Here is a 72,089-nt window from a genome sequence, read left to right on the forward strand (position 1 = left end):
AGATATCAAATGCAACCTCTGGAGGCCACCAAGTGAAAATCAGATTTCTATGCCATGAGTTGGTAGAGGGGTTAATCAAGTGGGCAACAAGAAGGGGGGCATCTCTAGGGAGGGGAAAGGGAGCAGCCGAAGGAGGATGGTTAGGTATCCAAAAATCATTCCACGGATTAATTGAGAGACCATTGCCTACTTGAATGAACAATCCTTTGTTGCGGAGATCTCTAGAGGAAAGAATAGATTTCCATCCCCAAGAAGCAGTAGTAGGGCAATTTGCATGAAGAAAGGAAGAATTAGGAAAATATTTCTGCTTCATGAGTCTGCTCCAAAGGAAAGTTGGAGAAGTGAGAAGTTCCCAACCCTTTTTAGCAAGAAGTGTCTGATTCATAGGGGCCGAGAGCTTGACATTTAAACCACCAAACCTCTTAGGAAGGCAAATTGAAGACCAAGAAACAGTGGGAACCAGTGAGTTGGCTCCACTCAACCAAAAGAAGTTCTTGCTGATGGAATCTAAAGACTTTTGAACGGATGCAGGAATCTTAAAGCAAGACATCATGTAGAGAGGCATAGCTGATAAAGTGGATTGAACCATCACCAACTTACCAGCCGGGCTGAGATAGAGAGACTTCCAATGTTGCAGTTTGTTGGAGACTCTAGAAATAAGATCAGAGCAATGTCTTTTAGAAAGTTTGCTTCTGCAATACGGAATTCCCAGATAAGAGTCAAGGGAAGTTATTGGAGAGATCTGGAAAAACTCCCTCAATTGCCTCTTCGTAGAAGAAATCACATTAGGGCTGAATTGAGCTCTTGTTTTGTTGAGATTGATAGCCTGGCCAGAGAACTTGCAATAAGTATCTAGAACATCATTAAGAGCTCTTACCTCAGACATTGAAGCTTCCCCAAAAATAATAAGATCATCTGCAAATGCCATATGAGATATTCTTTCCCCGCCCCTGCAAATTTGAAGACTTTATATTCGTTTCTCCTGGAGAGCAATTGCAAGTTTAGTGGAATCTATTGTGATCATTACCAATACTTTGACCAATACTAATAGGCCGATATGGTATAATGTAGATGTAGCTGACTCATATCGGTATCAATACCAATATCAATATTACTTGTGGATATACCAACAAATGGCTCATTAAAGGCTAGTCGACATGTGGCGATGTTAAGGCCACAAGCAAAGCCAAAGTAGTACACAACCCTAGGAACTCCATATCCCAATGCGAAAAAATTTGCACACAACAACCTCCTTGCAGTAAACTCTACACACTCCACCTTCATCTTGAGGAATCGAGGCAATTCACTTCTATTCCCTTGCCCATCTTATAAATAGGAAACTCAGGACACAAGGTAGGAAAATTATCTCCTGAATGTGCCTACCTATCAATTTCTTCAATTCCATCTAATAGGGGGAGGTGGACTCCACTCGGGCAGTGTGTTTGGGTAGGGGGTAGGATGGTCATTTCTGCATCCTTTATTAGATGGAATTGAGGAAATTGACGGACAGGTAAATTGATGGGATAAAGATCCCACAAGGTATGCTTTCTGGGGTGATTTACTCCCAAACCCAACTGCTATCTTATTGTTTCCAACATCTGCAATTACTTGGATTTTTAACTTTGGCATCGAAGAATCCTTGACGGAGTCTAACTTTGTCCCTCTCTTGTGCTCACTCTTTGTTTTAAGGTGTGTAGATCTTGAATTTTTCTCCTCTCAGGTTCCCTGCTCGATCAGGTTCGTAGTTTCCTCTCATAGGGAGGGCAAAAATGACAACCTCACCCCACCCGGGTAGTATGTTCGGGCAAGGGGTGAGGTTGTCATTTTCGAACCCCTATTTCCGAACCCCTATGAGAGGAACCTACGAACCTAACCGGGCAAGGAACCTGAGAGGAGTTAAGTCCGTAGATCTTCAAGTTCAAAAGCAACACCAGTAATCAATACCAATACCCATACCATGAACTAAATCCTTGAATGTACGCTCTGATTACAGAACATATTCCCATTAATAAAAGTGATAGTAGCTAATTTTTCTATGTAAAGAAAATAGTAAACCTATTTTTGTCTTTACTGTAGTCCAGATAAGTTAAAAATTAGTGGCCATACCACTTGAAATCACTTTAACCTTGAAGTTAACTATTAATCACAGGAAAAATAGAAAATAAACAAAAAAGAAGAGGGTGAATAGTAGCAGCGCCTATGCTCACCACCCAAATCTAATCCGTTAAATCTCTTAATTTAATCTTAATCGCTTCATATATTAACTGTCTATTTTAATTATTATCGGTTATTACCTCCTATAGTCGGTTAGTGCATTCATCTTTGTTCAGTCGCTTCCCTCTCTCTTTCTGTTATGTGTCTAATGGGACCCACTCTAGTGTATGGGTGTCGAATTGGGCTAGCCTAGTATAGGAAAGGTTAAAGGACTTGATTTAATGTGTTCCATTAGCTTCGGAGCTTTTGGCGTATCGGTTAAGTACCTAACATTTGGTATCAAAGTCGGACACCACGTCAAGGTTTCAAATCACATAAAGGGCTACTTAAGAGAGGACTACCCAGAGTAGAGTGAAAACCGTCAAGAAAGGGCTATCTGCTGCCAAACAAAAAAAACTAGAACAAAATTGAGCCCCTTTAGAAAGGGCTACCTACCACCAAAATGAAAGCTGACCAGAATGAGAATCGCCAAGAATAATTTTAGAAGAAAAAAAGGTTGAATGGACAAGAAAAAAAAAAGGCAAAAAGTTGAATTGATGAAAAATATAACAAAAAGAAAAGAAAAAGAATTACAATTAGGTTATCTAATTAATGGTAATCCATTTAGGCTCTTTCAATGTGGGCTTTTACAATATAGCATACCATACATGTTCTTGATCACTATTTTCCTTTTCCCCTTGGCATTTATATGAAGTGCATTTCCAAAATCTAAATCTTTTCTCAGATTTTAGGATTCAATAATAACCAGCCGCAAGAATCCAAGAATTAGTAATCATCTGCAAGAAACCAAGAAATAGATTTTCTTATCCATAAAATTGCGGTGATTTTCATGTATCAAGTTTGAGAATCAAGGTAGTAAAAAATATACCCAAACAAAATATGAACCCGTTCAAAATCTATAATAGTAGGTGTAGCTTATAGATCATTCTCATATGCAAAACACAAAAACACAATGACATTTCAATTTAAAACTTGATGATATAATGGTGTTTTCATCCTTTTTATTTTATTTCGATGAAATAATGCATCAAAATCAAGTGTCCTGCCAATGTACAGATTTTATACGAATGATTGGGATCTAGGGCTATGCAGGACCTATACATTGGATGTTGAGGTCTCCTTTTTTGGGATCCGACTCCTCTACTTCTGCCTGCCCGGTACTGCCGTGCGCCCTCACACAAGCATGGTGGAAAGTATCACCTTACCCCCACTCGGACAAGGCACTCAGGCAGGGGTAAGGCGGTACATTCCGCCTTACTTATGTGTGGGGAGCACACGGCAATAGAGACAGGCGGAAGTAGAGGAATCGAATTGCCATTTTTGACACATTACTTTCTCATTATTATTGGAGTACCAAGTCCATTAGATGGATGGGTCCCACTAAAAAAAATAAAACCATAGAAAATTAATTGGACCAAATGAATTTAAACCACTATACATTATAATCCTCAAGCTTTTGAAATCAGTTCAATTTTTTTTTTAGTCATATAAATTTAATACAGAAAAAACACAAGCTAGATTATGATACAAAGAACACCCCTACTGCCCTACATACATTCCTCAGCCCACCACCACTCACTCCTTCCCCACATGCACCTGCCCAAAACTTCCTCTCTTTCCCTCACCCAGCCACTCACTCCTTCCTCATTCTGCAGCCCACCTGCCCAACCTTGCAACTCCATTCCTCTCTAACCCTTCCATCTCCCCCAACTTTTCCCTGCAAACCCCACCCCTAGGGGTCTCAATTGGTCCGATTTTGGATTATCGGTCTGGATTCCTAACAGTTCCAGCTCTAAGGTATCAAAATCATAATCGGACTAATAAGTTTACTGGATCCAAATTTGAGACTCAAGACCATTAACTAATGGGTGGTCCAAGTTCCGGTTCTTAATCGGTTCCAAACATTATTGCGCCAAAAACAAAGACAATGAGAGTTTCTCTAAGAAAATAGGAGCTTCATTGTACATAGATATAGTCTTGTAGAACCCAAAATAAAGACATTGATTCATATATAAATAAGGAGACAGCTTTAAGAGTTCATGATTTCCATTTCAAACTCAACTCATATACTGATGACTTAAAGAGCCATAAAAGAGTGCCACTTAAAAGTCCCAAGCAATGTAATACTATTAATAGGTTAGGGTTTAAAGACTTTTAGGTTTCAGATTTCTAATTTCCCATTTGATTTGTTTACATATCATCTAGTTCCAACGGTTTCAGTGCTATCGAGTCCTTAATGGGTTATCGATTCTGGAACCGTTAGGAGACCTGGACTAGAACCGGACCAGACCAATAGTATATCACTAGAATCAGATCCGTCCCAATAAGCTATTGTATGGTCTAGTTCCAGTTCCTATCGGTCTGGATCGGTTCCGGTTTGGTTCTGGTCCTAAATTGACACCCCTAGTATGGTCTGTCCGGCCGATCGAGCCCTGGCCCACCCTGAGCCCGAACAAGGCTTGGGCTGGATTTTTCAACCATGATGGCAGGTTAGGGTTGAAATTTTCAGGTCCAAGATCAAGGTCAGGGTCAGGGTTGAGGCCTTGGGTTGAGCCTGGTCCGGCCCAGCCCAGTCCAATGTTAGGTTATGCTTAACAATTTATTGTTTACATTTTACAAATTTTGTTTAGTATCTAATTATCCATTGGTTTACCAAAAAAATGCCTTATTATCTATTAAACAAAAGTATTTATAAATTCTAAGTTTTGGATTAAGTTTTTTAACCCAAAGAAAAGTATAATAATCAATTGAGTATGAAAGAAAACGATACTTTGTATACATATTCTACAAGGTGTGTGATACCTAGGCTACAAAATCACCAAACGAATTAGGAGTGTCAATTCCAAGTCTGCATCGGTAGGTCCGACCTCGAAAGCAAGAAACCAGCCCAGCCCATTAGTTAAGCGTGCTGGGCTCAAGTCCAGATCAAATACTATTTGGTTGTTCCCAGTGTGAAGGTCCAACTTAATGATTGTCTGACTGGGGCTGACCGATTAAGAGCCCGACTTCGCCTAACATGTTTAAAGCTAGTTTAGAACCCCTTTACTCAGCCTGACACATTTAAATCTAGTTTAGAGATAAATGGCTCAGTAACCCATTTAAGGCCCGTTTAACCCCATTAGTGATAGGTAGCCTGATTAAAGACCGATACCCAGTCGTTTATATATAAATGGGACCATGCCTACCATATGCAGGCCCAACTATCTACTCAGACAGTCACCCTGCAAGGAGAAAAAATTGGTGAAGCTCGATTAGGCCCGACCGAGCGACAAGTTGACACCCCTATAAAGCCAAAAAAATAAATACAACAATCTCAATCAGAATATCTAGAATTCTGATAATCAAGGCTATTGTGCATCTGAAACAATCCATATCCTAAACATTAAATCTCAGAATGAGATATAAGATTGTGATTAACCCTGGATTGCTTGCTAATCACCCCCTAAAGTTGTTTGAGTCCTGGAATAATTCAGTTCCCCTTAGGGTTCACAAATACATCTAGGTTTTTATATTTTCCAAAATGCCCTTTTAGATTCAATTTCTTTGGCTGTGAACCGGATAGCAGGAACGTTCCTGCGACCTGGGTAATAGCAAAATTTCATCCCAAAACACAATATTGGTTCGGCCGTGTTGGTATAGGCTGGTGTTGATACCATCTTTCGATTGATACCATGAGATTGGTGTAACAGTACTATCAAGGTCAAAATGGTCCAAAAATACTTTTTAATTCAAAATCGAGGGCAGAACCATCTAATTCGGCTCGATACGGCCAATCCGTATTGCATGGCCTTCGGTTGTTCCATTCCAATTCAAGGCTTAAAAACCTGAAATCGGGATCTTAATCGTAATCGACTAAAATTGATGAGGAATCGATTAGTATTGGCCCAAATTTGCCTTAACCCTAGTTTTTGAAATGGGATCGGTTGAGCTGGATCAGTCTCCGAATCAGTTGATCTAACCAAGGATCGAGCTCCTTAGCGCACGGGTGCAGCGGACATCTTCTGGTGCAACACCAGAGCTTGCCATATGGATGAGCTCCTCTACGGTGCAGGGGTCTGGTGGACATCTTCTGGTGCGGCACCAAAGCTCGCCATATGGATGAGCTCCCATTTGGACAGCGCAAAATGGGAGCTCGTCCACATGGTGAGCTCTGGTGCCACGTCAGAAGATGTCCAGCCCACTCCTGCGCCGTAGAGGAGCCCAATGTATCCTGATTTTCGAAACCATGCTTCAATTAGGGATATATTTTTTTCTTCAAAAAAAGTGTCCTCCATTCCAACAACATCAGGAAAAGAATCCTCTCCAATTCCTTAAAAGTGTGCAGTACAACAGTTCAGGGTGGAGATGTCGACACCTGGAAGCTCGGACATCCAACAGTGCCGAACTCGAGAAGAAAAAAAAAATCAATGAGCTCGGACATTGGAAGTACAAGCTGCCAGATGTCAACATCTCCACCCCGAACTGCCACACTGCACACTTAGAGAATTGGAGAAGATTAAAATCAAAATGTGGAGAAAAAAACTTGAATCCACCATTGAAACAAAGCAAGGGAGGAACAACTCATTTTCCATAAGAGGAAGAAAAAAAAATATGGAATCAAGTTTTAGTAATGGTTTTTTTAAACTGTATAATTAATTCTAGGGTATAATATCCTTATTAATCTTTATATATACTATGAACACTACATTCATAATTAAACTGGAAAGAGAGAAGAGAAGCTTAAAACATGCGAGATGGTTTCATTGACAAACTCTTAGATTTGGAAACAAATCAAACATTTAATACAAGAAAGCTTAATTAATTACTCATTTTATTATGCATGAGAGCAACAACAGTCATGAACTATAACTACCTATCAGGTCTTGCGACCCTCGACGACATTGGAGAGTACCTGCCGGAAACTGCGGTGGCGGATTGCCGATCAACGGTGCGGGAGTACCGGTTCTCCGGTGGAAAAACCTATATCAAGTTCATTAAAAACTGCCCAAGTTCAAGAAATCTGCAAATACTCTTCCTCAGTATTACTCTCAACACTATAGAAATCCCAACCTCAATTCTCGACATTTTTTTTTTCTTTTTCTATTCTTTCTTCCTCTTTGAGCTCTTCTATAGTTTGGGAATTGATATTGGGAATAGAGAAGTTAAATCTTGTAATACTATTCGTGGAAAACGTGGAAATGATTGTAGTTTAATTACCAAATTACCCATTTCTTTTATTTTATTTTGTTTTATTGATGAGGACACTATGTTCCTCATGGAAAATTATCACCTCGATTTGTTTGCCCATTAATTTTCTCAATTCCATCTAATAGAGAGAGGTGGACCCCACCCGGGTAGTGTGTTCTGGCAGGGGGTAGGGTGGTCATTTCCACCCCCTATTAGATGGAATTAAGAAAATTGAGAGACAGGTAAATTGAGGGGATTCTCATTGCTCAGATGGTATCAGAGTTGTTGCATGTTATATGCAAGGTTGAGAATGGCGACATAGTTCATGCTCATGCCCTCACAAAGCAAATTATGGAAGCAACATGATTGGCATGATAACTGCTAATAGTTTAATTACTGGACAAACAATGGTGCAGATCCTGGCTTCGAATTTGGTCAGATTGTGGCATTATCATATTTGTATCTAATTATATTCAGATAATATCTTGTTAGTTTTCGGATGAATTCGAATAATATCATATCTGTTGATATCTTTACCGTTTTATTGATGAGATTAGGGTTGAGACTTGAGAGTTCAGCAACTACCCTTTCTTCTATTCTTATTAGTCTTTGATTTTCTTACATTTTATACTTTATATTTTATCTTGTATTTATTTTAATAGATATGTGATTCCATGTATGACAATGCATAAAACAATAGAAATTTCACATTATCTTAACTTATAAAATTAAAAAATAAATCACATTCAAATATAAAACAAGTAAACTTTCAGAATCAAGGTAACAAAATCTCCCCAAACAAATTATTCAACTCATTCAAAATCACATCTAAATATATAACAAATAAAGTTTAACATGCAAGAAAAAGATATAATAGTAAGAGAAGCTTAGATCTGAGTTCTTATATGCATAACATAAAAACACAATTAAACCACACAGAATTACGAAACTGAAGAAGAAGCCTCAGATTAAGCCTCGGCCATCAAGATATGCTCTGTGTTGCTTCTTCTTAGGCTTCTATTTTTATTTCTTCTCCACATGCCCAAAACCTGGGAGTTCAACAAATGGAAACCGAAGAGGAAGCAATAGAGAACAATATCATGAGCGTGGTTGTTCAGCATTGCAGGAATGGAGCAAGTGATGGTTATCTCAGCAGCAGTGGGCCGGTGATTTGCGGCAGGTTTAATGGAAGGATTGTAGTTGCAGCGGCAACTATATGTAATGTTAGGGTTCAAGCGCAAACTCTATCGATCGAGGGTCTGTTTGGGTTCAGTTATGTAGTTATGCAGGGTATGAAAGGGAATTTTTTTAGGGTTCAGTTATGTAACGGCATTGGATTTTCTTCCCCTAATGAAAGGAAATTTTTTTAGTTTTGGGTTCCATCTTTTTAAGGAACCAAAATCTCTCTCCCATGACTCAGCCAGCCATGCGTAAGTCGTAAGAGTCCCTTGCCAGCTCAGCCTCTCTATCAAGGTGATTTCACTCGGGGGTGTATGTTTGGCCCTCCCGAAGAGGACCTGATCTGGATTTTTCAATCTTGAGAGCAGGTTAACGTTGTAATTTTCAGGCCGGGTTCAGGCTCGGGTCAAGGTTGAGGCCACGGGCTGGGCCGGGCTCAATCTAGCTCAGTCTATGCTTTACAATTTAGTGTTTACTTTTTACATTTTTTGTTTAGTGTCGAATTATCTATGGGTTTACCAAATAAATGTCTAATTATTTATTGAACGACAGAATTTAAAATTTTAAGTTTTGGACTAAGTATTTTAATCCAAAGAATATTATAATAGTGAATTGAGTATCAAAGAAACTAATACCTAATCACATGTGTCTCATTTTTTTATTTAAATGCATAGAAAGAAGCAAATGGCAAAAAAGCAGGGTCAGTCAAGATCAATCAGGGCCATCCCGGCTTGATCAAGGTCAATAAGGGTCAAGTAGGGTTGGGTTGAGCCCCGCAAGGTTGGGCCTAAACTGAGATATCTCAACCTGACCTCAAGACCGGGTTGGGCTTGGGCTGAGCTAAGAAGATTAAGGGATGATTTTTTACTCTTGTTTTGTACTCAAGAATCCAAGGACTCAATAATGTCTGCAAGAATGGAAGAATTAGTTTTTCTTAAAGGACCCATCACTGTGGGGTCTGGGGAAAGCCATAATGTACACAACATTACCCCTATTTTCACAAATTTTCATACTCAAACACGTGACCACTTGATCATAATGGAACAACCTTTACCGTTGCACCAAGGCCCGTCCTCATGTAATCCAGTGAGAGAAAAATCTACCCAAACAAAATACTCAATTTGTTCAAAATCTCATCCAACTACAACGAATTCGGATGAACATGCAAGTAAAAAATATAATAATAGGGGAAGCTTAAATTATTCTCATAACACAAAAACATAAATGGCATTTTAATTTAAAACTTGATGATATAATGGTGTTTTCATCTATGAATCAAAATCACGTGCCCAGCCGATATACAAGTTTTCTTTTTTCTTTTTCTTTTTTTCTAGAAAAATAAAATAATAGTGTTGTTCAAATATTTACCCTTCCTAGCCCTATTGGGTTGGGCTTCGGGTTCTAATATTTTATTTGGGCCATCCAGATTCCAGACCCAAAAAAATTTGGGCCTGTAAAGTCTGGACCAAAATCCGGGTCAGCTCATTCAGGCCATGGGATCTGATGTATCAGGCCCACGACCTAAAGGTAGTACTTTAGAGGTAAAATGGGTCCACAAAGAGCAATGGTGATGTGGGCTCCACTTGTTGTCCAAGTGGTTATACACTTAGTCTACCAAAAGGTGCAAATTCGAATGACAATTGAGTTGGAATCCTCCTCATGTCGATACAATTTGTAAAGCATTTTGGAGAGTTGGTTGAATCATCTACCACTATGTATTAGCATTTTCTTGTTATATGTTCAGCCATATCAATTGTATAGGCTCTGCTTGTTTGCAAGGAAAATGTGAAAAAGGGAATTGAAGGGAACTATTTGAATCTCCTATAAAATATATTTCATTTCTTAAGGAAATATTTGCATCTCCCTTGCAACTAAACGTAAAAAATAATTTATCTGTAAAATATATTTCCCTTTTGAGGGAAGTAATTTGCATTTTTCTTGCAACCAAACGGAGTCTGTGGGAAAAAGTTTCCCATGGCACCAATGTAATATCACTCTCTCACATGGGATTTTTTTATTATTCTCTCTATTCCCTTGACCATATAGGCCCATATAAATGATACCGACTTCGTGCCACCATTGGTGTTAGGGTTGCAATCGGGTCGGGTTGGGTCAGGCTTTTTAAAACCCAAGCCCAACCCTGAGTACCCTTAGTTGGTCCCAGGCCCAGCCCGACCTTGACTCAGGGCCAATAATATCTAACCCTGACTTGCCCTCAAGGTCAATGACCCTGATTGGCCCTAATCATGGGGAGGGGGAAGGGAAATGCATGGGATGGGCTAAGCAGGGTAGAAAATTATCAAATTTACAAAACATATAACACTATAATAAAATTATATTATATCATTTGTTATCTTCGTCTTCATATATAATATATTAGATAACAAAATGTGTGTGACGTTTAAAGTTTGTAATATACATATTATATCAATATATATTCTATAGTATAACTTAAAACATGGTTGAGCTGGGCTGGGTTGGGCTCAGTCTGAGGCCTCAACCCTAGGCTAGCTCGACCCTGACTCAGGGTCATAAATTTCTAGCCCTGACTCGTCCTCAAGGCTAGGGTATCTCAGCCCAGGCCCTGTTCAGGATTAGGGCGGGTTGGACCGACAAGGCCGAACTTGCACCCCTAATTAGTGTAGTGTGGAAGATTCCCCCCTCCCCCCACATTGGCATTGTGAGCAAAGCTTTCATTTTAATTTTTGTAAGTGTGAATTTTGACTCTTTTGGAAACCTTGAACTTTTAGAATCAATGGATTTTCAGAGTTTTCTTCTGTCAAGCGGCAGACTCTATGTGGGCTAAAATTAAAAAATAAAATATGGGAAAAAGATCTCTACTTGGTGGTGTTTCCTACGCCCTCTCAGAAGGCACTGTGAGATGATGCCTCTGCCTCCTGGGTAGATACCTAGGTGTGTTCACCCATTGACCTAGACGCTTGTATAGAGCCAACACGACCAAGTAGAGATCACTTGCCCATAAAATATATATATATAATTTCTTAGACTTGGGCTTGGGCTTGGGCTTGGGCTTGGGCTTACCAATCCATAACACAATCCATGCCACATGGAAAATATATATTTAAAAAAAAAAGAAAGAAGAAGCTTATTTTCAAATCCATCCATTGACCTCCCTACCCTAAGAGTCTCAGATGCCTTATAAGTGATTGTTAAGTTGCATTAATCCAAGCCAGGTTTTCCAGCACCCAAGGGCCAAGGCATGTCATTAATTCAAAAATTCTTCCATCCAAGCTCATCAGTTGCTTTCAGTAGTGGAGCCACATGTGTCTTCTACAACATGTAAATAGTCATTGAGACACCCAGAGAAGAATCTCTCTCTCCACCATAAAACAATAAAGCATAGTGAGATGTGTCACTTTTGATTAGGATTTTAGTTGTTGGAAAGTGATCTCTTTTCAGGACCATTTCACAGAAACTGAAAGTTGGAATAATGAGGTTTACATGGTTACATCATATATATGTCATACCCATTTGGTTAATTCTCTTTCACTTCACATCTAACCAAATGGAACTTTATGACTAATCTTCACAATGGAATCCATCCACTCCATGGTTTGAGGTATCGGATTGGATCGGCTGATTTTGGCCGGATCGGATCGGTATTGGTCGAGACCAATCTCGATATTGATCCGATCTACCTATACGAACATGGGTAAAAATATGAAAAAATATAGTTTTTTTAAAAGAAAGCAGTGACAAAAGTGTCATATATGCCCGAGTTTGGATGATCCCGATCTGTATTCACCAATCCGATCCCAATATGATCCAATCCAGCCGATACGGAGATCACAAATCATGATCCACTCCTTTTGGTCTGGGTTTTCTAAAACATAAACTGATGAATTAAAGCAACAAAGCCTGGTTTAGTGCCTAATGACTCATTAGAAAAGCATCTTCCCCTTATATATATTCCTCAGAGACGCATGCATGTGAATGATTAAACAAGTCCACTTCTCCCATACTTAAACAAAAAAGCTTTTGATTTCTGCAATCTGTACCTTCGTGACTTCTTCTTCTTCTGCTGCTTCTTTTTACCTCTCTTTTTTTTTTTAAGTTGTTTACTACACAGAAAGCAAGGGAAGAAAGAGGGAGCAAAGTGACCTAATAAAATAACCCTTTATAAGTGGTAAAATTTGAAACTTCTAGGTCAACCTTTTCCACCAATGATTAAATATTTGCATGGAAGATACATAGTTATTGTCTTGAAGCTTATGTTCATGTACATAGAAAATTATTCCATGAGGTGGTTCTCACGTGCAATCTCCCTCTATCATTGTCGGATTAGAATCTACGTAATACTACTCGTACCTTGAGTTTGTCAATTTACACAAGTGTCTTCTTAAATAGATGATAAACTCAAACTAACTGAGATGAAGATATTGAGATAGATGAGTGGTAAAACTAGGAAGGATAAAGTAAGGAATAATCATATTAGAGCTGAATTGAGAATAACTCTAATACATGATAAGATACAAGAAAGTCATTTGAAGTGACGTGATCATGTTCAACGAAGGCCTTTGGATACTCTAATACGGATGAGGGATTTGATTCATATTGAAAGAGCTAAAAGAACTAGGTGTAGATCTAAAATGACTCTAGGAGAAGGGATGAGGAAAGACATGCATAGCTTAAGCCTTGTATCAAGTATGACATCGAACAGAGATGACTGGAGGGTAAGAATCAATGTAGCGGACCCCATTTAATTGGGATAAGGCTGAGTTGTTGTTGTTGTTAGTGTTCTTATTGCTGAATCATTATATCCAGATCTGGATGGGGAGGGCTTTTCATATGAAGTCAGGGTTTGGCATGGGAGGGAGTCCACTAACTTGATTCTCTCCACACCTTTTGACTCCTTTACATTTGATTCTTAGAGCCCCACTTGCTTTATTGGAATACTTTGAATTGGGTTTTATTTAGTAAATTTCAAAATATGTCTCCTCTGAAACTTCCCTTTCGAAACACAATGTAAGTCATTTCATCAACCATTCTTTAATTAGGTTGTACTTCACACAACACTACCCTTTGTAAATTCTAAAGATTCTATATGACGAGAAAAAAAACCGATAGCTACTGAATTGAGATCAGACATTCCAATGAAATGTTTGTCAATGAACTTTTGCTTTGATAGGGCTCCTATTACAAGCTCACATGCTATATTCTCCAAAAGAACTTTAATTGAACTTTAAATCTAGTCACCTAGGTATTGAATGAGATATTCACATATTTTCTCTCCAATTTTCTTCTCTATTGTTTCTACTTTCCTTTCCTCAATGCCCAATCATGACATTAACTCCTTGGGTATGCTATTAGTTTCTGATTAATAAAATTTAGTCATTAGAAGGATAATAAACGAACTTTAATATGATACCATGTTGGAGGTTCTAATCCAAAATCTTAAGGCATTAGGTGGAGATAGCCCAAGGACATATTAAAACACATTCGAAGTGTCAAATAACTAATGTAGGACTATACTTCTATAACCCCCACCCCAACATCTTAACACTCCCTGTAACTCCCAACATGTACCATGTTAGAGGTTACAACCCAAAATCCTAAGGCATTACGTGGAGATAGTTTAATAGTATATTAAGACACATCCGCAAAGTCTCAGATAACCAATGTAGGACTACACCTCTTGTTAGAGTTGATATTATTGCATGTGTGAATAATTGATCCTCAAAGAGATGATTTATACAAGTGATTACAAGATGCCCTAATAAGCTATTATGGAAAAATTACAAAAGGATTGGAAACCAAAAATAGACTCTTGTTGTTGGAATGATTATGCTACCAAGAATAGACTCCAACAGTATATGAAAAGATTGTGATGAAGATGGAAAATTACTTCTCAAGTTCCCCACCCGGTACAGTTCCCTAGTGCCTCTAAAAAGAGGGAGGTAGACCCCACTCGAGTAGTGTGTTCGGGCAGGGGGTAAGGTGGTCATTTCTGCCCCAATGAGAGGAACCGTACGAACTGTACCGGGTAGAAAACTTGAGAGGATAAAGATCCGATGAAGATAACCCGAATATTGAGTTCCAATAAATATGGAAACTCTATATTCGGTCAATAAACCCCTCAAGTGGAAGGGTCGTGCGAGTGGATCTTCAACTTGTACCATATTAACTGGAAATGCGTCGTAGGCTTAGTTAGTAAGTTCGGGAACGGCAATTGAATGGGAACGAATACGTACGGCAATTAAACGGACTAGACGGTAATAATACTTTTCAAAAATCCGGCTTCATAAAACGCATACGGTAATAATACGGTATGCGTTTAATACGGGTATAATATGGCATAGATGGCAATAATACTTTTAAAAAAACGGACATATATTCATTATATAACATGCATTCACCACCTAATAAACAAAATAATAACATGATTTTATGAACTAAAATAAACACAATAATATAATATGCTATATAATATCTCTAAAATTATCATTTAACTACTAAAATATCAATAATCTACAAGAAATGAATGTAGATTGTCTGAAAATGACATAAGCAAGTTGATTACCTTATCATTAAATCATTCTTCCAACATTACATTTCTTTCTATCTACAATGAGATAACCATATATTTTTAACCAGATGTGTTCTTGTGAAGGGGGATGAGTTCCCACTAATTAACCAACACAAGACAAGAGGGAGAGTTCCAGATATGGATCTCCACTGTACACATTAGCTACAAGAGATAGAAAAACAAGAATAAAATAGAATAGAGATTGAGCCGTTCTCGCCAATATCACACAAGATTCATTTGCTTCACTACCACCATCAAAGTTCAAAGACCAGAGAAACAAGAGGAGAGTACAAGACTTAAGTGCCGCTTTGTTGAACGGAGATGGCGAGGATGATTGGAGATGGAGGGTGGCTACTGTTGCCTGCTACGGTTGGATGTTCAAAGCAAATCGAAAGGGACGAAAGGGAAAGTGAAATCGTTTTCCTAAATTCTAATCTTTTGGGTAATTTTTAAAAAAAAAAAAAACGTATAATATGCGTATTATACGAGTATAATACTCGATCGATTAAAAAACATGTTTTTTTATAAAAATACGAGAAAATACGGGGACGGGAGTATTATACGTTTAAAAATATGGGGACACATATAATACGCGTATAATACGCGAATTTACTAACTAAGGACTCGTAGGTAGCAGCTTGGTTAATGTATCTGCAATTTGATCCTTGTTTGAAATAAATTGCATCTGCAGTTGGCCTTTGGTGGAAATCTATTTTCACGTGTTTGGTGCGCGCATGGAAGATGGGGTTGGCAGACAAGTACGTGGTGCCTAGGTTATCGCACCAAAGGATAGGAGAGGAGGGTAGTCGAACCCCTAATTCCTTGAATAAAGATTGCAACCATATTAGTTCGGCAATGGCGTCTACAAGAGCCTTGCACTCAAACTCCATTGAGGAGCTTGCAACTACGCATTATCTGTTTCTTGGAGGCCCAGGAAATAAGACTTGAACCTAGGAAAATGGCGTAACCACCAACGGATTTTTTGTCATCAGAATTGTCTGTGCAGTTCGCATCTGTAAACACTTGTAAGGCTGATTTAGGATATTTATTTAGTAATAAAATGTTCATGAGTGTTGTTGCCCTACAAATACCATAGAATACGCTTCACCATTCCCCAATGTTCGTCAGTGGGTGTATGCATAAATTGGCACACCCGATTTACAACAAAAGAGACATCTAGTCTTGTGACGGTCACATATTGTAAAGCTCCTATAATGGAGCGGTAGTGTGAGGGATCAGAGTAAGGAATACCCCTTGCAGAAAATGCCTTAACAGAGGGAAACATCGGTGTAAGAAGAGGTTTGCAGTCCTTCATCCTTGCACATAGTAGCAAATCGCTGATATACCGGGATTGTAACAATAGAAGACCATTTGGTTGTGTGATGGCCTCAATCCCCACAAATAAACTTAGTTCACTAGGTCTTTAAAAGAGAACTAATTTGCAAGATGTTGAAAAAGGGAGGTCAATTGCAAAAAAGTGTTCCTTGTAACAAGAATATTATCCACATAAACTAAAATATAAATCACATAGGTACCACTTTTGTAAATAAATAGATAAGGATTTGTACGTGAAGCTTAGAAACCAAACTGCAATAGAAACTCTGATAACTTATAGAACCATGCTCGTTGGGATTGTTTGAGGCCGTAGAGAGAGCTGTGAAGCTTGTGGACATGGTCCGATCGAGTAGGATCAACAAACCTTGGAGGTTGGGACATATAAACCTCCTCATCCAGAACTCCATGAAGAAAGGCAGTATGAACATCTATAGCTGGCAAATCGACCACCCATTAGACACGGCTAAGCTGAGTATCGTTCGAATGGTGGTGGATTTGACCACTAGGCTGAGATCTCCATGTATTCCACACCTTCTCATTGGTGAAACCCCTTGCTACCAAATGGGTCTTATATCACTCAAGGGACCCATCGACCTTCCGTTTGATACCCACTTACAACCCACCAAGCTCACATGTGAACGACGAGGCACAAGAGACCAATAGCACCATTATGAAGCAACACATTAAACTCCTCAGTCATGGCAGTACACCACTTAGGAATTTTTTCTGCCTGTGAGAAACAAGTTGGTTCAGTGGAGTTAGTAGCCGATGCAGTAAGAACATGGGGCCATCTAGGGCGGGGTTATAGTTGCATATGATGAGTGCAAGTAATAGGGGAGGAGAAGTGGATTGTGACGAGGGTGGAGGGGAGGCATAGAGGTCCAACAAAGGTTTGGTCCGTAGGGGTGGAGATGAGGAGGTGTTCAAAGGTGAGGTGATGAGGCGATCAGCCCCCCTAGGTGAAGGTGAACCAAACGAGGAAGAGAGGGGGTGGCTGCAATAGGTGGGGTAGAAGGACCTTGGTACCTAAATCGGGGAACGGTTTAGGAAAATCATGGGGGAGGGAGATACCGGGGTTGATGGAACTGAAATTGGAGTTGTAGCCCATGGTGAGGGAGAAGGAGGGGGAATGGGAGTGGGAGTGGCAATTGATGATGAACTGATGAAGAAAGGAAAAATAGACTCAGAGAACCTTACATGTCGTGCAATATAGATCCGATAAGTCTGGCGGTCAATACAACAGTCAGCAGAGTGGAAAGGACTGTAACCTAGAAAGAGATATGTAATAGACCAGAAGTCCATGGTAAGAGAGAAGGAGGGGGAATGGGAGTGGCAGTTAATGATGAAGTGATGGAGAAAGGAAACACAGACTCAGAAAACCTCACATGTCATGCAATATAGAGCCGATATGTTTGGCGGTCATTACAACAGTCAGCAGAGTGGGAAGGACTGTAACCTAAAAAGACACATTGAATAGACCAAAAGTCCAGCTTGTGGGCATTGTAGAGTCAAATATAAAGATAGCACAAACACTTAAAAAATACGAAAAAAAATCCATAGTTAGGAGGTTTATGAGGAACCAATTGAAACGACAATATGTTATGGGAAACCTGCAAAGGCATCCTATTGATTAAGTACACAACCTTTCAAAAGCAAGATGCCAATAATACATGGGTACCGAACTATGGGCTAGAAAGGATAAGCCAATCTCAACAACGTTCCTGTGTCATCATTCAACGACCCCTTGTTATTCATGAGTATGAGGGGCAAGGAGACGGTGCACAATTTTAAGGTCAACAAAAAATATAGGGAGAGTTCTAAATTCTCCACCCCAGTCCATTTGGACGGATTTTAATTTCCTAGAGAATTGGCATTCAACAAGCTTTTGAAACGAAATAAAAGTAGTATAACACATTAGATTTTTGAAAAAATCTGATAAAACCAAACAAATTTTGTGTTATCATTCACAAAAATCACAAAGAAATAATGTCCACTAGAGGAGGGTGTAGGAGAAGGTCCTCCCACATTATTATGGATGAGATCTAAAGGAAACAAACTACGAGTAAATGTTTCTTTTAAAGATAAACAGTACGCGTTGCCCAGTCAGAAAACATTACAAAGAGAAGAAAGTCGTGAAGACTAACATGACAATCTATTGATACTAACAATTTTACGAAGGACACGTTCATGGGGGTGGCCTAAATGATGATGCCACCCATCAAAAGAGGTAGTGAAAGTGAGATGATCCACTGGAGAAGAACTGGAACTCGAAGAAACTTTGTAGAGAATGCCATCAGTCGAACTGGAAAGCAAGGTTGACTTGGTTCTCTGATCCTTCACCCAAAAAAAAAGAAAAAAAGAGGTGGGTGAAACTTAAATAACACATTACTATCATGAGAAAAACGCTGAACAAAATAACAATTTAGAAATTTTGGGAACATGTAGTACATTAGATAATGTAAAAGAATGAGAAGAAGAAGGAGATGAAACAGAAGCAGGGCTAATATGTAAGATTGGAATTCCCTTACCATTACCAACATGTAAAGTGCCATTACCATTATAGTTCTCATATGAAGAGAGACAGTAAAGATTAGGGTTGACATGATGAGCCACCCTGGTGTCAAGATACCAAGTCAAAGCAGGGGATGGTGGGTCTGGCGGTGTAGGGCGGTGGGAGGGTCTAGGTTTTAAGGACCAACGGTATAATGGCCAGCAGGATGAGTAGCCAGTTGATAAGAGGGGTAGGGAGGGGCGGTGGTGTGAGGGTGGTTAGGAAAGTTGGGGGGTTTGGGTGGTAATAGCAAGTAGCATTGATGTGGTTGGTGCAACAGCAAATAGTGCACCATAGCCTGCTACTCTAGGAGCGACCACCATCATAGCCAAAGCGTCCACCACAACTCCCACGCTCACTTCCAGAGCCGTGACCACCTTGTGTAGATCTGGAGTCAGTGGAAGCATTGGAACGACTCAAAAATAGAAAGATTACAAGATGCCCTAGTCAGCTATTATAAAAAGATTATAAAGAATTGGAAACAAAAAATAGACTCATGTTGTACATGGAAAGATTATGCTGTCAAAAAATAGACTCCAACAGTATATAGAAGGATTGCAATGAAGATAACTCGAATATTGAGTTCTAGTAAATATGGAAACTCTATATGTAGTCAATACCCCTATAATTCCCAACATCTTAACAACCTTTACATATTATGAGGATTAACTCATTAGGAATACACATACATTATACTCCATGAGGGATAGGTTAGAAAAATGTTGTCATTCATAAAAATGAGTAAGCGACTTGGGTCATATCAGCTTTGATGGTGATTGGTATCAATAATGGGTATAGTATATGTATTGAGTTTGGGAATTTGATGGGCACAAGAGTCGACTTGTATTTTTCACTTATGTGCCAAGAAAGAAGCTGTGAAAGGTAGAAGGAATAAGTACGTACAGTACTAATATGATCCCATGCTTTCTTTTAAAACTCCATTACCTGAGGGTAAAAGTTTCTTTTTACATAGTCTTTCCTAGAAATAATGGACCTTAAGCTGAATGAGTCACAAGTTACAAGAACTATCTAGTCGATTATAATTAAGTCCAAAGCCACATATTAATATAATTTCTTCATATCAATATAACTATCTTCTGTTAATTAATTAATTTTCTCTTTCGTAAAAAAAAATATTTATACCTCGTTGAATATCATGCATAATTGACGGAATTGATAGTTACGTTGATATGAAAAGATTAAATCACTAAGATAGATTCCATTTGATGGTTCTCAACGAAGCATGAAAGATGGCACTGAACATTGACGAAATTGATTTTATTGCATGTCTTGTGGTTGGTTGTGCATTGAAGCCATGGTACAATGCACAATACTCAAACATTGCTTTGATTCGGTGCTTTATGAGTATACGTGCTAGTGTTGAAGATCCTCATCCGAGCGTCATTGTTCGCCCTGCAATATGAAGATTCATATTACACAATTGACATCTCACTTGCCTTGTGTATCAATCATAGGATAGATCAAGCGCAACCACATGTTTCTTTTTCGATCTTGCATCATATTCATGCCGTACTTTGAAGTTGCATCGTTTGACATTGAAGATGCTAATCATGCAATCTATATTTTTTTCGCTAGTTGAAGATCTCAATCCAACAGATCCTGTGAAGCGCGATTTAATTTTGTAAGTCGTTCTTATATCTCTCTCATGCTGTAGATTTTGATCTAACAAATCTTGGTTCTCCTGCTCATCGAAGATGTGATGAAGATGATCTTATAAACGATAATGCACCCGCATTCTCAAAATCTTGATCGGACAACTCTAATCTGAGCTACCTGTAGACCCTATACTCCCTGCTTCAGTGCTATGCAGGTACATTGTGCACACCCGCGAAGATACTATTCTATTGATTGTGGTGCCTCAAGGTCTTAAATGATGGATCTTGCAAGATCTAACGATCGATAGGCCGCTTACACTTTTGAGTGCTGTTCCAATAACCATGGTCTTTGCCGCCCTAGCCGTGACATACTATTTGTCATGAGATGCCCTCCAAAATTATAAAATTTCTTGGATATTTAAATGACCATAACTTAGCCACTTTAAGTTCGATTTGCCCATTCAAGTTGTTGTATGCTCCAAATTCGTAGAAGAACGTCCCTGAACTGTCTATGGAAGCAAATAGAACTGAGAAGAGTCCTCAAATTCTGGAAAAAAAAAAAAACTAAAGGGAAGCATTAGGATGGTTTGGGATTGATCTAAGTACATTACTCTATCAATTTTGAAGCCCTCAAGACCATGGAAATGCTATATTGCTAAATTGGTAAGTTGGTGATGTATATTTAACATTCAAGGTGATTTTTGCCAAGAAAGGAGTGAAAAGTGAGTGTGTAATTGGAATTGCTTGTGTATATGATTGGAACATAATGTAGGTGTCCGATATGTATCAATGGAGTGTTATGTTGTGGGAATGTACTGTATGAAGCATTCCAAGGTTGAATAACCCTAAGTCTTGGTGAAGATTGGGTATTGGTGACTGTGGAGTGCATTGAAGTAGGGAGCATGTTCTTATGGTGACAATTACGCATCTTTGAAATTTGTTAGTGGAAGGATTACTTTTAGGAAGGCAATCCATTCTTGCCTTTCCTCATTTTCATTGTAAATGACTTGTAGGCTATATGTTTGATGACCCATATGCATTGTGCTTGCAGTTGGGGGATTGACTGTAGGTTAGGTGCTTGTTAAAATATATAAATCAATGTCTGTGTGTAGTTTGGATTTGCATTGGCATTTGTGCTTGCACTGTAGGGGATATATAAGCCCATCCTTGTTATAGTTGTTTTGGGAACTGGACAGAGGAGCATTGTAGCCCTAGCCTTTGTAAACCAAGGGTTGAAGCAAGAGAGGGTACTCCTAAGTTGTTGTTGGAGATAAAACATACCAACATGGTGGATGGAACCCCAGTTCTTTTACACCAAAGACAAAAGCAAGAGAGTGTCCTGGACTGTAGTTGCAGTTGAACACAGTTGAATATTGAGCAAATACGAAATCCCATAGGGGTATTGCTCCGTGGATGTAGGCAAATTGTCGAACCACGTACATCTTATTTTTGTGATTATGTATACGTTAGAATAGAAGTGCACTGGTGTGTGCAGAGTGAGTGTACATCTCCTAGAAAGCCTGACCAATCTTGGTTGCAAGGCAGGAGGGCATATGAACTGTAGCTGGTAAAATTAGGATTATCCTCTCTCAGTGTTGAAGCCAGTTCAACATGTCATTCACATCAGGAGCTATCATGTTCTTATTATTCTCTCTCTCTCTCTCTCTCTCATAGAGCTATGGCCCTTGGTTCACTCATATTAGATACAAATGACCAACTACTCTTAGTTGCCACTGCCCATGTGTTCCCAAGTTTGATGATTGTTGAATATTGTGTCCATTAAACCCACAATAAATTGTTTAATTTTAATTAATTCACATTTATGGATGATAGTGTGTCGAAGTTATGACCTCAAAGTGTTCACAACTAGGGACAGAGTTGGGTTCTTTGTTGACATGGTTGCTGCATTGTGTGTTTACGAGAGTTGAGATCTAGATATAAATGCAGGTACACATTTGTGTGTGTATCAGACTCGATCATTCAAGAACCCTGCATGGTTTACTATAAGATATTTAGTGTAATAGGGTTCTCGTGATAGTTACATGATCTCCTGACCTGAGAGGTCTTCATCGTTGTAGATCGACACTTTGTACTTTAGTGTATATGAAGTTGATGTTCACATCTGGCTAGCTATACATTACTACACTAGGTTCACTATTTTTGCTGATGAACGACAGTGACGTTTATTAAGGAATCCATTTTCCGCGCATGGAAAATATCTGAAGAGAGAATCCTGAATTTGATTGAATGAAAAATTTTAAACTTAGTAGTCTAATTGTAAGGTGTTTACAAAGAACTTATAAAATTATTATTTGTAATAAATATATTTTATAAATGTGTTGTTGCATTGTTTTGTTGTCAATCAGTGATTGGGATACTGTATACTAGTTGTTCAATGGACTAGGGTGGTGACATCACTCTCATGCCTTGAGGTCCATTATGAGATAGTATAAAATGGAGGCATTTACACGTAATATTTCTATCATTATGGGTTTTACGATTATTACCATACTAAGGCGTTCTTATGGAAAATTAAGTTAATTAACTAATTGAGTGTCACTCATTGCGAGATACCTTGCGATTCGACCATATAGGATCGCACCACTTCGTACTAATAATCCAAAAAAGGGAAAGAATCTTGTTTGGCTATAATAGCATTGAGATGAGAGAAATTAAAGTCTAAGAAATTAGCTAGCTCATACAATTTGAGAGAGCTCTCTCCCAAATCGTAGACACTCTCTCTTTAAGTATTGGAGGTTGCCATTGTTCGAGAGAGGATTCTATTGTGTTCATTTCCATCAAAGTGTTGAATGGAGATTGATTCCTACTTTTATAGGTTCGGTGCTTAAGTGCTATGAATCATTGGAGGTGTTTTGCTTGTGATACTAAAGAGGTAAAGATAAACCTTATATTCGATCCATTGTATTGAATTAGAAAAAGATTCAATTTAGTACTATTTTCACCAATAGGTGAGTCCTTGGCCGTCCATTTGGGGATGCAGTCAGCATTGGATAATGTCTTGTTGCAAGTTTCCATTCACCTTGACTACCAGGTTCTTATCCATTGCTTAGTGGATTCCTCAATTTTTCCTCCCTTTTGAGGTTTCCACTATCATTTTTGATGTGGGTGGGGCTTCTTACTAGCAGCTTTGAATCTTGCTTTTTTGTTCACGTCAGTCGTTCACAAATTTCCATGTAATTTGAATGTCTTCTTTTTCGAAGGACCTTCTACAAATTGTGGTTATTATTCTTTTGCCCAATGAGGCGTAATAAATTTTTTTTTTCTTGAGTCTTTTATTTTCAAAAAAAAAAAAAAGAAAATGAAAACCCTCTAAAAATCAAAGATCTTGTGAAATCTTTGTTTTTTCTTTCGCAATCCCTACATCGGTCCCCTAGTACTCCCTACCCGAGCAATGGTTTAGTTACACATCGTTTGCTTAGAATCAATTTTTTTAGTCCACAAACCTCCTTAGAATCTAAGCTAACTTCATTTATCGCATCTCAATGCACACATGTGATGATGCTGAGCTGTTATTCAAGCACGATTCAAAAAAGACATCGATTGGTCAATGCCTTTTTTTCTCGTTTATTAATTTAATATTATATTTTTACCAATTTTTTTTTTTTTTTAAATATTATATATTCCGTTAATTTTTGTAACTTTGCTGAGCTGCACTCAAGCTAGCAAAACACGGGCAGCTTTCACGGGCACTTCGGGCAATGCGTATGTTTAACAACTTTTTTTTTGTTTTGTTTTGTTTTATAATTCTTTCGTTTCGAAGTTAATGCTTTATATTGGAAAGTTCTAAAATATAAAATAAAATTGAAAAACCCATGAAAATAGTACAGTAATTATTTAAAAAAAAGGAAAAAAAAGAAAAAATAGAAACACAATACACTCTGTTCCCAAAATCCTTTTTCCGCACCTCTTTTGCTCTGCCGCCATTGCTACGGCCTTCGCCTTCGAAATTTTAGGGTTTCTAGGGTTTTCGTAAGCATTTGTAGAGCTTCTCAGGGTTTTGGGGTTTATCCGAGCTGGATTCTTTAACTTTTCTACGGAGAATTTCGATGCGCCGCTGGTTTAGCGGCTTTGTTGATTAGGTTTCTGTGAGGGGATGAGTTAGAAGCTGGATCGTAGCAACTGAGGAACTGAAGGATTCTTATGATTTATTTTTGTGAATTTTATGATATTCGGTCATGGTCTCAGCGGTACGATTAGGGCAAGGTTGATTCTTTGTGGAATTTGAATGGCATTGGGAGATCTGATGGCGTCTCAACTCTCACAATCTTCAATGGCTATATCGAATCACTTGGATGATTTCTCAAGCAGGGATGATGGAGATTTTGGTGGCCAAAGAAGGGACTCCGAGACGGCAAGTAATAGCAGTGGCAATGCAGCGGGGACAACCACGACGAGCATGGCGTATTTGCCACAGACTGTTGTGTTGTGTGATCTTCGGCATGAATCATTTGAAGCTTGCGTGCCATCTGGTCCGTCGGAGAGTGGGCTTGTATCCAAGTGGCGGCCTAAGGACCGGGTAAGCTTTGCTGCTGGTCTCTGGTTTTTGGCTTTGCCCTGCTGTGTTATTATTATTCAATTGGATTGTTGGTTTGGTGTGTTTGAACTTGTATGCCCATGATTTACGAAATTACGTGCCTTTTATTTTGTTTGATTAATATGTTCTGTTGTTTAGAGTGGGCTCTCGTTAGTATTGTTGAGCAAGTGTATTATCTAGGTCAAGTGAAACTCATCACAGCAGTCAAATATAGGAGGGCAGAAGAAGATGATTGGTCAGAAGAATTAGGGGCATGTTGTTATTGCTGTAGATGATATTGTAGTACCCTTCTTATTTGCCCATCTGATGTGGTATGAACACGAACTATCTTCTTATGAATAAAATCTGTGAGATGGAACTGATATACAAGTCTAGCTCTTCCTTCCTTGAGATTTATCCTTCGATTACAAAGATTTGGCAAACCTGCATTTTCTCCAGTATCTCCATTGGTTATCCAATGCTAGGGAGACTTTCTGGTTGATGGTCGTATAAGACTATTTTCTTCAACGATATGACAAAGCTGACAATTTATGCTAGACTTTGCAGAGTTTTGTCTTTGTCTGAAAGAATTCATTGACATGGAACCTCATGGCGTGATGATCATTGGTTTTTCAATGCTTCTTCCATGTTGGAACATTAAGTTTCCAATTTTGTAGCTGATATTCTCCAGACCTTGGACAGTACTTTGTCGTTGGATGGGTATAATGATTCTGTCGTGTTCAAGGTGTTGGCGTTGTGGCCACGTTGGCCTCATCCAGCGTCTTTTTTAGTTATCCCGTATAGGGAGGGAAGTGGAGAGAATTTTGGGGGCGATTCCTAATGGATAGGAACTCCTTTATTCTCCAACGGAAAGATTATGGAGTCTAAAAATAGTAGATTTTGGAATACATCTCTATCCATTACGGTGGAGCCCAAAAATCCCTAAGGAAGTAAATCATCTCACGACTCTGTTGTTGGCTTCTTCACTTTGTGTTTTTTTGGTTCCAAATAAGGAATCATATTGCTGGCGCCCATTGTTCATAATTCTCAGTGCAAACCAAGACTGGTATCAGAGCGTCAGGTAATCCCAAGAGAGAGATATCCAGTGTTTGTGCTTTTGAACAATGATCTTCTTCTGTTTCCTTGTGCAAAGAGTTTTTCACTTGTAACAACTTATGACTGACCTTGTCTACCCCACCCCTTGCCCCCCCCCCCCCCCAAAAAAAAAGGGGGGGGTGGGGAAGGCACCAAAATTTCACTGCTCAGGATTAATGTGGATTTACTTGATCAAATTTCAAGTATAAGGTTCAAGATTTTGGTTTCGATTAGGGTTTTGACCCTAGTCAAAAGCATGGAAAAAGAACTCGGTCGAAACCTACCGAAACCACTGAGATATCACGGTTTCGCAAGAAACTGAGATGAGTTAAGCAGGGAGTTTTAAAAGTTCAAGGTTTCGGTTGGTTTCGACCTGAATATCTATATAAGTATTACTTATCCCCATCAAAACTTGTGGAAACCTGGCTGGAAACCAGGATAGGCACTTATTTGTGCCAGAAACCAGGCCAAGCACTTATTTATGCTTAAGATCATTTAATTTACTTAAGATATTATTCATAAATAAGCAAATACCCCCCTATTTGAATAAATCATTCAACTATATTAAAGAAAACTATAAAAAAGAAACAAGTGAATGGAACAACATGTAAGGTGAAGGAGGGGTATTCTTGGAAGAAGAGATTAATGACGCTCAAAAGGGATTAAAGGTTAGAGGTGGGGGCATAACAGGAATTAAGGGTTTTAATAGGATAAATCGTGGGAATGAGGCTATCGTCTTCAACCTCTAAACTCAAACCAGAAGCAGAAATACCAGATGGGCTTCGAAGTTGACCCAATCAGATCGAGTTGGTTGAACTCAAAATTCAAAAGATGTGTTGCTGGTTTATTCATCTGTTAAATTCAGTACGTGATAGAAGAATTCAGCAACCTAAAATTCCTAGAAATAGCCTGCAACAATTGTATAATGCAAATACAAACCAGATCTGAACTTTAGTGCAATTCTCTCAGGAAGAAAAGATTCTGCAAGTAATACTCCAAGGTTTGGGTCGCTCTGGAAAGGGGTTTCTTCAACCCTAATCACAGGGAGAAAAGAAAAGGAGTGGTTAATAGAAGATTAGAGAATGATTTTTGGGAAGTGAAGAGGAGAGTCCACAACCTGATTCGTACCAGTCTGGTAACAAAACCATTCAAAACTTTCATTCCAAAATCTGAGTAAATCTTGTATTTACAGAGAAAATAAGGATTCCTAATTGAGACTCATAACCGAAATAAAATCTTAATCAACTCTATCTTTAATTAACCTATTAAAATACTCTACCGCTAATAGATAACCCATTCAAAGTAAAAGATTACAAGAGAAAATCCCAATAATAAATCTGAATAAATAAATAACTAAATATCCTATTAAACCCAAAAAATTAATTGGACCCAGTTCATATTCATATGGGTCCCCTAACGGGGTTGGGCCGATCCATGGGATTGCTCCTGCATCACTTGAACTTGATTTGACTGAACTAGGGTTTGGAATCAAGAACTGAAGGGGATGGGGAAAGGGAATGGTTAAAGGTGGGGTTGGCTATTTCAGCCTGGGTATTCTCACCATCCTATCTCAGGATTTTCACAAAGGCTCAAGCCAATATTTCATTAATCAAATTCGTGTACAATGCTAGCCTTCCTTGCAAACTTTTATAGAAGACTCAAAATAGACTTGGATACTAAAAAGAAAACACATTACCCTATCCTTAACTCCTAAGGTAACCTAAATTGATTAGGAAAATGAAATAATAAAGGAAATAGATTCAAAACATGACTCTAACTAAACTATTGAAGTAAATTTCGTTTTCCTACTGTCTACCCATATTTTAGGTTCATTAAAGTGGCCAGTTACAAAATAAACCCATGGGATCAAAGTCCCAATACATATATGACCCAAACCAAAGCATATTTTCAATAAAATAAACCCTTTAGGTGACTTATCTGCATCAGAGCTTCCTTTGTACTCCAGGTTCACAAGCTTTCGGATAAAAAAAGTGTTGTTGCCAGCAGTCTTCCTTTCGTATAGCCTTTCTAATGTCTTCTACAATGAATTCACCGACGTCTCTATGAAAATGTGATGGAAAACGGTATCATCCGAAAATTGTTGGATAAATCCAACAGTTTTCTGATCCATGGTCTTCCATTCAGCAGCAGTCTTTTTTTCGGGTTTCGCTATATCACCGTCTATGGGTGCGTACAAATCCTTGAAGTATGGTAAATCTTCCATCTTTGTTTTCCAAATCATTTAGTTGCTCCCATTCAAGTTTATCATCCGTGTTGTGGTGTTTCCCTTCATCTTGCACCGGATTTCAAGAATCTTGCTTTGATACCATTTGTTGGGAAAAATAGTCCATGTCCCACCTGTGAGTAACTTAATGGAGATACACAATGATAACCAAATATGTACAAAGTACTAACATAGTGAACAAATCATCCCAATTGCAAAGGACACCAGTTTTAACCTGGAAAACTAATGCAGATCCAGGGTCCAGAAACCCTATTCGGATCGCTTGTTGGCCCACTATGGCATGCAATAGCGAAATAGCAAGGGATGATGGCAATTCTGTAAATATGTGGAAGTTTAGATGATCAATGGCACAATTGTAAATAAACAAAAATTTATAATAGGATGGCAATATTGTTATTAAATGGAATTTCAAAAAGGTAAATTGATAGTCTCAATGGGTGTCGGGATATGGAAGGAAATGAGATTTATTATAAGAGGGTAAACTTGGAAGTGAGATAAAAATAAGGATATGAATGAGTTAGAGATAAAGAAAGGGGTAATAAGGGAAAGTGGAGTAATAAAAGAAGGAACCTAATTAAGTCGTGAAAGAGAGGAACTCATCTTCTTCATTCGAACTCAACCAGAACCCAGCGGAAAGGGGAACTAGTTGTAGGCTCAAGATCTACTTCACGAGGAATCCAATCAATCTGAAAATGGGGGTGAAGAATTGCAACCTCTCTCTCTAATAGAAGCAAGCAATATTAATCTCAACAGATGGTTAACCGAAGTTTAAATATTCTGCAACTCTTGGCTTGGCGGACAGATTCAGGGACTTCCTGGTTGCATGATGCAGATAAGTCACATAATGGGTTATTAATTGGAAATAAGCCTTGGGTGGGGTTATGTATACATTGGGCCTTTGGTACTCTGTGTTTTCTTTGTAATGACCCACTTTAATGGGCCTAAAATGTGGGTACAAGGAAGGCATACGGGATTAGGCTTAGTAGTAGCTTATTTTCACATATCTAGATAGTTAAATGTCTTTTCATATTCCTAAGCAGATTTATTATTTTCCTTGTTTGTAGTTCCAAAGTGTTGGAACAAGTCTCTAGTTTTCTTGGGGGGTGGGGTTCAATGTATTGGGTTTATATTATCCATGTATGGGGAATGTTTTCCATATAGTGGGAGCTCCACTAAAGTTGGGAAGACCAACAGGCAACAGTCCATTTAATATCATGCATGTAACTAGGAGGTTTTTGGGAGCTTTTCCTCCCCTATAAATAGAACTCGTGGAAGGCTGTTGTAGCATTCCAGAATTCTTCAAACAAAGACTTAGTTTTCTTCTCTTTTGAGAACATGCTTGTGAGTTTATCAAGTGGCCTAGGTGGGACTCCTATGGTGGGACACTAGTGAGGCTCTACTTGTCTGAATTATTTATCCTTCTACTATTTCAGTCTTAGACTATCAATTACAACAGACAATCTTCAAGTAAGTTCTTCAAGCTATCCTTTAATCAGTCCCTGCACCCTTCTTCCATTTGCAACCTGTTTTTGCCCTTAAAACCCCATCCATAACCCTCTTTTAATAACCCTCTAGCCGTGACCTTTTCTTTATCTTCCGTTAGAACCAGCAGTCAATCACCCTACGCAACCCTAGCCTAATCAAACCAAGCTCAGTTAAAAACCCTATTCTTCCAGTTTTCGATCTTGGCTTGTAGTCCTTTTAGGTCTACACCAAATTGGTAGCAGAGCTTAGATTGGTAAATGGAATGAATCCAAATGCTTTTTATTTTGCTGAACAAAGAAATCCATATCTAATTGGATAGATTCTTTGGAAGAATATTTTTATCGGAATGGTTTGACAGAAGCACAGAAGATCAGATTTGCTTATTTGCGAATTGCGATTGGCCTGATCATGCTAAAGCTTGGTGGAGATCCCATGAAGAGAAGCTCAGAGTCAGACGACGTGAGCCTCACACTTGGGAAGAGATGAAGTACGAGTTGAAGAATAAGTATCTTTTAGAACGTGTCAACAACAAGCTCTCCCGTCAACAAGATTACCACCAGCCGAGATTTCAAGTTGAAAAGGAAACTTCTTCTACAACCATGGATACTTTTCGTTCGGATTTGCAGGAGACCAGAGCTATGTGCAACAACAGAGTACAACAACTTAAGCAGATAATCCAGCATACAGCATCTCTTAAAAATTCCGATGACATGGTGGAGAAAGTACTTGAAGAATCCACTGCAGATGTCGCCATGGAAGGCAACGAAGAGTCTGTCTGTTACTGAACTACCAACCGACGATTGCATTGAAAAGTTCATGTCTCAAGATTCTATTGTAGACAATTGCATTGCAACGGTTGATGTACTTGCTAGTGAGATCGTGGTAGATGAGTTCGTTACTATAGTCGAAGTGGTGGAAGTGAGTCATGTGACAATTTCTGAAGATTCTGTGGTTATTCCCTTTGATGCAAAAATTGATTCAGAGGTGGAGCATATGGATTTTATCTTTCCATCTAAGTTTTTCGAGGAGAATGGACCTCAACTGATCGATTACATCCCTAACTACCGTGAGCTACCAGAATTTTATTATGGACTGAAGCTGGACATTCATCACATGAATATTATTCCTTGTCTCTACAAAACTCGAGGTCGAGTTTGTTTGAAGTAGGGGAGAATCGATGCAGATGAGTCACATAATGGACTTATTTAATTGGAAATAAGCTGGGTGGGGTTATGTATACATTGGGCCTTTGATTCTATGTGTTTTCTTTGTAATGGGCTACTTTAATGGGCCTAAAATGTGGGTACAAGGAAGGCATACGGGATTAGGCTTAGTAGTAGCTTATTTTCATATATCCAAGGTTCAAGATCTCGTCTCGTCTCGCCATTTCGGGCAAGTCAAGATTTCCAAAATATCCAAAATTTACCGAAATTTTGAAGAAATATGGTATTTTTCTGCCGTATTTCGGCAGTCCATCTCGGTGGGTTTTTGGCCATATTAAGGCCTGATATTCCATGTACACTCTTATTTAAGCTAAATAAACACATTTAAACCTTCATATTGCAAAAAAGTGAACTCAAAGTGGTGATTTGGGTTTGCACCCTTGATTAACAGTGTACGGTCGGACCTTGATGTATAAATAGTTAAATACACATTGTATAAGTACTAAAAGACATAATAACAAATTTAAACAAAGTGATGAAACAAAAATGAAGTCAAATGTAGCCTTTAGTTTAAACTTTAAACTCATAAAGTCATAAGTGCATAAGTTCATAAATCATAACTTAGAAACTCCATAAAAGTCATTCGTTCGATGCTCAATAGTCAATACACAAAGTCAGAACTCAGAACTCAGAACTCACAACTCACAACTCACAAGACTCAACAAATCCTAGCAATAATTGCTATGTCTTCCTGGATCGATCCCAGTCATGCTCCGCTAGAGTCGACGTCCATTGCTCTCTGTCTGAAAGACATATGTGGACCACGGTATAGTTTCGGAGAAGAAATGAGTGTAGTCATCCACAATTGCCATGTAAATCCCAAAATATCCCGAGATATCATGAAATATTGCTGAAATTTGTACTTTTTCATTTTGTATGGCCATTTCGTCTCGGTAGTGGCGAGATTTCCGAAATATGCCGATATATCGGCGATATTTTGCGAAATCTTGAACCATGCATATATCTAGGTAGTTAAGTGTCTTTTCATATTCCTAGGCAGATTTATTATTTTCCTTGTTTGTAGTTCCAAAGTCTTGAAACAAGTCTCTAGTTTTCAATGTATTTGGTTTATAGTATCCATGCCTGGAGAATGTTTTCCATATAGTGGGAGCTCCACTAAAGTTGGGAAGACCAACAGGCAACAGTCCATTTAATATCATGCATGTAACTAAGAGGTTTTTGGGAGCTTTTCCTCCCCTATAAATAGAACTCGTGGAAGGCTTCTGTAGCGTTCTAGAATTCTTCAAACAAAGACTTAGTCATGCTTGTGAGTTTATCAAGTGGCCTAGGTGGGACTCCTATGGTGGGACACTAGTGAGACTCTAGTTGTCTGAATTATTTATCCTTCTACTATTTCAGTCTTAGACTATCAATTACAACAGACAATCTTCAAGTAAGTTCTTCAAGCTATCCTTTAATCAGTCCCTGCACCCTTCTTCCATTTGCAACCTTTTTTTGCCCTTAAAACCCTATCCATAACCCTCTAGCCGTGGCTTTTTATTTATCTTCCATTAGAACCAGCAGTCAATCACCCTAAGCAACCCTAGCCTAATCAAACCAAGCTTAGTTCAAAACCCTACTCTACCAGTTTTCGATCTTGGCTTGTAGTCCTTTTAGGTGTGCACCATTGCAGGTCTGATTCTCAAGGTTGGAGGATCTCTAGGGCCTGATTTTCGGGGGTTTGATTCTCTCTATTATGAGGAACAAACAAACTAGATCTGAGAAGGAAGGAAAGAACAGGGAGACCAAAACTGTCTTTCCAGGCTGCTGTTACCGCAAGAACAGAATAGGGAAGAAACGAGATAAAAGAAATTGCAGGGGAAAAGGAGAGAAGGAAAAGAAGAAGAGAGAGAAGGGGAGATCGCACAAAGGGGGGGGGTAGGAAGAGATGGTCACACAACCATTGTTTGTACCAATCTGGTAGCAAAACAACTCAAAAATACATTCATTCAAATCTGAAACTGCAGGTTACAACCTTGTATTTAAAGAAATAAATAAAGACTCCTAACTAAGACTGATAACTGAAATAAAATCTTATCTAAAACTCTATCAATAGCAATAAATTACTAATCACTCAAACTTCTAATCGACCCAGTTTCAGATAAACCCAACTAATAAAACAAAAATATCCTACTAAACCCAAAACTTAATTGGACTCGGTCCGTCTTCATATGGGTCCCCTAACGGAATTAGCCCAGCCCATGAAACAACTGCATAAAATACCCTTCGAAAGCAAAAGGGGGAAAACCACGGGACCTTGTCCAAATAAAACTTCCACTATAATAATAATGGGGTTAAAAGATCCTCTCTCTAGACAATGCTAGATGTTGATAGACATCAAGAGAAAAATCCCCTCTTGGATTATAAAGCAACTCAGCAAACAAAAATGGATTAACAAGATTATAGTACTCTCACTTCAAAACCCGTTGTGATAAATACGGGAAAGCCGTAGAACCTTCCCTTCTTCCCTTGACAAACAGTACGTTGTCACGCCACAACCCTCTAGAGAGAGCACCTTTTCTTCCTTTTTTGTCCTATTTACCTATGAAAAAATCCAGATTTGAAAAGAGATCACTCCCTAATAAAAGTTCGCCTCACAAATTTGGAATTGCAAATAGATCATACTTCATCCCTAGCCTATCACACTCATTCCTTTTATATACAAGTGAAAATAATGAAGGTTTGGGAGTTGCACCGCCACAGAGAGTGCTTGTGACGGTATTCCATGTGGATAACGTCTCCTTATAGGAGACATTCAAATAAGTGAAAGAGTATGATTCTCACTGCCTCACTGATGTGGTTGTGTTGGGTCCCCCTCTTAAAGTGAGGAGGAAACCCAACCAGGTAGCATACACCTGTGGTTATCACTGATTTAAACCAGCTGTGCAAAGAGAACCCTAGATCCTTGCTTGATGCAGATAAGTCATATAAAGGGCTTATTAAATTGAAAATAAGCCTTGTGTTGGGCCTTTGATCCCATGGGTTTTTTTTGTAATGGGTCACTTTAATAGCCCTAAAATATGATAGAAAGTAGGAAAATGGGATTTATTTCATTAGTTTAGTGAGAGTCCTGTTTGAGTCAATTTCTTTCATTATTTTAGTTTCCTAGTTAGTTTATGTTACCTTATTAATTAAGGATTGGGTTAGGCCTTTCCTTTTTAATGTTTGAGTTGTCTATATAAGTTTGTAAGGGGTTACAGCCTCGTATACAAATTTGAGTAATGAGATTGAGAAAAAAGAACACATAGCTTTGTGATTTGCTCTGAGAGAGAGTATGGGAGATGCCATTGATGAGAGACCAAAAGACGGTGAGAGGCTGTGGCCAGGGGTGAGAGACCCGAGTCTAAGAGAGAATACCCTATCTTCTTCCTTTCTTTGATTTATTTTTTTATTTTTTTTTATTTTGTTGTTCTGAAATTTCTGGCAAATCTGAGAACCAATCAAAGTATTTGCTGTTGCTGGACATGAAGTCTGCGATCCTCGTGTGGAATTGTTATCACTTGTGATTGGTCTACATTATTTAGTATCAGAGCCAAACATGGTCAGCAGTGAACTATCAGAATTTTACTATGGACTGCAGCTTGATTTTCATCACACCAAGGAAGTTTTTGAATGTTCAAAACTCAAGGTCTAGTTTTTTCTAAGAGGAGGGGAATTGATGTAGATCAATGGCGGTTAGAGAAACCAACAATAACCTGTTTCGGTTCATCCCCCATTATTCAAGCATATTTGGGAGATTTATTTTTAGATTTTTGTGGGACCCATGCCAGCTTTTGCGTTAGAGGAAGATGCTGCCAAGAAGCCATATTGCGTGAGAGATTTTCTGGTGGGGCCCAGCTGCTTAGTGATTTGTTGGTTTCCTATAATATAGGCTTTTAATTGTATTTCTTATCTAGTCCTTGCATGGGGGACTTGGTAGCTTTAAGATTGTTTCTTTTTTTAATTAGATTTTTTTTTTTATGTAGTTACTAGTTTTTATTCTTAGGACTCTTTTTATTTGAATTAACTAAATAGATTGGATTTGATTTGTAATTAGTTTCCAATTAGGATAATGTCTAGCTTGTAAGGGGATTCCTTTCCACGCTAGGAAGTATTCAATTGCTTTAATCGAGTAAAGGTTATAAATAAGAGAAAGCTGCTAGATTTCAGCGGCCAACGAATTAAAAAACAAATGAATTTTGGTTTTGAAACCATGCTATGCTGTGAAATTCAGTGGGGAAGGGTGAGATGCCCTGTACCTGTGAGTGGGTGAGAGACCTGGGAGAGAGTGGGATACTCGATCCAATCCTATCCTTCTTCTCTGTTTTCTATTTCTTCTTGGGTTCTTTTTCAATTGATTTCATTGTGTGATCTGCTACAAGTTCATACAAAACCAGCATTAAACTTTGTACAAGAAGATCCTGCCTGGGGCTAGGTCCTTCTTGATCCAGCCTTACATTACTACTGAGGCAACCTTGAGTGTCATCTGAGTTGCTGTTGATCCACTATGTTGATCCATCGAGAACTCCTAGGAAGCTGCTGTTAGAAGGCTGTTCACATCCTGCGGCACTTGAGTTGAAGGGTTTCTGACAAAGAACTTCAGACTACTTGATCTTCTCATTTGTCCATCGATTGAAAGGCCTTCCTTTGGTATTCTGTTGATCATATTCCTGCCTCCATTTGACAGTGATTTCAAGCCCACCCAATGACCTAGAAATCTGTCAGTAAGTTGCCAAATCTGAGTTTGAATTTCTAATCTTGATTCTGATGTAGATCAAAGCATGAAGAAGAAAATAGCAAAATAAACTTCAGGAGACATGAACAGTACCACAAGTTACTGCGCATGTAAACAGTACCGCGAATTACTGTTCACGTGGTACTGTTCACGTGAATAGTGTTGCGGGCCCAGCTTGACAGCTGGCTTAAAGGAGGATTGTTGAGATTCTTTTCATACTTCTAATTTGCTTAGTTTCTATTTTCAAATTTAGAATGAATATTTTATTGCAATAGAGTCTTAGGCTCTCTTTGGTATAGTTTAAATTTATGTTTATTTGACACATAAACATAAATAGATGTGTTTGGTGTGATTTATGACCCCTATTTCTCATTAAAATAAAACAATATAAGTATAAATTCATAAACAGCTAGAGAGTTGTTTATGATTTATCACCATAAACTATTAATATTTGTTTATGCGGGTACCATTAATGAACATGTGCAGAATTGCTGTTTAAGTGGGGGTAAAATGGTAAAATTAACGAAAATTAGAACAAAGCCTCTCTTTTGTGCCTCTCTCTCTCTCCCAATCCCCACCCCACTCCCCAGCCTCTCTTGTAACATATATCATATTATATATAATATAAAATATAATATTATATTATTATATAATATTATATATAATAAAATTGAGGGAAAAAGATCCCTGCTTGGTTGTGCCCCCTATGCCCTCTCACAGGGCACCATGAAATGACACCCTTGCCCTTGGGTGGATACCAAGGTACGCTCTCCCATTGGCCCAGACACTGGTGTAGAGACCATGCAATTATATATATATATAATATAAAGGAAGGCTTTTGTTATATATATATATATTATGAATAATATAATACATATATATTATTCAATTAAGCATACCAAACCTATTTTTCATTGTAAAATCTATTATGTCTAGTAGTAACCAAACCATTATTGTTTATAACCAATAACCTATTATCATAATTGACTATTCATAAATAGGTCATAAATATAAATATAAACCATGCCAAAGAGAGCCTTAGGTAGTTTCTAATTTGGTTATCTTTGCATGTTTAGAAGGCTGAGTTATAAAGCCTTTAGGAGTTTCTAATTTTGTTCAGTTTCTATTTCCATTAGTTACTATTTTCATTAGTTTCTATTTTCGAAACAGTTGCTAAGTTTTACTTTCTATTTTTGTAGCCTAGCCTCAGTTTATAAAAAGGCAGCTATTGTAATTGATCGACAGAGAATTAAGGAATGAAATTTTGAGGCATTCTTGCACTCGATTATGGGAGTAAAACTCCTGTTCAACAGCTGGGATAGCTGTGGGTGAGAGACCCAGACTGAGAGAGCCATTCCCCTCCCCCTTCTCTTACTTGATTCCTTACTGTTCCTGCTGTTGTGTGACTGCAACAAAGTGCTGCTTCTACATCTGTGTCGACCTAGAAAGCATCCTAAACATCAACTGAATTTGCTGTTTCTGTTCAGAGGCAAAGAAGACCACTTCTCACACCTGCGGCTGCATCAGTTTCTTAGTCTCTGCTGCTGTTTTGAAGATCCTAATGTTAGCACCCTTCCTTCCAACCAGGTTGAGATTTGCTGCTGTTGCACACCATTAATAGATCCTTATTGTGTTGATCCTGGCTGCAATCGATCTCTCACTGGTTTCTCCCTGGTTTGAGATCAACTTTTGCATTAGATCCATATTCATTACTGGTAATCTAGCCATAAACTATGGCTAAATTTTTGAAGAGTTCAAGGCATCCTTATCCCCTACCCTCGACAGAAATTTGAGGTCCATCAGTGGTGGCCTTGGGTCATACTATGCTCTCCTTTAATTACTATTTTGGGGGTTAGCTTGTAACTTCAGTTCTGTCCATTGGATTACTTTGAATCTGATGTATGTTAATGCTACTATTGGGTGGATGATCTGTTGATTTGATGGTGATTTACTGTGTTGATTTGAAGCTACAGCTAGATTACTAATTCTGAATCCATCACTTCAACTCAAAAAACTAATCCAATCGACTGCTAAATAATAATTATCAATTTACAGAAATACAACAACAACAACAACAACAAAAAACTAAGCATTATCCCATCTAAATGAGGTTGGCTACATGGATCTTGGCAAAGCAAAGTACGAGAAAAGCAAGCAATGAAAACATAAGAGATGAGAAGTGCGGAAAAAAAAATGAAAGTAAGAGGAAAGAGTCCCAGCCCAGGAAGTTAGGAGAATCTCAGCTATATGGGGTCGGCAACATGGATCTTTACCCTCCAACAGGCTCTATCCGAGGTCATACTTGGTACAAGACCCAGACTACGCATGTCATTCCTCACAACTTCTCCTATGGTCGTTTTAGGCCTGCCCCTAACTCTTTTAGCTCCTTCAATCAGGAACAGATCACTCCTCTGTACTGGGGCCTCCTCAGGCCTCCGTTGAACATGGCCATACCACCTCAAACGACGTTCTCGAAGCTTGTCATTGATTGGAGCGACTCCCAACTCAGCTCTAATACTTTGGTTTCTTACTTTATTCTTTTTGGTTTTGCCGCACATCCATCTTAACATTCTCATATCTGCAACACACAGCTTCTCTATATGACACTTCTTAACTGCCCAAAATTCCGTCCCATACATCATGGCCGGTCGAACAACAGTCCTATAGAACTTTCCTTTAAGCTTTAAAGGACTACGTCGATCACACAGTTTTCCGGTCGCACCTCCACTTCATCCATCTTATTTAAATTCTCTATAAAATATGATCATCTATGTCACCGAATAAAATGAAATACCCTAACTACCCCTATGGAACTGAAAAGCAAGTTTACAAATTCGGTCGTATCTGTCTAACCAAGTGCTACTGCATCAAAATAGTGTAGTGTTTTCTCTGAAAAACTAATTAAGCTCAAGGCTCATGAACCCAGCTATATGTAATTATGATACTGCCACCGCTACATAAAAAACAACTTTGGTTGAACCAACTTTTGACCTGCTTTACCTATAATAATTTGTTTTGATTCCATATCCTACTTATTAAACCCTATCTAGTGGCATAAGCTTCAACCCCAGAAAGTACCCTATGTGCACACATGGACCAGAATTCCGAAGAAACGCCAACTGCATCATTTGCAAAGTATGCTCAAGTGTTCTGCTCATCATTAATCATGTTTATTTGTAATTGTCCGACTGTTTTCATATTGATTTTACATAGGTGGCTTGGTTATTTGCTCTTTCACCTTAACTGCTATAGTTTGTTTTGGTGTTCTTATTTATTGCTTTTGATATTTCATTCTTCTCACAGCCTAGTGCTATTTTTGAATTCTTTTGTTACTGCATTTTGATGTCCATGTTAGTTTTGACTCTTGATTTTCTAGTGCAGATGAAGACTGGGTGTGTGGCACTTGTTTTGTGTTTACACATTAGTGTTGATCCACCAGATGTAATTAAAATCTCTCCGTGTGCCAGGATGGAGTGCTGGATAGGTAAACTCTCATTTTATCCCGTCTCTATTAGTTTGTGCAAGGTGGTTTTCTATACGGAAAAGGGTTTTACTTACATTATATGATCTGCTATAATGTTGTCCATTTTTATTTTGTTTGCAAGAGTATACTGAAGTTGTCAAAGCTGCAAGTTGATTCAAATTTCAAAGCCATTTGGGCCTTCCAAGGTGAAGCATTGACTAGTCAACGACTAGTTGATGATTCGTGACAAATGTGATTATTTCTAGAAAGACAACATATGTGCAATGAAGCATAATACTCTTAGACATCGACCATTACTAAAACAGAAAGAGCACAATAGTTAATGTCTTAAAGTTGTGACTGCCAAAATAATAGGAAATCAAGAGAACATAAATAATAAGTAATGTTTGTTTTAATCACCCAAAAGCAAGTGATATTGGGTCATATCTGTCTAACCATCCCCCCACCCAAAAAAAAGGGAAAAGAGTTTAGGAACAGAAGGAAGAAAACACTAACATAGTGGCATAAGAGGCAGACCTGATGGAATCAATGAGTAGTTGACTGTAGGTGATCGAGTTGCTGATGCCGACTAGTACCAAAGTTGGACAAGGTGGTAAAATGATTAGTCCATGCTTTGACTGCACCAGTTGGTACTTTTGTCTGTCCTTGTTATGGTCAGAAAATCAAATGTCTTGTTGACTTAGAAATGAATGTTGACAATGTGTGTACTGCATTCTACTGAAGAGATGAGGAAGATAAATACAACCTCTTCTAACTACTGGGAGAAGCATGCAGCTTCTAGAATTAATCTGCTGAATTTCTACTATTGAGTCATATATTCAAGGAATTGTTTTTGTTCATGATGAATAAAAGCTTAAGTGCTCTGCACTCAGAAATAGCAAAATAATTGACTGAATTTTTGATCCACTTCTTTGGTGGTCAAAGCTTCAGTTAGTTAAGCCACACTTTTTCGCTTTTTTATCTTTTTCAACCCTTAGACAACTAAAGCATGATCTTATTGAGAATGTAATGGCAGTTTCTGGTAACAGCATGTGCAGTTCAATGCTATCAGTATCAGATCATTTTTGTCCCCTCTTCAGTGTGGCAGTTCACCATGTCAGTTTGAACTGTTTGAATGTCATAGTGTTGTGTCAGGTGGCTATTTGGTTTTGGAATTGATTACTGTGAGCAAACATATTAATGATGAGGAGCGCATTTTATGCTATGCTATTAATACTTTACTCGAATAGGGGCTCATCCGTTGATTCTTGGATGCGCGTTAGCGCTTTCATTTGTAGTTTTCTAAATGTTGTAATGCTTTCTTAGAATTCGTGAAGACTGCATCAAATTACATAGGCTTATGTAATTATGTTGGATAGATGGGGGTGGAAATGGATGAACTGGAGAAATTTTCTTTATTTTCATATGCTTAAGTAGACTTGATGGATTATTATAGTGGGGTGTGTTTTTTATTTTTTTTTAAAATGGCTGTCGTATATTTCTCAACTTATTTCTTTCCTTGGTTGGTAGATCCTTTTTCTATGGCAGCTCCGAAGGCACTTGAAACAATTGGTAAAACATTGCATTCTCAGTATGAAAGATGGCAACCCAGGGTAAGAGCATTATGCTTTGTATCACGTGAGGTTTTAATTGATCAATGCACTATATAAAATTGTAAACTCCAAACCTTTGGGATTGGAGCAGGCTCGCTATAAGCTTCAGCTTGATCCTACTGTGGAGGAAGTGAAGAAGCTCTGCAATGCCTGTCGCAAATATGCCAAGTCTGAGAGAGTGCTCTTTCACTATAATGGCCATGGTGTCCCCAAACCAACCACAAACGGTGAAATTTGGGTCTTCAATAAGGTTGGTAGCTAACATTTTCTCTGCGTGGTTCGTCTTTTTGAACAATTTATAAAGTGTGGTTCTTGGGTTTTAATATGTTAGTTGGGTCAGAGTTATACGCAGTACATTCCTCTGCCAGTCAATGACCTGGATTCCTGGCTGGAGACACCATCAATATATGTTTTCGACTGCTCTGCTGCAGGAAATATTGTCAATGCCTTTATAGAGGTTAGCAACATTATATCTCGTTCACTTGCCAGAGAGGTCTTTATTTGCATAGACATGATCTCTCTTCTGATATTATTTATTCTCTTTGGTTAGCGCCAAGATTGGAATTCTTCTGGTTCCTCTGGATCTTCCTTGAAGGACTGCATTCTTCTTGCGGCTTGCGAAGCACATGAGACTCTTCCTCAGAGTGATGAATTTCCTGCTGATGTGTTCACATCTTGCCTGACGACACCAATCAAGATGGCACTAAGATGGTAACTTCTTTTCCAACTCTGTTGCTCTCAGTCTGATTAGTTCTATTTGTTTGCTTCCTCTCTCCCTCTTGTGCATGCCCACTTACACACACGGACAGATTCTTGTTGATGATTGATAAACGATTTATTAATGAGAATTTGTACATACAACGTTTGGAGTCGTTTTAAACCCATAAAAAGGACGTACCCAGTGCAAGAGGCTCCCGCCACTGTGGGGTCTGGGGAGGGTCATAATGTATGCAGCCTTACCCCGCTTCACGGGTAGGCTGTTTCCCGACTGGAACCCGCAACCACTTGGTCACAATGGAGCTACCTTACTGTTGCACCGAGGTCTGCCCTCTTAGTTTTAAACCATAATAGCCTATAAATAATGGATAAAGAAGTCCAAAACTGTTCTTCAGTTTTTTTTCTGGTAGCTTGATGCAATCTGGGATTTGAAATCCCTGATTCGGATCGCTTATGGGCCTGCCCAAGGGAATAATAGTCGAAAGGTATAATAAAATGGTGTCTCAAGTCTACAAAGGGGAATGGAAATTTAGTAAATAAACAGAATCATAGTTGTCGAGGTGTCACCTAGGCATCGCCTAAGCAACCAGGCTCTTTCTTGGGTCCAAGGCGACAACACGCGTTGTTGACACTTCATGAGTTTACCTTGATTTATGTTTATTGTTTTGTTTTTTTGATTAATATGCTTATATTATATACTATGCTTTGTTTATTTATGTTGGTTTTCTCATATTAAGCCACTTTGCATAACTATATCATATTGCATTGATATGGCTTCTATGTTGTATATAAACATAATGCGATTTTCTTATTGACACCCCTTAAACTGTCAAATATTTTGTAACCTTAGTTTTTCCCTTTTAGTTTAACACACTTCTTTCTCATCCAATAAGAGTAATTATTGTAATTTCACTCGTATACTCGAAAAAATGTGCAAGATAATGGCGGTTTTTAATAATGACTTGATGATATTTCACTTTCAAATTATTTTTGAAAACCTTTTTATACCCCTAACTTGAAGAACTTTTGGGAATAAGACAATGGGCAATTAAGTGAGGTGTCGTGTTCTAAATACACCTATAGAGGTGCCATTTAGACAGTCCCTAATATAATTATATAAAATTATTGCTATATTGTATATAGTCATTAATTGACGCCTAGGGTGCCTAGGCGCAGGTGCCTTCTTCCTAAGCACCCCTCCAATGTCTTGGATCGCCTAGTCACCTTGACAACCATGAACAGAATCTTAAAGGGGTAGTTTGGTAGATAACTAGGAGTTAGGACACAAAAGTGTATTTAAAGGATAAGGTTAGTAATGCAGAATTGGTCTCGAATCAGGGAAGAGCCAATGGGAGATCAATCGCAACATGATCGTATATAGGGCCAAACATAATTAAAAACGGAAATATTTTTCTACTCTTCTTTATTAATTTCTTTTACATATGAAAGAAGAAACAAAAAAGGATATGACCAAGGCTTCACCACCTGGCCTGCGGGAATGGAATCACCGTCATACTCAACCTATTGCTTCACCACAATAAGGCTGGAGCTGCATCACCACAGTCCAAGCAACAGTATCATGACTGACTTAAAGAGAGGCAAAAGCCAAGTTTCTCAATCACTCAAAATTATGGGCAGCGTGTCTCCCCTTTAGTTATAATAATCAACCGACAACTATAAGAATAGTAAGTCTTGGCTACTAAGTAGCTTACGAAATAGCAACTCTAGGGGGGAAAAAATTCTAGAAAGAAGATTTAGTTGCTAAAACACAAAGAAAGAACAGAAAATAGTAACTACCAAATAGGAATTGACTAACAACTAAGACCCATTACAAAAAGTAATAACTAAAGTAATAGTAGATCTAACAGAATATTCAAGTAATCTTCTAGATAAATCCTTTCCAGACAATTCACATGTGGCCATGCAAATCTTCATTCAATCTTCTAGAATATCCTCCATGGAAATCTCCTCCAAATCTTCCAAAACAAACAATAAACACAAAAATAGAAACTCATTACTTAATCCTGTATATGACTAAAATCCATGATATTTTGACTTGTAAGATTTGCTCCATTGCGATAGTAATCCCGAAAATATTAAGCGCATGGTGCATATAAACCATTGGACTGTCAACTTAAGCCTAACTTAAACAAAAACTTAGGCCATAGGTTTAGTTGGACCCAATAAACTAAACCAAAACCCAAAACAACGGGCCCATCTTCTCATCTTGCTGGAATTCTGCATCAGGTAGATTAGGCATTAAAAATAATTAAGGATGGAAGAGGAATAAGGATGATGGGAGGGGTGTTCCCTGGAAATAGATCCTGGTTGTAGCATGTGAAACAGGTCCCTATTTCAATTCGATGCTCACAACAGGAAGGTATTAGGGACTGAAACTCTAGGGCTAGGGTCGATTATGGATAGACTATCTATGACCAAAATATGAAGATGAACAGAGGGGAGGGGAGGGGAGGGGAGGGAGATCGACCCAACTCTTGTTGGCTGCTATTACCCGGAACAGGATAGGGTAGGACAGTAAAGAACAAACAAAAAAAGGAATGAAAAAGAGAAATAATGAAGGGGAGTAAGGATCAGAATAAGAGTAAGTAGGGAGACGATACGACCGCACCTTAGAAGGAATTTAACGACAGCGGGAGCGAAAGAAATGCCATACGACCAGCAGTCGCACCACACCAGTACGGTAACACAAATCCAAGTCTCTTTTCAATCAATTACTAGTCTCCATTGTTGGGTAGCTTACATATAAATAAAAAGAAAAGGAAGACTCCTATTCAAACTCCAAACTCAAACAAGGAAACTACCAACTTATCTCTTACGTAGCTAACCCGAAACAAAAACACAATAACTAAATAAACAAGTAAATCACTACCAGTCCCCTTTGGACCAAAAACCCGGTGTAAGTCTGGTTAGCCTAGGTTTGGGTTGCCAAATCTGGTAGTGTTGGTTCAGCCACGTTAGTGCTACTGCATCATAGCTGCTAGAGTTGTGGGTATTGCTGGCAGTATGGAAATTCACGTTTTGTGCTGTCCTGTAATTGTATTTTTTTGTTAGCTGGTGGCATTTACTGCTGTCCTACTCTTGTCTGATGCACTTCCATGTGTCTCTCAGGTTCTGCTCACGTTCGTTACTGCGTGATACTCTTGACCACTCTCTCATAGACAGAATTCCTGGCCGCCAAACTGACCGGAAAACTCTTCTTGGGGAACTGAACTGGATTTTTACAGCAGTGACTGACACAATTGCTTGGAATGTCCTCCCGCATGGTAATCTACTGCTAATACTTTGATGGGCCTATGCAGTCATCTACTTAAAACTGTGGAGTTTGCTCCTTTCCTTATCTTCTATTTAGGAGACAATTTGGTCTACTTTGATCTTGGTTTTCCTGCAGATCTTTTTCAAAGGTTGTTCAGGCAAGACCTGCTAGTTGCTAGTCTGTTCCGGAACTTTTTACTTGCGGAGCGGATTATGCGGTCTGCAAACTGTTCTCCAATTTCATATCCAATGTTACCTCCAACTCATCAGCATCATATGTGGTACACATCTGATGATGCTCTCATGGGCTGTGATCCCTGTTATTTTTTCTTTTATGATGTTATGACTTACATTATTTTTTCTTTTCATGTGGTCACTCTTTATTTTTTTTATGTTCTCTGCAGGGATGCCTGGGACATGGCTGCCGAAATTTGCCTTTCTCAGCTTCAGTCATTGGTTGAGGAACCTAATGCAGAATTTCAGGTATCCATTCCTAAGAGCGCTGAAGGAAAAAAAAGTGACAGCATTTTGTTTTTCCTGTGACATGTTCCCATTGCCACTTGAAAATGCTTAATATTTGTGTGTTTCTGGTTGATGATGTTCAGCCAAGTCCTTTTTTCACGGAGCAGCTGACAGCTTTCGAGGTGTGGCTTGACCATGGATCTGAGCAGAAAAAACCACCAGAGCAGTTGCCAATTGTTCTTCAGGTAAGGTGCTTGCCAATTTTACAGATGCTCTTGAAGGTGTGATGATAAAGAAGCTTCACTGCTTGTATTTCCACAGTTCCTTGTGGTAATCCCACTGATTCATGGTTGGATCTCATGAAACCCCAACAGAAATTTTTAGTTTTGATAACCCATGGGAATTCATAGTTTATAAATTATGTTTGAAAAGAGAAAACCTTCACAACATCAATACTTTAATTTCTTGGAGTCAGGTTCATGCTTTTTAAACCTTTTCTGTTCAATGTTGTTTTCTATTATACGATCTTGATTCATTTTTGAATTGGTTAGGTCTTCTGGTTTTTCATTTATTCCCTTTTGTTCTTTTCACTTTTTCTTGAATATATTTTCTGCCTAAGTTGTAAGTTGTTTTCATTTAGGTTTTGCTTAGTCAATGCCACCGATTTCGGGCACTTGTACTTCTTGGAAGATTCCTCGACATGGGACCTTGGGCTGTTGATCTGGTACTTGATGATTATTTTGTTGTTACTGTTCACTTTGCACTGAATATGCAATTTGATTTATAAAGTTATCATATCTTAATGATCTGATGTATGCCTGCTGCTTCTTCCTGTAGGCCCTTTCAGTTGGAATATTCCCGTATGTACTCAAGCTACTGCAAACAACAGCAATTGAATTGAGGCAAATTCTTGTTTTCATATGGACAAAGATCCTTGCTCTTGATAAGGTATCTCCTTATATGTATTTTACCCCTGCTTCTTTCCTTTGATGTATACCTTGGAGGGGGTGGGGGGTGGGTAACTAGTTGCTAATATCTTGTGGCTCCAACTCTTTATATTAACATAGGAAGTGGTTTTATTCTTTTTAAAATTTAAGGGCATATAGTTTGCAGTGTGGGAGCATGTGAAATACTTCAAGTTTCAACACGTGTCTGACCATTTTTTTTTGGTTGCAAAAATCAGTAATTGATTATAGAAATAAGAGAAAAAAGAAAAGTAACCTTTTCTAGATGGGATGATGATCAGTTCAAAACCTCTCTTTTTGTTCTTCCAGGTCTTCTGCACACACACGCACAATGTAATTTGCACTCTCTTTTTTCTCCTTAAATTTATAGTGATAACTAACATTCCGTGTTTTGTGCCCTATTCTGTAGTCATGTCAGGTTGATTTAGTAAAGGATGGCGGTCATATATACTTTATAAGGTTTCTTGATAGCCTGGATGCATATCCAGAACAACGTGCAATGGCTGCATTTGTTTTAGCTGTCATTGTTGATAGCCATAGACGTGGACAGGAAGCCTGTATCAAAGCCGATCTGACACATGTGTGCTTGAAACATCTTCAACTTGCTGCTCCTCATGAAGCACAAACTGAGCCATTGCTTCTTCAGTGGCTTTGTCTCTGTCTAGGAAAGCTGTGGGAGGATTTACTGGAGGCACAGATAATAGGTTTGCAGGCAGATGCACCAATAATATGTATACCGTTATTGTCAGAGCCCCAACCTGAGGTTTCCTTTCTTCTTTACTTTCCACAACTTCAATCTGGTCTTCCTTCTGATACTTCGTTTCTCTTTACCCTGTGTTTGTTGGGTGATGATCAATTATAAGATAACATGTTTCAGGTTCGAGCTTCTGCTGTTTTTGCGCTGGGTACCCTTCTTGATGTTGGATCTGATTCACCCAGGGATGGGGTTGGAGGTGATGAGGAATGTGATGATGATGAAAAGCTTAAAGCTGAGATAAATATTATTAAAAGTCTTCTAAATGTAGTTTCAGATGGAAGCCCACTGGTTCGGGCAGAGGTTGCTGTAGGTATGTGATCAGGCCTCCAGAATCAGACAATCTTTTTTACATGGTAGGAACCTCATGGTTTGCTGGTGCTTTTATTAGCTTAATAATATAAGCATCTATTTATCTGCTGTTCTTCCTCTCTGTCCTAAACAAGAAGTTTGTTATTTTCTGGAAGAGCTCCAGTAGCTAATAGTTTCAACAACATTAGAAAGATGATGATCATACTTGAGCCACAGTTGCAGTTGTGCAAAATCCGGCGGCAGCATGAAGAAGCAGCTTAGGATATAAAAAAAAGAAGACAAGGAGTGATGAATAATATGTCAGTCTGCCTGTATGATTTTATATTAAGTGAAAAATATTTGTAGTTTCTGTTAAATAATGGGGGTAGAATATGCCTTTATGCTACGGCTTGGTGTCTATATAACTTCTAGTTGACTGAAATTTTTGGGTCCTTAATGTTGGAGTGGTACATAAAATTATAAATATCTGTTCAAAAGCATATTTACAGTAAGAATCACACTTAACTGCAGTATGCTGTAATTTCGTCACAAGTATTATGCTTTATGAGGGCGTTTATGCTTTTATCTGAAATCTCTACAGTGGAAGGCCTCTCGTTGTATATGTACACTGTGTTTCTGTCCCTTTAGTCTTGCTGCTAAACAAGTGTACTATCTTTGTGGCCCTAGAAAATATTTATTAAACTTTGTAATTTGTTTGTCAGTGTATGGACATATTCAGTCGTATGCATAATTTGACATGTACACCCTGTGGTCAATGTTTGTGTTTTTCTCTTGGCTTTTTTTTTTTTGGGGGGGGGGGGGGGGAGAGGGGGTTATTCTGGTTTTGGGATGTCTATTTTGCTTCCTGCAGTTAACATTAATCGTCAACTGACAATGAGTTGGTCTTATGTTTTGACAGCTCTTGCACGCTTTGCCTTTGGCCACAATAAGCACCTGAAATCAATTGCTGCTGCATACTGGAAGCCGCAATCTAACTCTCTGTTGAGTTCCTTACCATCTTTGGCTTCTATGAGAAGTCCCAGTGGTGGATATACTAACTCAAGCCAATATATGCAGCATGGAAGTACTATTCCTACCCAAATTGGTCCTGTAATGAGAATGGGCAGTGACAGCATATCCGGGGGTCGAGATGGAAGGGTGTCTACCAGTAGTCCTCTTTCTACTTCTGGGATAATGCATGGGTCTCCATTGTCGGATGATTCATCTCAGCACTCTGATTCTGGAATATTAGTAAATGAGAGCTCTAGTAATGGGGTCATTAACTATTCAAGACCTAGACCCCTTGACGGTGGAATTTATTCTCAATGTGTTTTGGCAATGTGTTCTCTGGCCAAAGATCCATCTCCTCGAGTTGCAAGCCTTGGCCGGCAAATACTTGCCATTATTGGTATCGAACAAGTTGTTACTAGGTCGTTACGGTTCGGTGGTGGCAGTTTTCGGCAGGGTGATGCAACTTCAACTCCAACCCCTAACCTTGCTGGACTGGCACGGTCATCATCGTGGTTTGACATGAATGGAGGTAACTTTTGAATGGTGCTATTCAGTGTTATTCTTGTCTCTTCAATTAGTACTGATAATTTTTGCAAGTGCCATTGAATCCATTAACTTTGTCAGCTAATTATGGTTTTCGGACTGATGTTCATTAAGTTTTAGCTTTGCTTGCTATGTTTTACATTTTCTCTACAAGTCATGAATTTTCTTCTGTTGTACTTTCTGACAGGTCATTTACCACTGACATTTAGAACTCCTCCTGTTAGTCCCCCTCGACAAAATTACTTGCCAGGAATGAGGAGAGTTTGTTCACTAGAGTTCAGGCCACACCTGCTGAACTCCCCAGACTCGGGGTTAGCTGATCCACTTTTAGGTTCTAGTGGTACTCCTGGGACTTCAGAGCGCAGTTTGCTTCCTCAATCAACGATCTACAATTGGAGTTGTGGTCATTTCTCAAGGCCACTCCTTACAGCAGCTGATGATAATGAAGAGATATTGTCCAGAAGAGAGGAAAGGGAAAAAATTGCACTGGATCGCATAACTAAATGCCAGCATTCTTGTAAGAGCTTCTTTACACACATTTCTCCCAATTTCTTTATTATTATTTTCTGCTTTTGGAAATGTACTTATATGGTTCCTTATCTCCTTTTTGCAGCTGTTAGCAAGCTGAGCAATCAAATTGCTTCTTGGGATACCAAGTTTGAGACAGGTACAAGAACAGCTTTGCTGCAGCCTTTTTCTCCTGTTGTAGTTGCTGCTGATGAGAATGAAAGGATCAGGTATGGAATCCTATTTTATTGAAACTTCAAGTTAATAAAAAAATATAGTCAACAAATAAAAATTTCATTTACGAAAAATATTAAAGTTTATTAATTTAAGTATTAATTATATGAATTAGAAGTTAAAACTTTAATTAGATAAACATATTAAGTTTGATAGGGAGTTGAGTTCCAACTGTGTGACAGGTGAGGCCATTCTCTCTCTGGGCCTCTTTTATGCCACCTGGCAGTGTTTGGTGGGATTGGTTGGCCCCAAATTTGTTGATTGACATAGCACCGCTCTTGGCAGCAGGCAGGGGTTGTGAGTGTTGCTTTGTGTGCCTGAGTCAGAGTTAATAGACTTTGTATGGTAGTGTGATGTAGTCCAATCAATCCTTGAGTTAATTTCAGTCAATTCTGTTACATGTGAAGAATTGTTTTGAAAACTGTCAGGACTTTTTTGATGAACAGGGAAGGGACTGAACAGAACATAACAGGAAAACCCCATATGGTGAGACCCTCAAGATAGGCTGCTGGGATTTGAATGCGGTCTATTCAGGGGATTGCCCACCTATGGAATAACGGGAATGAGCAACAGAAATTGGGCCATGCAGCAGGAGCACCTTCTCCCTGCATGTCAGGCAAAACCCTTTCCCAATTTAATGTGTATAAAAACGTAAATGTACTAAATGAGACGGTATTTCTAATTAAAATTTGAGAAAAAAAAATGATGGAAATCCTTGTGGTAAAATCTACAGAATTTTTTTGTTATCTAAAGATGGAAATGGGATAGCTAATCTAGTTTTGTGGATTTGCTGAATTGAATCCAAACAACAAATCTTCAATCCACACAATTGGATATGGGCCAATTTCTAATTCTGGGATTTGGAGGTCCTCTGTATCTCCAGTTCCATTTATCTGAATGTAGCCTGTGTTTTGGCTTAGGGTTCTTAATAAATTGAGATATAGCCTTGTTGTTAGCAGTTTCTTAAATTTTGTCTTTTTCCTTCAGGATATGGAACTATGAGGAAACTACTCTTCTCAACAGTTTTGATAACCATGATTTCCCTGACAAAGGAATTTCTAAACTTTGCCTTGTGAATGAGCTAGATGACACCTTGCTTCTTGTTGCTTCATGTAAGATTCATTGCTGGTATGTTTGATAAGGAAAACAGTGGTTATAGTTAGCCACTCCTGGAGGATGGTGTATTCCATATTAAATTGAATGGTGTATTTTTAATTATAGGTGATGGAAATATCCGTATTTGGAAAGATTATTCTTTGAGGAGTAAACAAAAGCTTGTAACTGCATTCTCTTCAATTCAAGGTCATAGACCTGGTGTACGGAGTGTGAATGCTGTTGTGGATTGGCAGCAGCAGTCTGGATATTTGGTACATATTCAGTTCAAGAATGTTGACTGATTTATGATATTTTTTTTAGTATTTCCTGTTAATTTTTCTTCAACATACACTCTGTTGCAACCAGTATGCTTCTGGAGAGATATCATCCATCATGCTATGGGATTTGGATAAAGAGCAGCTTGTCAATTCTATTCCAACATCATCGGAAAGCAGTGTCTCAGCATTGGTGAGCTTTGTTTCTTTGTTTTCTTTGTGTGCTTTTGAGTATTTTGTCCCTTTGAAGAGTTGCAGTTGATATCTACATTCGCTTTCTTCAATCCTTTGCTGTGTTTACCCATATGTTTTCTCTGTGTGCTTTTAAGTTATTTTCCTTTTTGGACTGTAGATTTTGTTTTAGGCAATTTGGTGTGCACGAATGCTGTCAAAATCGCTCTGAATGAAAATATTTTTTTGGACATCAAAAGTTCAATACAAATGAATATTTTACCGCACTTTTGATTTTTAGCAATGTTTTACCATATTAAGATTTATGGATTTTTTTGATTTGAGAAAAACCCCTTAGAAAGTTGAAAATCCAGTTTTTGTTCTTGAACTGGGGGTTGGCTTTTTTTCCTTTTGGGATTTGATTTTTTAACTATTTTTATTGGATTCAAATTGGGGGGGGGGTATTTGCTTATTTATGAATAATATCTTAAGAAAATGAAATATTCATTTACTTAAATGATATTAGGCGTAAATGATTGTCTGTCCTGGTTTCTGGCATAAATAAGTGTCTGTATACCATGGTTTGCATAGATAGGTGTCTGTATTCGAGCGAATTGGGGTAATTTTTTGTTTCGTATTCCATCTCGTCTCAATTCTGGGAAAAAACAAGATCCCGCGAGTTTTAGGTCCATGGCTTCCTTACCATTCAGTTGACTGACTGCAATGGAGGATGATGTATAGGTGGCATATCAGGTAGAAGGAAGCCTGAAGTAGCCATACACTCGGACGACTTTTACATATACTCTTCCAAGGGATGGTAGTTCTAGTCAGGAACAGTCTTCTTCCTAGGAAAAGTCATTCAGGAAACCACAGGTTAGTGGTTCATCTATGGCATCTTCACGAACTAACCGGCCATGTTCTCCACCTTGACGTGGTTTTGACAGCCTTCCTGTGATAACAAAGGCTGTCATTCAGTTTTTTATGTGCAAAGGGTCCAGACATATTAGTGCTTAGTGTCCCAACCGTTTGGTAGCTTATATAGATAAGAATCCTTCTATACCTTATGTACCAGGAAAACAACTAACTTTTGAGACAGTTAATTTGGTGGCAGAGCATGGGCCGAATGAAGTCAATGGCAATGATATTGATGAGGAGTGACACCCTTGTTATGTTCTTCGTCCTATTTTGACCACTCACAAGGTTTCTAAGAATGAATATTGGTGCTACAACAGTATGTTTCAAATCCGCGTGAAGTGCACTAATCAATTATGCAGCATCGTGATCAATAAATGTCATCTCTGAAGACGCTGTTTGTAACCTAGAATTGCAGACAAAGCCACATTCACATCCAAATCCTTACAAAGTTGCATGGCGTGAACAACACTAATCTCAAGATTACTGATAGGTGTTTGTTCACATACTCTATTTGTGGATATATGGATACAGTACAATGTGACGGCCTCCCTCTGAAAGTGTGCCATATTCTTGATCAACCGTGGTTGTTTGGTAAGAAGGCACAACATTGTGGGTATACGAATACCTACTCTTGCAAACACGACAACAAAGAAATGTAGTTTCTTCTCGCTAAAGATCTCCCCAACATGGATGGCTCCTTGGTCCTTATCCAAACTCGACAGACATGCCCAATCTGGTTTTTTGGTCTAATAAGGGTTGGTAGTAGTTTAGTTAGTCTTTTTGTCTTTTGTTTATATGTTTTGTTACGTAGGAATTGGAGATAGGGAGATAAGAGTTTGGTTGCAAGTTAGTTTCAGTTTTAGAGTCTAGTTAGGAGTCTTTATTTCCTCTTTATATACTTGCATGTACCCAATACAGGAGACAGATTTGAAATACAAAGTGCTTGGGTTGCTCAGAGTGAGTGTGTGGTTTTGTGATTCCCTCTCTCCCCTGTAACTCTTACATTGCATCTCAAATTTCTTCCGTTCAGTCGTTCACTAATAGGCCCTCCACTATTTGGAGGTTCCTCCTAGATATTGTACTCTAACCTTATGGTGCAACATTATTTATCTTCAGCTATAGCACAACTTCAGATGATGATGTGTAATGGAGGTTCACTCTCATCAATAGACATATCAGACATTCAGCAGCTTAGGTGGTCACTTTTATTCTGTGGAAGCCCAGGATACACGATGCCATTGTAGATTTGATGTCTGAAAGGGTTTGGTCAGACCTTGATCATGTTCAGGTCATTCTTTTCCATTGTAGGGATGCTTTAACCAATATTCTCTCTTCTTGACCTTTCTTATTTTGGGTGGTTCATGGCTCAGGTCCCTAGGGGCTTGTACTTCTAGTGTGCGACTAGTTGTACTTCAATCTAATAAATTGTTTCTCATCAAAACTAATTTATTACAACAATAACTCAGCCTTATCCCTACTAAATGGGGTTGGCTACATGGATCCATGCCCTCCAATCAGCTCTATTCGAGGTCATACTTGATACAAGGCCTAAGCTCTGCATGTCTTTCCTCATCACTTCTCCTAAGGTCATTTTAGGTCTGCCCCTGGCTCTTTTAGTTCTTTCAATTTGAATCAAATCACTCCTCCGTACTGGAGCATCCAAAGGCCTCTGTTGAACATGGACATGCCACCTCCATACTGGAGCATCCAAAGGCCTCCGTTGAACATGGACATGCCACCTCAAATGACTTTCTCGTAGCTTATCATGTATCAGAGCTACTCCCAAACCAGCTCTAATATAATCATTCCTTACTTTATCCTTCATAGTTTTGCCACTCATCCATCTTAACAGTCTCATCTCCTCTACACTGAGTTTATTATCTATATGATGCTTCTTAATTGCTCAACATTCCGCTCCATGCATCATAGCCGGTCGTATAATTGTCCTATAAATTTTCCTTTAAGTTTTAAAGGAATACGTGGATCACACAACGCTTCGAATGCACCTCTCCACTTCAGCCATCTTATTTTAATTTTCTGTGAAACATCATCCTCTATATAACCTTTATTTATGATTGAGCCCAGATACCTAAAATAATAACTTGGTAGAATCTCCCTCTCATCAATTTTCACCACCTCGTTATTCGTCCTAGTGTAATCAAACTTACACACCAATGATACCATATACTCCGTCTGCATTCTACTTAAAACCTTTTGGTTCCAAGGTTGATCTCCACAATTTCAACTTGGCGTTGATCCCTGCTTTTGTCTCATCCACCAAAACAATATTATAAGCAAAAAGCATACACCAAGGAACCTCATCTTGAATGTCTCTAATTAAGTCATCCATGATAAATACAAACAAATAAGGGCTTAAAGGTGATCCTTGATGTAACCTAGTTGTAATTGGAAATTCACCACCTTGGCCGTCCACAGTTCTTACATTTATCACTACACTATCAGGCATATCTTTAATTATGGGTACATATTTACTTGAAACACTTCTCTTCTCTAGTACTTGCCAGATTAACTTTCTAGGAACTCTGTCATAAGTTTTTTCTAGGTTAATAAAGGCCATATAGAGATCCTTCTTGCAATCTCTAAATCTTTTCTTAAGCCTCCTAATTAGATAAATAGCTTCCGTCTTGGATCTTTCTAGCATAAAATCAAATTGGTTATCCGTTATAGGTGTTTCTTGTCTCAAGTAGGTTCCAATAACTCTCTCCCTTAATTTCATAATATGACACTTTAGTTTTATGCCTCTATAGTTATTGCAGCTTCAAATATAACCTTTATTTTGATAAATCAACGATTCTTCTCCTCCATTCATCAGGCATTTTCTTTGTGCTCATAATCTTATTAAACAGCTTGGTTAGTCGAGATAGACCACATATACTTAAGTTCTTCCACACTTCTATTGGGATCTCATCCGGGCCTTGTGCCTTGCCTACTTTCAACCTCCTTAAAGCTTCTCTTACTTCAGACACTATTCTTCGTATGTATCAACGACATGTGGTATCTTAATGGGAATGCAGTCTTCTAGAACACTATTACTTGAAGTTTTCATTTAGTAGGCTGCATAAATAGCCACCATCTCTTCTTACTGTCCTCGTCCCTTATTAGTATTTTACCATCTTCACTTTTAATACATCTAACATGGTCGAGATCTCTTCTCTTCCTTTCCCTTACTTTAGCTATCTTATAAATAGTTTTTTCCCCTTCAAGAAAGAATGACTTGGAAGACAAATTTAATTTTCACAACCGTTGGAAGCAATAGAAACAGGAAAATACATTAGACTTCACAACATGCCTTGCACCTATGACTGACCTTTGTATTCAAAGAATGACTTACTCTTTACCAATAAAAAAAAAGGAAGAATTGAAGTTCATATAAAGGTTTATCATTTTATATGCAAAGAGACCGGTAGAAATTTGTACTCACCATGGAACTATGCGGAAGGTCATCTTGGCAAAATTTTCGTATGTCAAAGGCACCCTGCTTATTTTAGAGCCCATATTAAGAATGTTCATCTGGGGCTTTCAGTTGGAAGGAAAAGGACTGTGTGGAACCTGGTTTCTATTATGCTGGAGGGTGGTAGGAACGGAGCCAACAAATATTTCAGGGCAAGTGCTGGCCAAAGCCAAGGATCAGAAAACATTATCAACTAGCTTTTTGGCTTTTGCATGTTCCTGAGTCCTTAATGGAGTTAAAGTGGCAGCAATGGGGCTGATACTTTGCTACCTAAGCTATAATGGGGACTTCTACCCTTTTGATTCTCAAAAATATATATTATTTATTCCCTTAATAAGTTGAGTTCACCTTTCTCCTCGTTTCTTTCTACCCCCTTTTTTCTTGTTCTTTCTATCAGTGTAATTTTATTATTTATTATATTTTCTTTCTTTTTAGCAGCCATAATTTCACCCTATGACAAACTCTCTTATTTGTGCCATTTTGTAGTCTGCTTCTCAAGTTCATGGTGGTCAGCTAGTTGCTGGTTTTGTGGATGGTTCTGTCAGACTATATGACATTCGTACTCCAGAAATGTAAGTCTCCTCAAATAGATGGTTTCCCTAAGAATGCACGATTGTTGGACCTCTTTTGTTTTTTTTTGTTTTGATAGTTGTTGGACCTCTTTAATCTTGGAATGTTCCACTATTTTGCGGTCTATTGACCAAGCAGAGGATGCTTTAGTTTGGAACTTTTAGTTTTAGTTTTTTTTTTGTTCTCTCTTCTTTCTATTGCTTTTTGGTGAATTCAGTCTATGTAATGTTACTTATGTCTGTCTCTTTTATTTGAAGGCTTGTTTGTGCAACCCAGCCCCACACACAGAGAATAGAAAGGGTTGTGGGGATCGGGTTTCAACCAGGATTCCATCCGGCAAAGGTATATGAAGGATTGGAGTTAGTTCTATGTGAAATTGGGTTTTTTTTTTCACTACCTGAAATGCTATTGATCATGCTTGTTTTACATAATTTCTCTTAAAAATATCCTTTGTAGTTAGGTTAAAGCAAGGTTGTACAATGTTTTCATGCACTTTTTATATATGATCACCATGCAGATTGTCAGTGCATCCCAAGCCGGTGACATTCAGTTTCTAGATGTCAGAAATCACACTGATGCCTACCTCACAATCGATGCTCATAGGGGTTCACTTACAGCCTTGGCCATTCATCGCCATGCTCCCATTATTGCCAGTGGCTCTGCCAAGCAGCTTATTAAAATTTTTAGCCTTGGAGGAGAACAACTTGGCACCATCCGATACTACCCTACCTTCATGGCCCAGAAGATTGGGTCTGTAAGCTGTCTCACTTTCCATCCTTACAAGGTCCTGCTTGCCGCTGGTGCTGCTGATTCTCTAGTCTCAATTTATGCTGATGAGAACTCTCAAAATAGATGAACATGCACCCCCACCCCACCACAACAAATTTCTCACATGGGACGACACAGGCATCGTACATACATTATTTGGTTGAATGTGGCTTAATTGGAGCATCTGCATTGTGTGGGCTGCCATTCATTCTCTTCGGCTCTTCAGTTACCCCTGCGGTCACATACTGGTCGGGCCCGTCTTTGAAAATTGTATGGTATATATTCATTAGCCTCCATGTCAGAGGGTCGTGCATATTGGGCAGGAAGGCTGCGCATCTCTGGGAGGCTTTTGCAAATAATCCGATATATAGGTAAAAGTTGTAAATATTTGCTTCTCTTGCTTTTTTTTTTTTTTTTTTTTTTTCCCCCCCTTTGGCATATTTTTATTTCTTATTGGTGCTTTCCCCCTGCCCTATCTCTTTGTTCAATTTGTACAATTGACAATGGTTTATTTATAAATGAAGTGTCAACAGACTTGAAGTCGGGAAATGGGTCTATGCGGGCTGTACACTCACAACTTTCCTTTATCTTGTATTTTGTTTGGTTCAATTGGGCATCACATTTTTTATATCATCAAAAAAAAAAAAAAAAAAAAGGGTGTGTTGGGGGGAGAGTGGGGAGGGGGGGCGAGGAATGAAGAGAGTAAATTTGTTATACTGACTTGATATGAGCTATTTAGGCAAGGATTTGCTCATCTCGCTCACTGTTATAGAATGCAATTCTAGTCTGGATTGGATAGGTCTAATGTGATCTGAAAGGTTGTGGTTTCTTGAGCTTTGAAGTCTGAACAATATTTTCTATTATTCTCCAACACCTTGACATGCCTAGTTCTAGATGTTCAGTTCAATTGGATCATTACTTGGATTACTCAGCCAGATAAAGGAGAGAGCTTTAATGGGAATTCAGAAAGCCATCTTTCCATGAAATTTGGTAGAGTCACCGTGTGACCAAACTTCAGGCCAATAAGTCAATGAATGGCAGATCAAGAAGAGTTTTATATGGGAAAGTTTATGCAAAACTCAAGGAGAGCGAGAGCTCTTCCTGGAGTCTATTATGTCTTCATTGTTGCATTAATTGTAATCCTTAACGAGAACTTAAAAAGGGAACATGCCATTAGCACCATTAAAAAATAAAAAGAGAATATACCAATACATAGCTGGGTAGATTGGTATATTGTTGAATCTAAAATTTAACGTGCAGTCAATCTTGACCATTTTCTGTATATCCTACCTCGTGGCGAAACATGGTGGATTGGTGGTAGTCCATATATGTTCTCTAGGCTTGTTGGATTAGAAAACTTTTCCTAGGGCTCAGCCTCTCTCTAGAGCAGTGAGATTTCTGTATTAGTATCTTATCTTCCGTACACGTGTCTGATTGATACCTTATCAATGAATTGGTTCTTGTTCACAAGATCAAGTAAAAGTATTGAGGTTTCTGATGAAAACCTGAAGTGAATTGGCTCAAGTTAAAGGTTGATGGTTGCTCGTTGGGGAATCCAAGTAGGAACAGGGTTGATGGAATATTCAAGGACCATTTGGGAAGAGGTTTATTCTTTTAATGAATTTCTAGATTAGAAAACAAAATTTGAGGGTTTCATCCATGGGTTGTATAAACCGCTGGATTTGGGTGTGCAAAGGCTTTGGATCGAATGCGACTCGGTTTCAGTGATTGTCTCTGACCAAGCCAATTCAATTCCATGGTGTTTTGTGCAAGATTGGAGTTTCCTTCAATCTTATCTATTATCAATTGTTATCGCATCGTTAAGGGGATTTACCCAAAAAAATAATAATTATAATAGTTGATTATTTGGCAAAATTGGCAGCTAAGCAAGAATTTTCATCATCTCAGATGGTCCTCCCTTATCATATTAAGGAGGAAATGCTGAGGGATGCGCAATGCAGGCCAAGATTTTGGCTTTTTTATCAGTTTGTTTATTAGTCGATTCCTATGAATATCGATGGTGACTAATACCGGTGCTAACACGATATACATTGTTGAACACATAGTGTAGATGGCAGTGACTATGTGTTGGTTGTCATTGTTGTCATCACAGTGCATGTGTGTTGTCGTCAAGACAATGCATCATGATGTAGCTATAGTGGTGAAGACAATATATAGTGGCAGTTACAGAGGTCAGGCTAATTCAAGCAGCATTCTGGATGAGTTGGCAGACAGTATTCTCAGCATCCCCAATAGTTCTTACAATGTTTACAATAATAGTGACATCATTACAGTGCTTTGCAGTATACACAGAAATCCCATAGTGATTGGGAGTCATCCGTGGGCATTTCTGTCATTTATAAGCATGGATAGCATTATAAGGGCATTTTTGTAATTTTACAGAATACCGATGGCTTAGACAGGAGGATCCAAGTCTATGTGGCAGTATGGGACACTCCATTTCAGGTTTATATAGTGTCTTGCAACTTTGGGCAGCATTGGGTGAAAGTCTTATGCCTTGGGAATTGTGATTTTATAGGTTCACACGAAAGCAGCCTATTTGAGGTAATTTTTGGAAGTCTATAAGGAATTTCTGTAAGTAAGTGAAATTGAAGTATTGTAGTTCTTCGAGTTATGTTCCGGTGCATTTGGTTTCTCATAGTTTCGATGTAGAGGAGATATTGCAGTTTACGTATGGTCGCGTAGATTAGAAGCATAACTGAAGGTTTTTGAGATATTGAGATGCACTCTGAGATTTGACTATTTTGGACATGTGGATTTATAGTTCTCGTTGTCACGAGCGCAACGCCGCAAACCACGTCCGAAAATTCGATCGGACGAGTGAGTTATGGCTTAGATACCGTTTTAGGTATTCTGGTAGGTTAGGAGAACTGTACACCGACGGACACTTTATCATTGGTTCTGTAAATGAGATTAAACCATGTCGGCAGATTGGTTTTCCACTTTTCCCTCGCTGAGATGAGAGGGCTCTTAAGGCGCGTGATGCACGACGTACAAGATTCCATTCCGTGCCATTTTGCTGGTGTGGCGCATTGGATGATGGTGTTCCGCCGATTCATAGAGATACAATTTGATTGAGTGTAGTTTCACACACGGTAGACGGAAGATAAGATTCTAATCACAAGAAGAATAGTGAATCAAGTTTTTAAAATTTGAATTAACTGTCAGATCATATCATGTACCGTACACCCATGTGGTCCATGAACCAGTGCCGCGTCGTTGTAGGAAAAGTTGATCCGAGATTCTTTTTTATGAAAATTTGGAGAGCCACGTGTTGGCCCTTGATATGATTCAATTGAGTGTAGTGTCATACACAATGGACGGAAGAGAAGATTCTAAAATTTGAATTAACGGTCAGCTATATCATACACCGTGGACCCATGTGGTCCATGAACCAATGCCGCGTGGTCGTAGGAAAAGTCCATCCAAGATTCTGTTTTCGGAGAGCCACGTGTTGGCCTTGATATGATTTTATTGAGTGTAGTGTCACACACGGTGGACGGAAGAGAAGATTCTAATCGCAAGAAGAATAGTAGATCAAGTTTTTAAAAATTGAATTAACGGTCAGATCATATCATGCACCATAGACCCATGTAGTCCATGAATCAGTGCCGCGTCGTCATAGGAAAAGTCGATCCGAGATTCTATTTTATTGGAGAGCCACGTGTTGGCCTAGATATGATTTGATTGAGTGTAGTGTGTCACACACGGTGGTCGGAAGCAAAGATTCTAAGAAGAATGGTAAATTAATTTTTTAAAATTTGAATTAACAGTCAGATATCATGCACCGTAGACCCATGTGGTCCATGAACCCGTGCCGCGTCATCGTAGGAAAGATCTAACTGAGATTCTGTTTTATGAAAATTTTGAGCGCCACATGTTGGACTAGATAAGATTTGATTGAATGTAGTTTAACACACGGTGTACAGAAGAAAAGATTCTAATCGCAAGAAGAATAGTAAATCAAATTTTTAAAATTTGAATTAACGGTGAGACCATATCATGCACCGTAGGCCCATGTGGTCCATGAACCAGTGTCATGTCGTTGTAGAAAAGGTCAATCCGAGATTCCGTTTTCTAAAAATTTGGATAGTCACATTTTGGCCTTGATATGATTTGATTGAGTGTAGTATCATACACGGTGGATGGAAGAGAAGATTCTAATCGCAAGAAGAATAGTAAATCAATTTTTTAAAATTTGAATTAACGGACAGATCATATCATGCACCGCAGACCAATGTGGACCATGAACCAGTGCCTCATCGTCGTAGGAAAAGTCGATCCAAGATTCTGTTTTATGAAAATTTGGAGAGCCACGTGTTGGCCTGCAGAGTTAATGAGATCTGGTTTGATTGAGTGTAGTGTCACACACAGTGGACTGTGGCGAAGATTCTAATCGCAAGAAAAATAGCAAATCAATTTTTTAAAAATTGAATTAAAGGACAGATCATATCATGCACCGTAGACCCATGTGGTCTATGAACCAGTGCGACGTCACCGTAGGAAAATTCGATCCGAGATTCTTTTTTATCAAAATTTGGAGAGCCACGTGTTCTCTGCAGAGTTAATGAGATCCAACGGCCAAAGAGTTTTCCCGTTCACCACCAACAAAACCAACGATCCAGATGTGGACGTTTCTTGTGCCCAATGGGCACGTGATACCATGGCTGGCCGTGTTAGACGCTGAAGGATGTTCCATCATGAGAATCTGATCCGATGATCCAGATCATGTGCGATTTGCAATAAACAATATGACACATCGGGCTGCCCATGTTTAAAGAGCCATTCTTGATTTTGATTTGAAGGTTATAGATACAAGCGCCTGTGCACCGACGTGACACTAGATCAAGCCCACTGAGATGTAACACACGCACACTTACACCTCCTAAGGATTCTAAAACTAGCCCTCCGGTTGGCCTAACTTCAAAATGGGGTTTCTCTCTCATCCTAACTCTGTTTGAGGTGAAACAAATTGCAGATTTCTCGTCTCAAAGAGAACTACCTTCTGAAAGTGAAAAACCACATTGGTTACTGCCTCCGTGGAGCAAAAAATGGCACAAACCCCACTGCCCCTCTGTTTTATGGGTTGAATCCATCCCATATTTGTGCTTGTGTGTCCAAGGAGCTCCATTAAATGGTCCCAAAAAGGTAGGTAAGTTTCATTGCATTTTCATGTGATGATTATATCATAAAAGAGAAGAAAAGAAGAGGGGAAGGAGAAAAGAAAAAGAAGGGGAAAGGGAAGGAAGAAAAAGCAAAGATTCAATCTCAATTCGGTGGTGGTCTTATACAAAAAGAAAGAAAGAAGAAACGAAAAGGAAAAAGGAAAGAAAAAGAAAGGAAAGGAAGGAGAATGAAAAGGAAGAGAAAGGAGATGGGAGGAAGACAGTGGTTTCCCACACTGCCAAGAATCACTTCAGGATACCAATAATTGAGCACACTTGAAGATTTCAGTTCTCCATCTGTTTGGAAGGAGTTGAAGATTCCAATGAACCACTAGTCATCCCAGTTCATCTTCGGGATACCGGTTATTAGAGATAGTGCATGTTATGAGCATTCCTATATTTCTTGGCATGTTATTTAGATACTGAATTCATTGTAGGGCACATACATAAATCCAATTATTTTTATTGAGTCGTCCAGTTGACACAGTGTAGGTTACTAGTGGGTACTGGATAACCATTGAGGGTAATACCCTTGTCTATATTTAGGGACTGAAGTAGGTTAGATGTCCTGAGTCATGGGCATAACTGAAACATCATCTGCTGTGGGTGTGGTCTCTCAGTTTCATGCTAGGAAAATTAGTATTGAGTAGATGCTGAGGTCTGAGTGATCCGTGCACGTAGGCAAACTACTGAAGAACGTATTTCTCTATGTTGTGGATGCTTGCTTGCTTTTGTTAGAAATGGTTTTCTGCAGGATGGGTGTACACCTGGTAGAGCCTTTGACAGTTAAGTTGTGGTGTGTACATGATTGTGTATATGTAAGATATCAGTGAGGGGCCTCCATAGTGATTGAGAGTGTGCGCTTGAGTACAATGCTAGTATTGTGTCAGTATCAACTCCAAACATCATTTGAGATTCTTAGTAGTTGACATAGCAACTCTTGGCAACAAGGTCAGTGACTGTGAGTGTGATTGAGTGTGCCTTGGTCACTGTTACCATATCATATTAGTTGTATACCTGTGTATTTTTAGAGGATAGTACAATGCTTGTGGTGAGTGTTAAGGACTATGTAGATGGTTGTGGTGAGTATTGAAAACATCAAAATGTGAACTAGGAGGTGAACCTGTTGAGGGGAAAAGTTTTAGATTCCACTGATTCAACCCTCCTTCTCAGTGACCATCACTGTTTAACCCTAAACCCCTGCTCTAGAAGGATTTAGAAACCAAAAACTTCTCATAGCCGTACCTTCTTGCTTCCTCTCGCCAATTGGGGCACAGGGGGTTGATTGGATTGATGGAAATCTTCGATTGGATTGATTTTTAAGGCTCTTACACTATGTTGGTTTGTCAAAAGATGATCCAAGGAGTTCTAGGAGAACTTCTTCGGACTACTTTTTCCTTTAGACCGAGCAAGCCTATGGGTTGTTTAAGTAGGTTGGGCCAAGTTTGGTTGATCTTTTGGCCCTTCCATCATTCCTTAAGTCCCATAGATTATCAAACACTCATTTCACAATTGTCTAGCGCAGTTGGTGAGCTGTGGTGCGCTTCATGCCTCAACATCTCTTTCTTCCACCCATGTGTCTGTTTTTCCATGCCTCTCTCCCTCACTCTCTGCATTTCTTCTCATTCCTTTGTTTCTCTTTTGAAGTTAGAGGGGGCGGTTGGCGGTGGTGGTGCGAGGTGAAGTTACAGGGGAGGGGGGGGGGGGGGGGGGAGTGTTTGCCGAGATGTTGCTTTGTTAGAGTAAGAAAGAGGAGGAGGAGAGAGATAAAGATCTTAGAGGCATTTTAGGATAATTTAAATTCACAAGTTTTGTAAATCTTTTTGTTATCTGGTAGATCTAGGCAATTCTCCCTTAATTTTCTACTATTGCTCACTACCAATATTTCAAAAAATGGAATTGGCCTGTTTGGATGGAATTGACTATAACATTAGATCTCAAATCTAGATGTTCTAGAGCAGCCGGTTCTAAGATTGTAAGACCGAATTGCTAACTTTTCAGATCTGAGGCCGATTCTAGAGTTTTTGAGACCAATTCCATCCAGAGCAGAATCAGATTTGAATTCCCAATTTAAAATTCTTGCTCACAACCCCTTTTAGTATAATCTCAGAAAATGATGATCTTATGATGTGACCCTAAGAACCCAATGTAGTTCATGGGTCAACAAGATCCCTTCTCTAGCAAACCGAGGGCAAAGTGGAAGGGCTACTTTCTGTTCTATAAACTTCATAAGTCAGCTCAAAGGTTGCACAAAACTTGAAGCTGCTGAAGAAGGCAACCAATCTCATGGTGCAATCGAAACATGGGTTCTATCAAGATGTGGTCCCAACGACATCCCTCATCTACATGTAATGCAAGTGCATCAGTATTGACAAAGCACGCTTTGTCTTCGATGAAATGCGTCTTAGAAATTTAATTACAGCAAACAGTATGATCGCCGGTTAATACAGACACCACTTAACAACAGATGCAATCCAATTGTTCGAAAGCATGTCAGAGGGATGTGGGAACATTGAATTGTTTGATTTCTGGCCTTACCCACAACTTGGGGGTGAGCAAGCTCGCTCTTTCTTAAGAAAATGAGGTCAGGAGGAGATGAAGTCGATCGTACGACCATGGTTAGCATTTTTTCAGTTTGTACAGATATGGCCTTGGCTACTGACTGGTAAACAGTAAACAGATCCATAGTTTGGTAATTAAGAATGGGTTTGAGCCATATCTTCCGATTGGAAATGCTGTGGTTGACATGTGTGCAAAGATTGACTGCATGGATGATGCTTGTGTTTGTTTTGATAACATGCCATCGAAGAAGAATGTAGTTTCCTGGACTTCTCTCAAGGTATTTGATCGAATGGACATGAGGGGATCCTACCCAACAAAGTAAATTTCTTGGGTATCCTATTTGCATGCAGCCATGCTGAACTAGTGCAGTAAGGATTGAGTAGTTTCAACACATGATCTAAGAACAAGATTAAATCCATGATGGAGCACTGCACATGCATGGCAGATCCCCTTGCACTGGCTGGGCACCTTGAAGAATCCAGTGATTTCACTGAGAGAATGCCAGTTGAACCTGATGTAAAGCTTTCCACTGCATTTCGAAGATCAATATTCATGTTGCTCCTTCATTGAATATTGGGCTAAGGAGAGTCAGGACTCGAACTGGAGCCTGAAGCAGGAACTAATATGTTCTTATCCAACTTCTATGGTGTTGTTAGAGACTTGGAAGGGGTAGCAAAGTTAGAAAATTGATGCTGGGTGGAGGGGTAATTTAAGAAAAAGTATATACATTGATTGAGGGCAATAGAAGGGTCCATGCTTTAGAGTCGGGAGTCGGATCCCATCATAAAGAGATCTATAACTACATGACAAATCTCATTGAAAAGATGAAAACTTATGTACATGTACCAAACACAAGCATGGTGGTGCAAAATCTGGGAAAGCATACAAATAAAAAGATACTTCCTGGCCACAGCAAGAACCTTGCAAATTGGACTTGGCTATATTAGCACTCCACAGGGACACGGATCACAATAGTCAAGAACCATAAGGATGTATTGACTGCCATATGATGTAACCAGGGTTAATCACAAAGATTGAAGGGAAATCATAGCAAGGGACTCCAGCAGATTTCACCATTTCAAGCAAGGGGAATGTTGTTGGGGTAACCATTGGTGAGAGTATAAATAAGACAATGATTACATTTATGCTGTACAAGTAGAGTGTGCAAGACTTCAAATATTCAAGCAAAAGACTAGATATACACCAGATTCACATAAATCACGTCCATGAGATCATCTCTCATAGGTAGAGCTTCACTTTCTTCCACCCACCATACCTTGGCTAGATGTACTGTTTAAGCTAGGAGACATGGTGCCTGTTCTCTTCAACCCTTTGTCTGCACTCCCAAGAACATTAAGATCTTCAAACAATCGGTATGATGGAACAAATGGTTTTTGTTCAGATGGAGGGGGTGCAAGCCTCGGAGTGTAGGTTGCCTGTGCTTCCCTCTGAATAGTTGATGCATTAGTATCTCTTGCTGGAAGTGAATAATTGTACTGCGAAGCTCTAGCCATTGGCAAGGACATGTTTGAACTGGCCGTATTGGCACGAGGAGCCATAGTCATGTAAGAGGCTGTGGCAGATACCTGGCTCTGGTTTGAATTGGTAAGGTTTGCTGCCCACGGTGGGGGAGGGTAGTTGGATGAGTACTGGGGATATTGTGGTTGGAGTTGAGGTTGAGGTTGAGGTTGAGGGTGCACCCAAGGAGCAACATAATTGTTGTAGGATACCTGGCCTTGGTTTCCAGTGTAGGGCTGGAAACCATATGGGTACCCTTGTGTACTGGGTGCAATAGGTACCTGATACATATTTTGGTTAGAAGGGGTTGGAGGTGTGTGGGAAACAGGAACTTGATGCATGCTCTGATCAGAAGATGGTGGAGCTGTTTGAGGCTGGTCGGGTGAATTTGAGGTCGTTGACAAGGTGATGCTCAGAAGGTCGATCATGTCTTGTTCTTTTGTACTTGTCTGAACTGGTGCAGGAGGGTCTGATAGAACCAAGGCATTGCTTGGGCTGGGGATCAGAGCTTCTTCTGCGGACAGGGTTGTACCATTGCTCAAGTTCAACAAGGAAGACCCTTCTCCATTGCCAGCAGATGTTCCTTGAGAAGGCACGAGCGTAGTTATTGTACGCCTGCATTCATAACCGAACAAGCTCTAGTCACAGCAGCTATAGCTAATAGCCCTCATGCAGGGAAATTTGGACAGAGACTATTCAATGCGTCCCACCAGTTGATTTGCAACTGTATAAGTTTGGGCAAATCTATGACCATAATCAATCAAAATATGCTCTACTCTTTTTGCCAAATGATACACTGGCCACTGAGAAGAATGTGGCCAGATTTAAGGATCACCTTTGAATGGGTCAATTTTCAACCCAGAATGGGATGTAAGGGTGGGTCCATCACCTGATGGAATCATAATGGACTGAAATGTGTTATATATTGCTGCAAAAAGGCATGTGATATTTCCCTACTGAAATATAGATATAGTAAGTTTTGTATGACAGGACCTGCGAGCGAGCTGAGCAAAGTCATCATCCTCTTCTTCCTCGTCGTCGACCTGGTAGCTTGCCACTGAGGATATAAGTGTAGAGGGCCCCACATTTGGCTGGGGACTGTAATCTTTCGCTTCATTTGGTCGGGGGCTGGAGTCCCTCACTCCATTTGGTCTGGAATTTGAGTCTCTCTCTTCAGTTGGTGTAGGCTTAGTGTCTCTTGCTTCAGCAGGCAGTGGTGAACCGGAGGCTAGAGCATCATGTTTTGCAAGCAGACTTTGTAAGCTGTCATTTAATACGAGACCCAGACCCAGAAGCTCCTCATCTCTGCCATACAAGCAAAATACAGACATACAGTACTTTCAAAAACTTACGAACCCAAGTTTGATGTTGGCATCGGATGACCTTTGTAATAATCTCAAAGCAGTTCCACACTCTTGACTTGAGCACAAATATGGACTATGCTCTGGGATTCAAATTTCAGTTCCATCAGCTAGAACCATCCAAATAGTAGGGTATGCTATTAACATATCCATGTAGTTCGCATAAGCAGATTTTTCTTTGCAGTTAATTCTACTAAAAATACCTAGGACTATTTTTGGAAATAGAAGATACATTTGTATGATTATTACACTAGAAGGCTACTAAATCTCCATTGAATAATAAATAACATAGAAGGTCCAAGGGTTTGCATGGCAGAATCCAAATGCTAGAGTAAGGCTTGGTTCAGTTGGAAGGGCAGTTCACTGGTCAGAACCTATCCATGTTACAACTTTTCTCCAACAAAGCACATGTGGAATAATAGCAGTTTTACAACTGTGTGTGTGTGTGCGCGAGCGTGCGTACTACCATTCGTCTGACAGTATCTACTACTGTGAAGGCCTACCAAGGAATAAGTGAGATGGTGAGAACCAGGGCTTTCAAAGATCGGTAGTAGAATCAACCATTCCAGGGCAACACTAATCCAGATCGATATGCATCAGATGATAGATGATCCACTGACCCAAAGGGCTAAAGCCTGATATTTCTAACAGATTGGCCGACCCACAGTAGTGGGAGCCTCATGCACTGGGACACTCTTTTTTATTTTTGGCCGTCCCACAGTGTGCAATAGATCAGTTCGGTCCCATCCTTTACTGATCCCAAGATGAGGCACAAAATGGGAAGAAATAAAAAAAATTAAAGAAATAAAATGGATAACATCTATTTTTGTCCTTTTAATAGCAGCACAAGGACTTCTTTGTTATCTAAGAGCTGATTGCGGCTACAACTCCCCCCTCCCCAACATTTCTGATTATTATATTCTTCTTATGGATATATATGAAAACAATCAAGAATAATGGTGCAAGAACTAAATTTACCAAATGGTAGCAAATTAGAAAAGGTCTCCCTCTAGTCAAGATTTATAGATACAATGTAGTATTAAATAATCACTTATCAAAAGTAAACTTTCCTACCGTCCCATAACACAACCTTCATCTTCTTGTGACATGCACAGAGAGTGACATACAAATGGCAGTAAGAAGTCAAAAGCATGACTTGGCCAAATGGTTTTGAAGTTATCATATTCCAACAGTATGAACAGACATAGTAGTTTTTTTTCTTTCAGAAAACTCACCCAGTCGAACTTAGCATGTTCACCAGCTTTTTCTGGTTGGCGCGACACTGATTGACAAGTTCAATTATCACTTCATCTTTAGCTGCCTATATATAAAGACAGATAAATATTCTATAAGTTATAATTCATTTGCTTAATCACACAGAAGAAGTAGAAAATTCTTTTCCAAAAAACATCTTCAGGGGGATCAGTTTATTCCACGTTCCAAACCCAGTAACAACTGTAAACGTAGCCAAACAAGAAAAACACAACACATGCTCCCAAAATAAGACAAGTAACATAATTGGCACTCGTGTTGCTTATGCAACAGGTCAGACATTCACTAATCAGAAGATCACAACTATATAACTTAACATCACCCTGACCTGTAAAAGTCTCCAATTATTACATACTTTTTACCCTTCAAAAGCGTACTAGTGAGAGCCCATATAGAGTACCCAACAAATTGCCATCCCAAATCAGTCATCGATTCTTTAACTAACCCAAAATGTAATCCTTTAAAGGAAATGCTACCGTGATGCTCCTTAAAAGAGCTCCTAAGTGACACATAATGAGAATCCTGCCCATACAGTGAGTGCCCGTTCTATCAGCTGGGTCCTGGCTGTGTGTCATGCTAGCCATTGTGATCGAAGTCTAACTGATATTATATGTAACCATGTAAGCCGTCAAACTATTCAATTTATTTGATTATGTGCATTACATTTGCATATTTCTACATTATAATTGGGGAAGACATTGGATAAACTTCAATAAACTATTCAATTTATTTGATTATGTGCATTATATTTACATATTTCTACATTATAATTGGAGAAGGCATTGGATAAGCTTCAAGGTGCATTTTGTCAATAGTAAAACCAATCCTATTGAATATTGACCAACCCGAACCCATCCCACCCCATGGAACATGCATAAGACTTATTCAATTTACACTCTAACTGGGACAGGAGCATCGACATGAGGCTGGCCTCATGGCCTTTTAAGTACTGAACCCAACCAACTGGATTTAAGACCATACCAACCCTCATCATTATGGACAGGAAAGGAAGGGCCCAGTCTATCACATATAGTCAGTCCCTAACAATGATTAAATCTAGGGCATCTTGTTGTCACCAAGGTGGTTAAGTGAGAAGTTGTAACGTTCTTTTGATTGCACTTGTCTTATTCCCCAAAGTTATTTAAGTTAGGGGTGAAAAGGATTTCAAATTAGGATTTTCAAAATAATTTGAAGTGGCTTATCATTATGTCATTTTCAAGAGCTGTCATTGTCCATGTGAAATGGCAGAATTTACCTTCATTGAAAAAAGAAGTGTGTTACACTAAAAGGGAAAAAAAGTTAGGTTAAAACTTCTTTTTCACCAACTTTGGTTACAACAATATTTTTTTAAAAACGAAATAGGATTTCTCAGAAGAGCAGTAGGTTCAAAATTATTTTTTTCAATCAACATATCATTGATTTTTTTTTCCACCTCCTAACTTCTTTATGTTGTGGTTCCATCAGCTCGTTCCAACTGAACATCCCAATTGAAAGCTTCTTTTTATAACTTCTTTCACTTCATTTTACTTAACCAGTGATTTTTGTTTTCACTTTACTTTTCCACCCCAAACAGGGCCTGAACTTCCCATTTTGCTCTCAATAATGAGAGGATAGTTTTAACAGTGTCCTTCAAGCAATCAGGACCATTTTATGTTCGGAAGATCTAATGATTTCCATGAAAAAATGTAGGGTGAAACTGAAAAAATACAAAGAACACCATGGAAACATAGGAACTATGATCACAATTCGAGGATTAGCTGAATGAAGAACTTCCCACTAAAATAATCATAGACCAAGTTTTAGTCATAAGTAGCAACAATCGAATATCCATTATGCTGCATACTAATCTAAAAATCTACTTTACTGTATCCACTGATCACCCCATCTGGGTGGGAAAATGCACATACCTTTTGGTCATTTGGGTTCAATGCTTGCAGCATGTCAGTCAAGAGGTCCATAACACTCCGCATAGAATCTATGTTTGATGAACTAAAATATTACCAGAAACAATCAAACACAATATAGAGTAAGAGAGAGAAAATTCACACACAAAAAGCTGATAAGGAATAAAAACAAAAAACATAAATGTGAATCCCCCACAACTAAACAGCAATGACCCATGCAGATAAAAGTCAATGCCTTGCCTCAAAGTTTCAGTCTCAGATGCCATTGCTTCATCAAGCCTTCTTGAAGTATTGCTGGGCATTCCATAACCTGCTTGAGCATGCCCCAGTGATGGATACGTAACAGGCGGAGTAAATATTGGAGCGGCATTTGAGGAACGCTGGGGAAATTGTACTCCATAACGCTGCAATTAGAGCAACCCAAACTTATGAGATGGTACTAATTCATGGATTTATTTTTCATGTTAGTCAGAATTTATTACGTGCACAGAAAATATGTTTATCTGAGTTGTTAGCAGGGACCATGGGATCAGTCTTGGATTGGTTGATCCTTGGCTGATCCTAACAGAAGTTAACTTGGAACAGCAATTCCTAGCTAAACTAAACTTGGACTGACCGAGGCCAACCCTGATCTAGATGGGCAATCAAAACAAGGATTCAATGATCCTTAACGTACGGTTGGAAGTGCCGTCTGAAGTTAAAAGGATACACCACAATTAATGAAGCTGTTGCTCAGCTGATTCCAAGTATGGCCCTCACATATGTTGGACCTGGTGATCGGACCAGTCAGACCGTCCACCACCAGGTCCTGACAGTCATAACAACCCTCAAAACTGCTATACCCTTAAAAATTAATGTCTTTGGTCAAAGACTGTTTGTTTGTTGGTTGGATTGTTCAAATCATTTGGATCTTAAGGTTCAAAATTTGTTCAAACTACAACACCACCTTAGTAGATAGAGAAGTTTTATAAGATCAGGAGAAAAAACTGCATGGAGTCCAGCTTAAAGGTTGCTTAGCTCTGACAGCAGTAACTTTTGGACTAAAAGTTCTAGTAGGTGGGAACGCCCAATATAGTGACAATCCAGTGATCCACTGAAGCCTCTACATCAATACCCATAGCCACAAACAATTCTATAGGCATAAATATTTTGGGATGCAATAGATTCAATTACAAATCAAGGTAGTACTGCCACACTGATGTAGAAAGGCAATATTGAATAAGCAAATGAAACTAAACATAACAAACCAGATGCTTACCCTTAATTCCTCGTATGCCCAGTAG

At 38.9% G+C, this 72,089-nt stretch overlaps 2 protein-coding genes across 5 annotated transcripts in view; one reads left to right on the plus strand and one right to left on the minus strand.

Moving 5' to 3' along the window:
* The first annotated feature begins 24,480 nt into the window (after positions 1–24,480).
* On the plus strand, positions 24,481–57,543 carry LOC122670956 (regulatory-associated protein of TOR 1-like). 4 transcript variants are annotated; one of them, XM_043868008.1, is made up of 23 exons: positions 24,484–25,145; positions 39,286–39,388; positions 40,898–40,980; positions 41,072–41,230; positions 41,312–41,437; positions 41,531–41,691; positions 44,827–44,981; positions 45,107–45,251; positions 45,375–45,453; positions 45,576–45,677; positions 46,073–46,156; positions 46,270–46,380; positions 46,807–47,160; positions 47,275–47,464; positions 48,362–48,982; positions 49,184–49,513; positions 49,610–49,733; positions 50,725–50,849; positions 50,959–51,104; positions 51,199–51,300; positions 56,152–56,237; positions 56,493–56,577; positions 56,753–57,543. In XM_043868008.1, exons 1-23 carry the CDS (start codon positions 24,855–24,857, stop codon positions 57,089–57,091), a joined length of 4,101 nt encoding a protein of 1,366 aa, XP_043723943.1. In that variant the 5' UTR covers positions 24,484–24,854; the 3' UTR covers positions 57,092–57,543. The 4 variants fall into 4 exon arrangements, with proteins under 4 accessions (XP_043723946.1, XP_043723943.1, XP_043723944.1 ...); XM_043868009.1 differs by having other exon boundaries at positions 41,321–41,437; XM_043868010.1 differs by having other exon boundaries at positions 25,007–25,145; positions 39,281–39,388.
* An 8,284-nt stretch (positions 57,544–65,827) lies between these two features.
* The window catches only part of LOC122671430 (TOM1-like protein 6), a 10,625-nt gene continuing 4,363 nt past the window's right edge, over positions 65,828–72,089 (minus strand). Inside the window, exons 4-9 of the mRNA XM_043868631.1 lie at positions 72,065–72,089; positions 71,047–71,210; positions 70,810–70,891; positions 68,866–68,951; positions 67,263–67,574; positions 65,828–66,884 (exon numbers count right to left, since the gene is read on the minus strand). The exon at positions 72,065–72,089 is cut by the window's right edge and continues 89 nt beyond it. Of these exons, the coding sequence (XP_043724566.1) occupies positions 66,005–66,884; positions 67,263–67,574; positions 68,866–68,951; positions 70,810–70,891; positions 71,047–71,210; positions 72,065–72,089 (1,549 nt within the window). The 3' untranslated portion in view covers positions 65,828–66,004. The remainder of the gene's footprint in view (positions 66,885–67,262; positions 67,575–68,865; positions 68,952–70,809; positions 70,892–71,046; positions 71,211–72,064) is intronic.

This window comes from Telopea speciosissima, chromosome 8, assembly GCF_018873765.1.
Source record: "Telopea speciosissima isolate NSW1024214 ecotype Mountain lineage chromosome 8, Tspe_v1, whole genome shotgun sequence".
NCBI lineage: Eukaryota > Viridiplantae > Streptophyta > Magnoliopsida > Proteales > Proteaceae > Telopea > Telopea speciosissima.

Bases quoted from the DNA above. Each gene is read 5' to 3' on its own strand.
- LOC122670956 (XM_043868008.1), top strand. From the start codon at position 24,855: ATGGCATTGGGAGATCTGATGGCGTCTCAACTCTCACAATCTTCAATG. The intron at 41,692-44,826 runs GTAACTTCTTTT...TGTGTCTCTCAG, and splicing joins ATCAAGATGGCACTAAGATG to GTTCTGCTCACGTTCGTTAC. The intron at 49,734-50,724 runs GTATGGAATCCT...TTTTTCCTTCAG, and splicing joins GATGAGAATGAAAGGATCAG to GATATGGAACTATGAGGAAA.